General features: G+C 40.4%; 1 protein-coding gene across 2 annotated transcripts; it reads left to right on the top strand.

The window, feature by feature from the left end:
- The first annotated feature begins 39,210 nt into the window (after window positions 1-39,210).
- LOC100922944 lies at window positions 39,211-58,365 on the top strand. 2 transcript variants are annotated; one of them, XM_031944588.1, is made up of 7 exons: window positions 39,211-39,516; window positions 42,890-42,980; window positions 43,136-43,246; window positions 47,477-47,578; window positions 49,511-49,610; window positions 55,674-55,825; window positions 57,985-58,365. In XM_031944588.1, the coding sequence occupies exons 2-7, from the start codon at window positions 42,890-42,892 to the stop codon at window positions 58,293-58,295; spliced, it is 867 nt and encodes a 288-aa protein (XP_031800448.1). In that variant the 5' UTR covers window positions 39,211-39,516; the 3' UTR covers window positions 58,296-58,365. The 2 variants fall into 2 exon arrangements, with proteins under 2 accessions (XP_031800448.1, XP_012408768.1); XM_012553314.2 differs by having other exon boundaries at window positions 39,214-39,516; window positions 49,538-49,610.
- Window positions 58,366-72,089: the final 13,724 nt, after the last annotated feature.

The raw sequence follows: 72,089 nt of genomic DNA, 5'->3' as shown, positions 1-72,089 counted from the left end.
TCAGTGCATCAACTCAAGCCTCAGCCCATCACACCTAGTGTCACACAACTAGTGTCTGAGATTAGATTTGAAAGCTGGGCCACCTGACTCCAGAGCCAGTGCTCTACTGATGCTTTAAAAGAAACACCAATGATTTCTTAAGTTTCACATTCAGTAGTCTTCTCAATCCTCAGTCTTCTCAATCTTTCTGCATTTGAAATTACCAACCAACCTCTCCTTCTGGATATGCTCTCTTCTCATGATTTTGATGGTATTACTCTCCCCTGCTTTTCCTCCAACTTATCTGATCACTTCTCTGTCTCCTTTGCTGATCAGCATTCATATCATGCCCCTTAACTGCTGCTTTTCCCCAAGTTTCTGGCCTAGGCCATCTTCTCTTCTCCCTCTATACTGTCTACAATTCCCTTCAGCCACTTTATCAAGTCTCATGGGTTTTTCATCATCAACTCTCTGTAGATGACTCTCCAGTCTCTATATTCAGCTTCAATCTCTTCCTTGACCTCCAGTCCTGCATCATCCATTGACTATTAGATATCTGAAACTCTATATTTCAGAGACATTTTCAACTCAATGAACTTAAAATTGAATTTATCATCTTCCCACCTAAATTCTCCCTTCTTCCCAACTTCCTTATTTCTATCAAAAAGCACTGCAATTCTTCCAGTCTCCTAAATTCATAACCTCACCATTGCCCTCAACTCCTCACTGTCTTATTTACCTCATACACCCAAACAGCAGTCAAAATTTACCACTCCCATCTTCCCTACAGCTTGCCCCTTCTCTCCACTCACAGAGTTAGTTCAGATCCTCATCATCTCTCTGCCATGTAACTGCCACGGCCTCCTAACTGGCCCCCTGCCTTAAGTCTCTCACCATCCCCATCTATCCTATATACTGCTACCAATGATATTTTCTTAAAGTACAGATCTACCTGTATCACCTCCCTATGTAGTCAACCAGATCACCTTTTTTTTGTCTTGAGGATGAACTACAAATTCCTTTGCTTAACTTTTCAAACTGTACACAACGTGGCTCTAGCCTCATTAGGTATTACTCCCCCTCCTAACACTTCCTAATATCTGTCCTTCACACATGACCCTCCAATCTCCAGGCCTTTGTATTGGCTGCCCCGCTTAGAACGCATTCCTTTCTTCCTTCTGCTTCATAAGAGTCAATCCTTCCCTTCCCAGAAGATGAAACTTGGGCACCATCTTCTACATACAGCCTTTTCTTGATTCCAACAACCCATAATGCCTTGTCTTTAACAACTTTGTATATGTTTATGTGTAAATATATGACCATGTCACAAAATACTGGGCAACTCACTGACCAGTTTAGCTTCTCTAATCATAGTTTTATTATACAAAAGACAACATATTGTCACAATATATTATACAAAAGAAAATATATTTTTCAAAGGAAACAAATAAAAGAATAATCAAAAAAGCCATACCGATTACTTTAGGTGATAGACTACACAACAGTTAGGATTTCTGTGTCCTAGGAGCAAGATGGAATATCAGCTCAACTAGTAAGAGAACTATTTTAACCAGTGGGTCTGCTCTGAGCAATATCTGGTTGGTAAAGGCACTGGGAATCAAGGGACATTTTAAATTTTTCCTATATGTCTGCAGCTGTGGAGATGGATGAGGGAGGGAGAGAGGGAGTTTCATATTTGCCATTTAAAGTCCATACCTCTATTCCTTTTCTTCCCTCTGTGCATGTGTGTGTGTGTCTTTGTGTCTCTGTTGGTCTCTCTATCTCTGTGTCTGTATCTATGTCTGTCTCTCTCTTTCTATCTGTCTCTATCTCTATCTCTCTGTCCCTCTCTCTCTGCATCATTGTCTCTCCTTCTCTCTTTCTCTTTCTGTATCTCTGTCTCTCCATAACTGTCTCTCTGTCTCTCTCTTGCTCCACCCTTGCCACTTAAGAGTCATGTTCTATTATCCATATATAGTGTTTAGAGGAGCCATGAGCCCACCTGGGGGTAGGGTTCTAAATGTACATGCATGTATTTCCTATTTATCCTCCTTCTATTTATATACGTACTTGTTGTTTTCCCACACATTAGAATGGAGGCTCCTTTGGAGCAGAGACTGCTCCATTTTTGTACTTGTACACCCAGTGCCTAGTCGGTAAGTTCTGGTACCTTGTTCATTGATTGACTGATGAATGACCCCAATGGCCCTCTTCACCTTTGAGATTCTAAAATTTTATCTCTAATTATAAAAAGAGGCCTAGATCTGGCATCAGAATACTTGAATTTAAAACTTAATTGTTCTTTCCAGACTGAATGAAAGATTTTCTACAGGAAGATTCTGAAAATATTTTATGTAGCTGGATTGGCACACTAAAACTGGGATTAAAGGCATAACGAATATAAGCATGAGATGACAGATTACGAGAGATACTTGAGACTACATCTAAAAAGGGTCCTCAAAATAGGTTGAGAGTGCTAAAAAAGCTATGAGTCTTTAAAAAGTACTTGATAGAACAGCTTACACACACATACATACACATATAGCATACAGTATATACTCAACAAATACCTGTTGATTGTAACCATTGGGTTAAAATTGACAAAGCAATCATTCAACAAGTATTTATTAAACACCTACTATGTGTCAAGTCCCACTGTGCAAGTCACTGAGGATAAAAGAACAAATAATGAAGCAACCCCCTACTTTAAAGAGCTCACATGCCAATGAAGTTGACAACAAGTATATATAAAGATATATACAGCATAAATATATAGTCAATTGATTTAAAAATATATTCAGTGTAGTTCAAGACAAGGCATTATCAGAGGAAGGATACTAGCAGTTGTTGGGATCGAGAAAAGGCTGCGTGTAGATAGTGCCTGACTTGCATGTCAAGGAGGCAGGAGATGAAGGGTCATGTGAGAAGAACAAAGAGAAGATCAGACAGTGTTGGGAGGGAGTAATGTCTAAGGAGGCTAGAAAAAATAGATTGGGACCAGAATATGTAGGGTTAAAAAAGATAAACAGAGGAGTTTATGTTTTATCCTCCAGGCAATAGAATATCACTGGATTTGGTGGAGAAGGGAAAAGGAGGCAAGGGAAATAATGTCAAATGGTTCTGAGATGAAGAGAATTGGGGAAGAGGAAACCTTAATTTTTTTTTCAATAAAGTAAGAGGAGAGGTCATCAGCTAAAAAAGAAGAAGGAAGTACATGGTTAGAGAGACTTAAGGAAAGAAAAAGTTTGGCCCAAATCCCTGCCTCTTGTTTGCTGAATTAATTCCCAGCAAGTCATGTCAGCTTTGACATGAGCCCCTCCAGGGATGAGAAATTCCTTAATCACAAAACAATCCAATCTATTCTCTTAGTGGTCATTTTTGACTGCCAGGAAGGTTTTTCTTATATTTAGCTGAAATCTGTCCCACTTTGATCCATTAATCCACTGTGGTTCTCTAGGGTCAAATAGAACAAGTGTGATCCCTCTTCCACATGACAACCCCCCCCAAAAAATATTTGAAAGCCATGATCATGCTTCTGCATTTCATTTACCATCCCTACCCTGACAAGTCTTATCTTCTCCAAGGTAAAAATCTCCACCTCTCCTATGATATACACAGTCTATTCCATTTACCCTGAAAAGTTTACAGATTGCCCTCTACAGTTGATTTTAGATTCTGAGCTTAACTACAGTCCACTATATATTACTCTATTCTAGCACAAACCCAAAGTTTCATGTTCTTGAAATGAATGGCCCAGCTTTCCCTTTCCTATAATTTATGATTAAAACCATGTGAATAAAAGACCATTGATTTTATAGTCATCAAAGCAATACATATAAATACACATTTATTTCTGATGATGTAAAATCAATCAAGACTTGGTGGTGAAATCCAAATGCCTAATAAAATATATTTGTTCCATGATTCCCAGCCCGGATGATTCCCTGGTATCTCTTGGGTATCAGGAGGAAGTGAGGAAAGCCCCAGTACATTGAGTGGGTCACATCATGGACAAGATGAACACAAATGAACCGTCCTGGATGAGCTGAGTTCTGCATCACTGGAGAGAATATCCACCTGGATGAAGAGTATGTGTTCGTCTAAAAAACTCTGAAACTGGGATGATGGGAAAAGCAGTAGCTCTTCTAATTAACTCCCAGCCTGGAAGTTAGGAGAGAAGAGATCTAGATCAGAAACTACCAAAAACAGCTATGACACTTCAGGGTCAAAGAGTTAGAGACAGTCTTAGGGCTATAAACTAAAGAGGTGATTGAACCCTCTCCATAAGGGGGAGGAAGCCACATAGTTCTTGCAATCCAGCAGATGGCAGCAGAATCCAGCTAACCACCACCAGGTGGTAGCAAAGAGCTACAGACAGCAGGTCAGTGGAGAGGCCCACCACAACACTATAGAAGAAAAGGACAGCAGCAGAAGACCCCGACTCAGCTAAAAAGCCAGGAGTCTCAATCACATCACTACAGGACATGTGCAGTTCTGCAGCATCAGACCTTTGCGTGTACTCCAGAATGTACCCAATTCCTCTGCATTTCTCTTCAGCAATCTGGCCAAGATGGAGTAGACGATGTCTAATGTGGCAGATGGCCAGCTCACCCAGGGACATTTAAGTAGCTCACATCTGGGAAATGGACATGAGGACACTGGTCATCTACACCGGAGAAAGAACAAGAAAAGGACCAGGATATCATGCTCCAAAGTCCACACACAATAGTCTTTCCTACTGATTTGATGAATCTCTTTAAAACTTTTTGTGAGGTCCCTTCTAAGCAATTCATTGGGGGAAACACTGATTAAGAATAGCTGTAAAAAGGCTGATTTCAGAAAAGCCTGGAAAGACTTACATGAACTGGTGCTGAGTGAAGCGAGCAGAACCAGGAGATCATCATACACAGTGACAGCGAGAAGATGTCATGCTCAACTCTGACGGACTCGGCTCTTTTCAGCAATATAATGATCCAAGACAACTGCAATAGACTTGGGATCTAGCATCCGCATCCAGAGAGAGAACTGTGGAGACTGAACAAGGATCAAAGCATAGGATTTTCACCTTTTACCTTTTTGCTTTTCCTGTTTCATAGTTTTGTTTTTTTTTTCCCCTCTTTTAGTCTGATTTTTCTTTCCTAACATGACTCATACGGAAATATGTTTTTAAAATGATTGTACATGTACAGCCTATATCAGATTGTTTGCTTTCTTGGAGGGGGGGAGGGAAGGAAGAAAGGGAGAAAAGAAAACTTGGAATTCAAAAATCTTACAAAAATGAATGTTGAAAGCTAGTTTTACATATAATTGGAAAAATAAAATACTATTGAGGGGGGAAAAAGAACAATGGCAAAGCACAGTTCTAGAGGAGGTGAAACATTTATAGTCCTTGCCCTCCTAGGACTGATAGTCTCATAGGAACATCTAACATATATACAAATTATTCCAATATAAAATAATGCATGATAATGATGTGAAAGGAAACATGGAATAATAGAGAAAATGATAGATTTGGAGTCAGGAAAACCTCTGATACCTGTCATCTATGTGATTATAAGCAAGGTAATTTCCATCACTGACCCTCCTTTCCCCATTTATAAAACCAAGAATACAAAACCAAGAACAGTTCGCAAGGTTATTATGAGAATCCAAAGAGATAATACATATAAAGGCACTTTGAAAATGTTAGCTACTACCATTACAATCCCACTTTGATAAAAGCCATTTTTAGAGGACTTTAAGGGCAACCAAAAGCTTTCAACAGAATAGCCCTGTGAGGTTTCTACTTAAATATTATTGTGCCCATTTTACAGTCAAGGAAACTGAGGTCAGAAAAATGATATGACTTGTCTATAGGCACATAGCTATTAAGTATCACAGAAATAATTCCTGAGAGAGGAAAGAGAAGCAGATGGCTTAGAAGTCTGAACAGGGGAGGGACAGTGTCTTTTCATAATATCATGGAAGCCTTCATGCTGTGGGTAGAATTTCAGTTAGATTTCTTTAAATGGAGAATCAGCATGACGAGGACATACAGAGCTGCTCTCTGAGTCATAAAGACCTGGGTTCAAATCCTGCCTCTGGCATATAATGGCTGTGTGTCTCTGTGTAAGTTATTTAATTTCATTTCAGTGCTCTGTGCCAGAAGAGTTAACAACACTCTCAGGGATGTGGCCAGAACCACATTAAAGTGTAACTGGGAAAGATTTAGCAAAATTGATAAAAATCAATAAAACATAGATAACACTACATTTGAAAACTAAGTCAATATAAGGCCTGGAAGGACCCTTAAGTACTGATTAGTGGTACTCCATTCCATCCCATCCTATCCCATCTCATCTCATCCATTCCATTCCAGCAATTTCAGTAAGCACAGGAGTACAAGTTCTCCTATCATTTGCCATATGTGTTCCTAGAAAGCACTGCACAATTAAAAATCATGCAACAAAAACCGAGCCTAGTGGGGAAAATGGGGTCACGGGCATAATGTTCCAAAACAAGCCATCAATGATGCATTAAAAAGACACAAACTAATTTTTACAAATTGGCCCAGTTTTACATGTGTTAAATTGTTAAGAAATATATAACTACAACAATAAATAGTAGCCAAGTCATTGGCCTTGATCTGCTAGTTGGCCTGGCTTCCAAGGCTGCACAAGCAAGTTGGGTATCTTCCCATATCTCAACTCCAAGTCTCAAACAGAAGTTCCTGGATAGGGATGGTGAGGACTAGGCTTTGTCTGTTCACAGCTCCTATTGTACAGAAAACAAATAATAAGCATACCACTTTATCTTGAAAATGAAAACAAAACTCTGAGTCTAGACTACAGAATTTTCAGTTCTCTCATCTACCCACACTCGATATACCCCAATTTTTCAGAGTCCTCCGGTACTGAAAGAAATTGTCCCTCACTCCCAAACATTAACAACACCCCCACTTTGGATGGGTACCTACTCAGATAATCTCTGCCTAGGAGAAAAGAAGTTCCTTGATAACAAGGTCTCTTTTGTTTTGTTTTTTTTTTTTTTTTTTGTATCCCCAGCACCTGGAATTATAGTATATGCTTAATAAATTGTTGCTCGAGCGGAACAGAAGGGACTGGATGAGCCTGTCTGAAACTATTATGTACAGGAAGATAATTACTAACCTGATCCATTTTATGCCACTATATCCCCCCCAAAACTTGGTTAAGGTCACTATACCTGAATCCTACTCACCATAATCATGGACACAGTCAGCCCACATCAAGAAAACTTAATCTTCTATTAATCTATCAGTCTATCTATACAGGAGCCTGTGAATATTGGCCATCTGTCCCAGCAAGGATAAGCTTTTGAGAAATTTAGCTAGAGACCTTTAATTCTCTATTCTCTTAAAGAGAATAGAGCTTGATTGCAAAGCAATCATCAAAACTGATTGCAGAGAAAAGTGAGCAGAACCTGGAGAACATGTCATACAATGACCACAATAATGTAAGAGAAAACATCATGGAAACACTTGAAAATGCTGATCAATGCACTAATTATGACTTTAAAAGACAGATGAAACTTAGTGGTTTTTTGTGCCACAGAAAGAGACAAACATTTTCAGAATGCAGATTCTTAGAAGTGCAAGAACAGAACACATCAGATTCTTGCTCTGGCCATTGGTCATGAGGGGCAACATGAGGTCAACCATTTCCAATCTTAGAAATGTTGCTTTCAAAAAAACCACGTGGCCCTTGGTGCTCAATGTGCGGATTTCTTGTGCTTGACTCTATTGTTCCAAAGGCTAGCTTTTATGATGGGTGGGAGTGGATAGTAATAATGATGTTAAAAAGAAAAAAGAAACCATTTTAAAATATACAGAAGTAGAATATGTAATAATAATAATAATAAGTTCAGAAGGAACACGTAGAAATAGGGTAGGAACCTTTCAATACAGGATTAAATTTAATATATGTTTTTAAAAAACAAACTGCATAACAAAAATTTACAGCTTTAAATACAATCCTTTGTTCTAGTCTGCTGTGTAAGTTGAAATCTGTTTGTTGATGCTTGCAAAGTTCATAATAACAAATACAGTTTAAACCATCATGATCCCTGATCTTATGACTGCCATGCAAATTTTAATTTATGGGTCTCCAGCACAGTTATTGCTATGATGAACAAACACTTACCAGGGGCCACCTCTGCTAAACTGCTTTCCAAAACAGAATTAAAATGAAATAAGATTAATGTTTAACTATTCAAAACCGAACCAATCAAAATGAATTTGCTTCAATATTCGAAATCCAATTTTAATGAAGGGAGTCTTGGACTTCTTAATGACAAAAGCTTACTTTTCATTCCTTTTAAATACTTTTTCAAATATATTAATGAACATTCACCAAAAGCTTGGCTGCTGATGCTTCAAAAGGGAGGCAAGTGATAAATTTACATTTCCAGGACAGGTTCCATTATAGTAGTAGTAGGTAGAGTCAGGCAGCCCAGGATGGCTAGGCTCTCCTACTGTTTGTAGCAACCACATGTGTCAACTTCCTATATCATCTCCACCACGACACCCTAATTAGTTAGGATCAGAAGATTTAGGGCCATTAGAAATTGCATAATGTAAACCTTCGTTTTACAGGGATGGAAATTGAAGCTGGGAGAGGTGAAGGGACCAGCCCCAAATCACACAGAGTAAATCAATAGAGCCACCAACCTAGCCCTTCTGTCTCCACAACCATGCTTTTTCTATCCTATATGAGCTGAGATTCCCAATAAACTAAATTCAAAAGCAATCTGATCTATGTGGATTCAATGAGAAATAGGAAGGAGAAAAAGAGGGAAAGAGGGAAGAAAGAGAAAAAGAGATGGGGAAGAGGAGAGAGAGGAGAGACAGAGAGATGGGGGAAGGGAGGGAGGAGAGAGAGAGAGAGAGAGAGAGAGAGAGAGAGAGAGAGAGATTCACATATATACACAGTCAGTACACATAAGCTTCTTGCTTTGGGTCTTTGATCACACTGAGAAACAAAAAGTTTACCATTTATAATCTTAGAAATGCTGCTTCCAGAAAAAAAAATGAGTTCTAAGTGCCTCCAGGAATACTATGCAGATATTTCAGGGAAGCCAGTCTCAATAAGTCAGCATTTATTTTTTTCTGAGAACTCACTGGGTTTTTTTGCTCCTCACCCCCACCCCTCTTTCATATTGAATGCTGTTCTCCAAGGACTGCTGGCACAAATCCCCTAACTCTTGGTATTTCACCATATTATTCACAACTCCACAGAGAATTCTTATCCCCATAGCTACATACACAATTGGACTATATCATTTCATAGCCTATATAACAGAGACCAAGCTGATCTGCTGAAAAAGTACAGCTGCATTGTCTCACACACACACACACACACACACACACACACACACACACACACTCCCCCGATTAAAAAACCTTCAATGGCTCTTCATTGCTTGCCAGATAAAGTTAGGCTTTTTAGCCTGGCATACCACTGTTGGGCTCCACCCTCTTCAGGACTACTTCCCATTCTCCAAACGCCATATTATGCTGGTCCCTCTTCCTAGAATACTCTAGCTATCTGCTCCTCTTTACCCCTCCACCCACCACCATCTCTACCCGGTGGAATCTTCCTTCAGAGCTCAGCTCAAATGCTACCCCCTCCAGGAGATCTTCCCTGGCTCCCCAGAAGTAATTTCTTCCTCTGCTAAACTTTCACTGTATTTCATATCTCTATCAGGACACTTTCACATTCTGGTCTGCGTTATATTGATTTTGCATACATTTGAACTTTTCTATAGCGGCAATGCCAGGGTCAAGAGTCCAAAAGGTCTTGAAAAGCTAGAATGTTGGGCTGAATCTAAAAGATGAAATGAGGAGGAGGGGTGAGATGTGGAAAGCACAGCTAGGAAGAAGTTTGTCTGAAAAGGGATCTGAGGATTTCAGCAGACAGCAAGTTCCCTATAAATTAATAGTGTGATTAGGTTTCTTGTCAGGAAAAATGGCCTAATTCCAATTAAAGATATCCCAAAGATTGCCTTGGGAGACAGTGGAGAGCCTCTCACTGGAGGGCCTTCAAATAGAGGCTAGATGATCATCTGCTGGGAATGGAGGAGATGTTTCTGTCAGAGGACAGCTTGTGGGCTACATGTAGGGCCTGGATTCAGGAAGATCATCTCCCCGAGTATAAATTTGGCCTCAGACACTTACCAGCCATGTGACCTTGGACAAGTCACTTCCCCCCCGACTGTCTCAATTCCCTCCTTTGTAAAATGAGTTGGAGAAGGAAATAGCAAACCACTCTTGTTTCTTTGCCAAGAAAACCCAGCAGGGGGTCACAGAGAGTCAGACATGATTGAAAAACAACTGAACAACATCCACAACTAACGTGAAACAAGCAGACCTTAAGGTGCCTTCTAAGGAAGAAGAAAAGATGAGGGGAAAGATAATGATTTATTCATCTTTGAATTCCCCATAACCCTTAGCACTCTTCCTTGCCCATAATAGCTATTCAATAAATGCCTATTAAATGCATTAATTCCCCACCAAAAATATATATTATTACATAATGTTTAGCCAGTAAGTCAGAATGGGAAAACTGGACTGGGATCTGAAGTCAATTTTTCTATGAAAAATTAATCAATGACTGTAGACCCTACAAAAGAGCTGCCTGACATACAAAAGGAAGGGATAATGGCGTACTTTTGATGTCCTGGTAAGGAGGGAAAGGAGTTAAGAGGCAACATGGCTAGCGGGAGATCAAGGGCTTGCTTTGCAGTCAGGAAGACTTGGATTCAAATTCCACCTGGGACACATCCAGGTTATATAACCCTAAGTGAGTCATTTAACCTTTCAGTGTCCCAAGGAAACACACAAAGACATTTAAATTACACACTCCTTATAAGCCTTTCCTAATAACGGAAATTTTAACTCCAGGAGTTCCTGCCACTGATGAAATCATAGGTTTGGACCAAAAAGCAGGATCAAGCCAAAAAGAGGTCTTTAATCAACTGTACACCTCCCAAAATTTCTTTTCTTCTGTTTCTTCTGTTTTCTTCTGTTTCTGTTTCTTCTGTCAATCTGTTTCTGGTTGCTGAATGAATACCTTAGAGACAGACAGACAGACACACACACACACACACACACACACATACACACACACACACACACACCAACCCAGTAACTCCTGGGAGATGCAAAGCAGCTGACAGGTATTCTGAGTTTACCCATAGAACTTGTGCCTCCCATTCCCCAAAGACAAGGAGTCAGCAAAGTCACACAAAAAGGGTTCCCTGGCTAAAATAAATGTGGCATGTCAACCTACATTTTCAGCTGGCTCTATCAATCCTTCTCCCCTCCATTTGATTTCAGATGCTAAAAATAGAGATGCTCTAGGAATGATACACTCAGCATATCATGACATCCACAAGTTCACATCCTCTACGTGGTGGCAAATCAGATTCTGCCCCTGTGCAAAGTCGAGGTTGGAGGAGGGGAGGGTTGGGAATGATCATCTAAGCCCTGGTTCCCCAGCTCCTCTCCCTCTGTGGACGTCCCTGGCTTTGCTTCTCACCTGAAGTCTACCAAGAAGGAGTTCAGTGGAGGAATGGCATCGACAGGGACACAGCATTTCAATCTTTGAGGCTTCTGGCCACACTCTAAATCCCTGCTGGAAGGGGATCCAGTGAGGAAATATAATCATCAGAGATTCAGAACTGGAAAGGGATCATGAAGTCATAACCTCATCCTTTATTTTACAATTGAGAACTGCATCTTGAAATGACTTAAAGTTAAACAGTAAGCTGCTGATCCAGGATTTGAACATTGCTCCTCTGTCTAATCCAGCACTCTTTCTAATATACAATTCTGCCTCTCATGCCAGCAGTCTCTGCCCAATGGGCAGAATTACCTAAAAGAAAGCTCATGGTAATTTGAAATATTAGCTTCCTCCTCCCTCCAGCCCAGTAGCCTTGTCACACAGTCCATTAGTCAGTGGAGATCTACCCGATTTGGACCCCTGACCAAAACCTTTGTGCCTGCAAATGGCAGGAGGGAGAGTGAGTGAACGGCTATGTTAAAGCAGTGAGCATTAAAATATACACGTCTGGACAGCAGGCAAAGGTCCATCCATGCCCACATCCATGTTCTGCATGCTTGATGACTTAGTCTGACACATCCATTCTTCTGCTCCTAAGCAGACCTAACATGGCCCGGTCCATTCCCTCTCCCCAACCCTGCTGAGCCTGTTGCCTTCAACATGACACTTCCTCACGGTCTGGCTCCATTTTGGTTTAAAGATCTTCCTCAGACAGAAAGTCCCAGAACAACGATCAGGGCAACGATTATAGGCCTATGAAGTCAATCGGAATACAGGCCATCTTCAAAGCGAAAAGCAGTATCACGGAAGAAAGGCAGCACAGTATACTAGAAAGCACACCAGATTTGGATCTGGAAGACACAGATTTGAATCCCAGTTTTGCTACTTGGTCATACCATTTCCCTCCCTAGGCCTCAGTCACAGCCTCTGGGCGAAAAAAACAAACAAACAAACAGGTTCAATCTTGACCCCAGGCTCCCATTTTATAGGAGAGGTGGGAGAATAGCGAAAGAAGCACCCCCATACTCTTCCCTACCCTAAACCCTTACCCCACTTGCTTTTACTGGAAAGATGAGGGTCAACAGAGAGAGAATATAGCATAGGTTGTAAGATGAGATGAACTACTACCACCAAGAGCTCCCCGGTAGTTTGGGGAAAGGAGGAAAACATCCCCAAATGACTAATGATGCAAAAATACAAGGTATCTGCAAACCTTCAAAAATGTGAACAAATCCAGTTGCCCTAGATGATGGGTCAATAAAATGAGCAGCAGTCGATGTGGATAATCTTGAATCTATCCCTTCAGCTCTCTAGCCTCTTCTCTCCTTTGTCAAATAAGGGGCTTGCAAAATGAGGGGAGCTCTCCCCCCTTCCGGTTGGGACATTGTCTGCCCTATGATCCGTAAAGTCCCTTCCGTGTTCTCTCAACTCAGCTAAGTGGACATAGCTCCAAGCCACATGTTGGCACTAGCACCCACGGCCTGTCCACCAAAGCCCTATTCTATTCTCTTAGAATACCCCAGTAGGTGAATGTTGACAGAGTCAATCTTGTCTTTGTAAATTCTTTGGGAGAGGGCATAGGAAGTGGCTCTCAATGATTTCAGAAGATAAAGTGGCAATTAGAGACTGAATGGGACTCTTAATCTGGCTAAATTAGTGGAAGGTGGGGGGGAATGGCTGCAGTGACTTAATTATTGGAAGGAGCAGCAAGCTCCTTTCTTTCTTTTCTTTCTTTTTGGAACTTCACTCCCACCTGCTCCTGGAGCAGCTTGGCTGACCAGCCTGCTCCTCCCCCCAACCGTTAATCCCCCAGCCCTTGCACATGGGCCCTTTCCAAATCAGTGGCTTAACTCTTACTTAACATTTGCCCTCCTGGCTTTCTTTCTGGCTGTCTGCAGGATGATGGATAGAGGCTCGGTTTTAGGTAATGAGGTGCTCCTTTTTAGACAGAGCTGGAGGTGACAATGTCTCAGTGGGAGCCTCCTTTATGCAAAAGTATTTCCTCTGGAATCCTTTCCAAATGAAATATTCTCTTAACATTTTCCATAAATTCCCTTGTCCTAAGTATATTCCGGTTCGTTTTCAATGATAAAACTACCAAACAAATGCTTGCTTTCTTCCTCCCATTCAGTCAGCAAGCATTTATTAACATCGTTTTCTTTTAGGCGATTTTTTGACCTATAACACCACCAGCATAAGGAACTTCTAGTATGAAAACTCCCTTCACAGATGGAGACAAGACAACTCATTAGCAAGGTGGATCTGCAAGGCTTAGAGACTTAACTGCCAGAGGGCACTAAGAGGTTAGCTGGTATGCCCAGGATGGCACAACTTTTATGTTAGAAGAAGGAATTGCACTCAAATCTTCCTGAATGGGTCCAAAGAAGGTCCTTTATTTACCCCATTACCTTCTCTTATGGATGGATCTTACATTATAAAGGAAAACAAAGTAGTACGGTAAAAATAGCATTAATTCAGAGTCAGAAGACTTGAATTCAAATTCTGCTTCTTAGATTACCTGTCAGACTTCTGGGAAATCACTTCATCTCTCTGGGTCTCAGTTTCTTCCTCTGTAAGGTAAGAGTATGATGTTAGGAAAGACGATCTGTGGTTTCTTCTAGCACCAACTCTATGATCTTATTATATTTATTATTTCTAGGTCATTTCACAAGAGGAAATGACCTTTTTTGTATAAAGTCATGAATTTAGAGTTGGAAGGGAGCTTACAGTTAATCTGTTCTAATATTTTGACTTTACAGATAGGAACATTGAGGCCCAGAGAAATGAAATTCCTTGTCCAAGCAGGCAGGTAGTGAGTGACAGAACTGATACTTGGACCTTAAATTGTTGCTGATCAGAACTCAGGAATCCTACATGAACTGATGCTGAGTGAAGTGAGCAGAGCCAAGACAACGTTGTACATGGCAACAACAAGATTACATGATAATCAACTGTGATGGAGGTGGCTCTTTTCAACACCGAGGTGATTCAGGCCAATTACAATAGACTTGAGATGGAGAGAGCCATCTGCACCCAGAGAGAGACTATGGCGACAATGTGGATCACAACATAGAATTTTCACTTTTGTTGTGGTGGTGGTTTTCTTGCTTGTTTTTTTCTTTTTCATTTTTTTCCTTTTTTGATCTGGGTTTTCTTATGCAGCATGATAAATGTGAAAATATGTTTAGAAGAATTACATATGTTTAAGCTATATCAGATTACTTGCTGTCTAGGGAAGATGGGGTGAGGAGGGATGGAGAAAAAGTTAGAATGCATGGTTTTGCCAAAGTGGGTGTTGAAAATTATCTTTGCATGTATTTTGAAAACATTAAAAGCTTTAAAAAAAAAAGAACTCTGGAGTCCTGGGCTCTGACTTGGGTACTACCACTATCTAATGAAACAACTACCAAGCACTATATCAGGAAACAATTACTGGTTTGTTTTCATCTTCACATCCCCAATGTTGAGCATAGCATTTGGTATATCCAATGCATGCTGAATTGGATAGAACTGAGGGAATAAATTGCATGCTAGAATCTATAAGTGCTATTGAATTTTAAAAAGGATTTATTTAATTGCAAGGAGGGAGGAGGACAAATAGAGAGGAAGTTGAAGATAGAAGAATTATCACAGTTCACACTCCTATGGCAGTTTTAGATTTGCAAAGAGCTTTACAAACCTCCTCCCTTAAATCTTGGGAAAGTAAAGAAGAAAGGCTCAGCAAAGGAGAGAGAAGAACCAAAAGCTAAGAGGAGAATCAGGGAATCATGGTGACTCAGAAGCCAAGGGAAAGAGACCAACAATATTCATCAAGGAAGGGGAACCAACAGTTTCAAATAGCTACAGAGGTCAAAGACAATAAGAACATAGAAGAGGTAATTGTATGTGACCACTGGTCACCTTGGAGAGAGCAGCTGTAGTAGACTGGAAGGAAAATAAGTCGGGCTGCAAAGAGCTAAGAAGAAAATGACTGCTCAGAAAAAAATGGAGGCACTGGACATAGATCAAGTTTCTTTTTAAATGTTAGCAATAAAGGGGAGCTGAGATGAGATAGAAACTGAACAAAGTAGAAGAATCAGGGGAAGGATCGCTATAAGAAATAAAAAAATATGAGAAATGGAAAAGATCTATGTGAAGCAGGGTGAGGTGGAGAAAGTTGTGCACTTATCATGCCATGGGAAATGTCCTGGCCTGGGAATCTGAGCTCTCTGTAGTTCTGGCTCAGCAACTAATTATTAGCTGTGTTTCTCTGGACAAATCACTTCCTATTTCTGAACCTCAGTTCAGAAGCATAGGATTTCTAATATCCATTCCAGAATCCAATTTTCAACGTAGGAAGGGACCTTAGCAGCCATCCAGATAGTTGGCTAGAATACAGTACACATATGGTAGAACCTAAAAGTGCTATAGGAGAACCCCTCCTTCTCCCTTCCAGGAATATACCAAACAAACAGTAATGCAGTTAGACACAGTAATGGAGCATCCTCTGCAAAGAAGAAAAAGTAAGCTATCAGAGTTGGATCATTAAGGGCATAGAGCGTAGTAAAGAGTAAGAAGGGTAGAAAAGTGAAAAAGTTAAGAGCTTTAAATTAAAAAACAAATGACTATATTTGAGCAGTCAGGTATCAGGGAACCACAGGAGACTCTTGAGTAGGGTGATGACATGGGCAGGTCTGCACTTTAGGAAAAGTACTTTGGCCAACGAATGGAAGATGATTTGGAATGGGGAGAGAGGAGGCAGGGAGTTCATCAGGAAGGATGGTGATTGTCCAAGTGTGTGATGGTGAGGATCTAAACTAGAACTGTGACTTTGAATGGAGAGATGTGTGAAGGTAGAACTCTCAACATTTGGTAGCAAATTAGATCTGTGGGAGGAGTGAGAAGGAGTCAAGAATGAAACTGAGGTGGTGACTCTGGCAGAGTGGAAGGATGGTGGTGTCCTGGGCAATCATGAGGAAATTTGCAAGAGGGGATGCTTTGGGAGGAAAGATAATGACTTTTACTCAAGAGATGCAGAAAAGGTAAAAATAACTCTTGAGAATTGTATTTCTGTTGTGGATATACAAAAAGAATACATGTATAATTTGATTGTACTGATATAACATGGAAAAGGGAAGTAGATATGGAAAAGGGATGATGGCAGAATAAGGTGGGAAGGAGGGATAAAAAGAGGGAAACCACATCCCACAAAGAGGCTAAGGAAACTTATCATATCTGAGAATTTAGAGAGGGGGAGGAACATTGTGTGAATCTTACTCTCATCAGAGTTGGCTCAAAGAAAAAATAATTGACATTTGTTTTAGAGAAAATTCTCTCTCGCCTCATTAAAAACGGGGGAGAGGAAAAGGGAAAAGAAAAAGAGTAATAAGGGAAGGAAGGGGGAAAGACTCAAAGGGGGGGAGGGAGGGATTATAAAGAGGATAAGTATCGTGATACAAGAGGGGTACATAAGTTTAAAAGGGGGAAAGAGGGTTGGGGGAGGCAAGAATAAGTAAAGCACAATCTGGGGTTATTAGGATGGCAGGAAATACAGATTTAGTAATTCTAACCGTAAATGTGAATGGGATGAACTCCCCCATAAAGAGGAGGCAGATAGCAGACTGGATCAAAAGTCAGAACCCTACAATATGTTGTTTACAAGAAACACATTTAAAGCAGGGGGATACATATAGAGTAAAGGTAAAAGGCTGGAGCAAAATCTATTATGCTTCAGGTGAAGTCAAAAAAGCAGGGGTAGCCATCCTTATCTCAGATCAAGCAAAAGTAAAAATTGATCTAATTAAAAGAGATAAGGAAGGAAACTACATCCTGCTAAAGGGTAGCATAAACAACGAAGCAATATCAATATTAAACATATATGCACCAAGTGGTATGGCACTCAACTTCCTAAAGGAGAAGTTAAGAGAGTTGCAAGAAGAAATAGACAACAAAACTGTAATAGTAGGAGATCTCAACCTTGCACTCTCAGAATTAGACAAATCAAACCACAAAACAAATAAGAAAGAAATTAAAGAAGTAAATAGAATATTAGAAAAATTAGGTATGTTGGATCTTTGGAGAAAATTGAATGGAGATAGAAGGGAATATACTTTCTTCTCAGCAGTTCATGGAACCTATTCAAAAATTGACCATATATTAGGACATAAAGACCTCAAAATTAAATGCAAGAAAGCAGAAATAGTAAATGCTTTCTTTTCAGATCATGATGCAATAAAAACTACATTCAACAAAAAGTTAGGGGGAAATAGACCAAAAAGTAATTGGAAACTAAACAATCTCATCTTAAAGAATGATTGGGTGAAGCAGCAAATTATAGATACAATTAATAATTTCACTCAAGATAATGACAATGATGAGACATCATACCAAAATTTGTGGGATGCAGCCAAAGCGGTAATAAGAGGGAATTTTATATCCTTAGAGGCTTACTTGAATAAAACAGAGAAAGAAAAGATTAATGAATTGGGCTTGCAACTAAAAAAACTAAAAAAAGACCAAATTAAAAACCCCCAATCAAATACTAAATTGGAAATTCTAAAATTAAAAGGAGAAATTAAAAATATTGAAAGTAAAAAAACTATTGAACTAATTAATAAAACTAAGAGTTGGTTCTATGAAAAAGCCAATAAAATAGATAAGCCTTTGGTAAATCTGATTAGAAAAAGGAGGGAGGAAAATGAAATTAGTAGTCTTAAAAATGAAAAGGGAGAACTTTCCACCAATGAAGAGGAAATTAGAGAAATAATAAGGAGTTATTTTGCTCAACTTTATGCCAATAAATTTGATAACCTAAGTGAAATGGATGACTACCTCCAAAAATATAGACTTCCCAGACTAACAGAGGAGGAAGTAAATTGCTTGAATAGTCCCATTTCAGAAAAAGAAATAGAACAGGCAATTAAACAACTCCCTAAGAAAAAATCCCCAGGACCAGATGGATTTACATGTGAATTTTACCAAACATTTAAAGAACAATTGGCCCCAATGCTATATAAATTATTTGATAAAATAGGGAATGAAGGAGTCCTACCAAATTCCTTCTATGACACAGACATGGTACTGATACCTAAACCAGGTAGGCTGAAAACAGAGAAAGAAAATTATAGACCAATCTCCCTAATGAATATTGATGCTAAAATCTTAAATAAGATATTAGCAAAAAGACTACAGAAAATCATCTCCAAGATAATACACTATGATCAAGTAGGATTTATACCAGGAATGCAGGGCTGGTTCAATATTAGGAAAACTATCAATATAATTGGCCATGTTAATAACCAAATTAACAAAAACCATATGATCATCTCAATAGATGCAGAAAAAGCATTTGATAAAATCCAACATCCATTCCTATTAAAAACACTTGAGAGTATAGGAATAAATGGACTTTTCCTTAAAATAATCAGCAGCATCTATTTAAAACCATCAGTAAGCATCATATGTAATGGAGACAAACTGCAACCATTCCCAATAAGATCTGGAGTGAAACAAGGTTGCCCACTATCACCGTTACTATTTAATATTGTATTAGAAACGCTAGCTATAGCAATAAGAGCTGAGAAAGAGATTAAAGGAATAAGAATAGGCAATGAGGAAGCCAAATTATCACTCTTTGCCGATGACATGATGGTATACTTAGAGAACCCCAGAGATTCTGCTAAAAAGTTATTAGAAATAATCCACAACTTTAGCAAAGTTGCTGGTTATAAAATAAACCCACATAAGTCATCAGCATTCTTATATATCACTAACAAAATCCAACAGTCAGAGTTACAAAGAGAAATTCCATTTAAAGTAACTACTGATAATATAAAATATTTAGGAATCTATCTGCCAAGGGAAAATCAGAAACTTTATGAGCAAAATTACAGACCACTTTTCACACAAATTAAGTCTGATCTAACCAATTGGAAAAATATTAAATGCTCTTGGATAGGGCGAGCAAATATAATAAAGATGACAATATTACCTAAACTAATCTATTTATTTAGCGCTATACCAATCAGACTCCCAAAAAACTATTTTAATGACCTAGAAAAAATAACAACAAAGTTCATATGGAAAAACAAAAGGTCAAGAATTTCAAGGGAATTAATGAAAAAAAAATCAAATGATGGTGGCTTAGCTGTACCAGATCTAAAATTATATTATAGAGCAGCAGTTACCAAAACTATTTGGTATTGGCTAAGGAATAGATTAGTTGATCAGTGGAATAGATTAGGTTCAAGGGATAAAACAGTCAACAAATATAGCAACCTAGTCTTTGACAAACCCAAAGATCCCAGCTTTTGGGATAAGAACTTACTGTTTGATAAAAATTGCTGGGAAAATTGGAAACTAATATGGCAGAAACTAGGCATTGATCCATACTTAACGCCGTACACCAAGATAAGGTCAAAATGGGTTCATGACCTAGGCATAAAGAATGAAATTATTAATAAATTAGAGGAACATAGGATAGTTTACCTCTCAGACCTGTGGAAGGGGAAGGTCTTTATGACCAAAGCAGAACTAGAGATCATTACTGATCACAAAATAGAAAATTTCGATTATACCAAACTGAAAAGTTTTTGTACAAACAAAACTAATGCAGACAAGATTAGAAGGGAAGCAATAAACTGGGAAAATATTTTTACAGTCAAAGGTTCTGATAAAGGCCTCATTATTATAGAGAATTAACTCTAATTTATAAAAAATCAAGCCATTCTCCAATTGAAAAATGGTGAAAGGATATGAACAGACAATTCTCAGATGAAGAAATTGAAACTATTTCTAGTCATATGAAAAGATGCTCCAAGTCATTATTAATCAGAGAAATGCAAATTAAGACAACTCTAAGATACCACTACACACCTGTCAGATTGGCTAAGATGACAGGAAAAAATGATGATGATTGTTGGAGGGGATGTGGGAAAACTGGGACATTGATTCATTGTTGGTGGAGTTGTGAACGAATCCAACCATTTTGGAGAGTGGTTTGGAACTATGCTCAAGAGGTTGTCAAACTGTGCATGCCCTTTGATCCAGCAGTGTTACTACTGGGATTATATCCCAGAGAGATTATGGGGAAGGGAGGGGGACCTGTGTGTGCACGGGTGTTTGTGGCAGCCCTTTTTGTGGTGGCTGGAAACTGGAGGCTGAGTGGATGTCCATCGGTTGGAGAATGGCTGAGTGGATTGTGGTGTATGAAAATTATGGAATATTGCTGTTCTGTGGGAGGTGACCAACGGGATGATTTCGGAGAGGCCTGGGGAGACTTACACGAGCTGATGCTGGGTGAGGTGAGCAGGACCAGGAGATCATTGTATACTTCAACAACAGTACTGGATGGTGACCAGTCCTGATGGATCGGGCCATCCTCAGCAGCGAGATCAACCAGGTCATTTCTAATGGAGCAGTGGTGAACTGAACTAGCTGTGCCCAGAGAAAGAATTCTGGGAGATGACTAAAGGCCATTGCATTGAATTCCCAGTCCCTGTATTTGTGCACACCTGCATCTTTGATTTCCTTCACAAGCTAATTGTACAGTGATTCAGAGTCTGATTCTTTTTGTACAGCGAAATAATGTTGTGGTCATGTATACTTATTGTGTATCTAGGTTATATTTTAATGTATTTAACATCTGCTGGTCATCCTGCCATTTGGGGGGGGGTGGGGGGGGGTGGGAGGTGGAGGATTGGAGCGAGAGGTTTGGCAATTGTTGATGCTGTGGAGTTGCCCATGTATATATCCTGTAGATTAGGGGCTATTAAATAAAAAAAAAAAAAAGCAAGATAATGACTTCTATTTTAAACATGTTGAGTTTGAGATGTTTACAGAACATCCAATTGAGGAGAGTGTAGATTTGGAGAGACTATAGCTAGATATATAAATCAGGAGATCATTTACATAGAGAAAAGTGAAGTTTAGTGAAGATGAAATCATCAAATGTGGTGTTCTCTTCTTTAAAATATAATATATGATGTTTCTCTGGAAGCAGGTTTCTTGGGGAGGTTTTCTGGAGGCAGTCTTAGTTTCAGTTCCAAGTAATAATCACTCCAAATGCAGCCAGATGATAAAATCCAAACATTTATTTTCTCCTTCCTTGGGCCCGGGTAGCTTTCTTAGAGGCCTCAGTTTACCTTAGTTCCTAGAGCTCTCTTGCTAGTCTTTTACCTCTACCTCAACTCCTAATGTCTCCATCCAGCACCAAAGTGAAAGTTGGAATGAATCTGTCTTGCCTCCGAGAGAGGGCTTCTGGCTCTCAATCTCCCAGAGTGCTCTGTGTCTGTCCCAGAATGTCTCTGTGTCTATCCCAGAGTGCTCTCTGGCTCTAAGAGCTTCTTGCTTATATGAGCTCTCTAAAGGTGTGAACACAAGCATTGTTTCTATCAGTTCCACTTAGTACCTTGTTTCAAGTTCGGGCCCATAACATCTCCTTGTAAGATCAGATCAATCATACTGAACCAGGCTAAATTAGATAATTATTGTCTCTATCAACTCTAAGGAGTTAACACTTTGTAAGGATTTCAACAAGCAAATGAAAGGAAGAAAAGAAAAGGGGACCCAGGACAGACCCTTGGGGGAAATCCAAAATCAGTGGGCATGAAATGGGTGAAGAACTAGTAAAGGAGTCAGAGGAGGAACGGGCAGACAGGTAGGAGAGTCATGAGGTCGTGTTCTGAAGAACTTAAAATTCCAGAGAGAAGACTGGAAGTGATAGGAAGCCACTGGAGTTTATGGGGATGGTGGGGAATGACATGATCCGATCTATGATTTTTGAAAATCTTTTGGCTACTGAATCCAAAGTGGATTGGAGTGGGAGAAACCTAAGGCAGGGACATACCAAGAACTACCAGCCATGACTAAGGGGGATGGAGAGTTGAATGGCTTTTAAATGTATCCACTCCGAGATTGGACTGGGGTCCTTTCTTGTTTTTGTTTTAAATGCCCAACATGTAGAAGAGTCAGTCAAGGAGCTATGAAGACCTTATCTACTATCTATTGCCGCCTCCTCCTCCTCCCTTTTCTACTACTAAAAGATGCCCAGTGCTCACTCTTTTCTGGGTCAATTCCTTTCACCTCTTCCCCAATCAAAGGGCAGGCTATGTGCCTCTCCCAGCCCACAACTCCTGTTCAACCTATCTTTAGCTGGACATAATGCAAGCATCCTTTTAATGGCCAATGGCCAGGCTACGATGCTTCAAAGCCCCTGGAAGTAACCCTGAAAGAGGGAGAGCCGAACCAATCCTTTTGCCAAGCTTTTAAAGCACAGTAGGGTGGAGGAAGGATCAGTCTTACAATGCTTTACCCCAGAGGGCAGAATCAGGGAGGGGGAAGAGGCGGTGCAGTAGAGCAGCCTGAAGGTTGGTGTCAAAGAAAAAGTTCCTGAGGTCAGAGCCAGCCAATAGTGGCCTGAGTTGCCCAGGGGGTAATGGGGTCCTTCTTCACTGAAGGTCATGGGGCTCTAGATCTAGAAATAGGAGGAGCCTCAAAGACCATCTGAGTCAATCTCATTTTACAGAGAAGGAAAGTGAGATTCTAAAAGAGGAAATGACTTGGTTAAGGTCATACATAGGACCCGAGAGGCTATCTAGTCTAACCCTTTCAAGCTGCAGAGAGGGTCCTGGAACATCAGAAGTAAGATCTGAACAAAGTCCTCTGTCTCCAGAGTCAGGGTGCTTTCCACTAAACTGCACAAGAAGAGGCTGGGAAGTTTATAGACAGGATTTTTATTTGGGGGGAAAGGCTGCACTTCCTTCCAGCTTTGAAGCTTATGTGCAAACTATACCTAGAATAATCTGTCAGTGAGGAATTCCTAAAATCTCGTAACACTTGAAGCAATCCCCTCTGAGATCTCTGAGAAGCCATTGCTCCCCACTGGGTTCTCCTGGGCACACATGGGCCTCAGCTGTACTTAACTATTCCTGGGCTCCAATGCACCCCCAACTACTCAGACAAATGATGAGGGAACCACTGCATAGCGGGCTGGGGATTTCCTGGAGCCACTGCATAGCGGGCTGGGGATTTCCTGGAGCCACTGCATAGGGGGCTGGAGATTTTGGGGAGCCACTGCGTAGTGGGCTGAGGATTTAGAGGAGCCACAGGGGACCGTGTGCAAATTTGGACCACTGCCGCCTCCCTTTTCCTCAGCTTCCTTTCCTGCTGATTGGAGGGGAAGAGAGAAGGAAGAGGGACACATCTAGCAATCATCAATGTTTTTGAAATCCCCTTACCAGTTGCTTGGATTGTCAACAAGCAATTACAATACCACAAATGATAACAATTATTGACCTTGTGTGTGTGTACACGCACATGCACACTCGTGTGTATGTGTGTGAGAGAGCCAGGACAGAGGCAGAGCAGGAAAGCAGTGTTTTCCCCCATCTATAGCTATTTCTGAGGAGTTCCTGTAGAAAATTCTGCCAATTTGCTCACTATTCCCCCTTCTCCATAACATCTTAAAAGCCATTTTGAGAGGTACTAATCAGAGATCATATGATTGCATCATTGCAGTGGATTCCTGGTGTGGAAAGTATCTTCATCTATGTAGACTAGCCACAACTGTCAATAATTTAGTCTAAGAGAGTTAACTGCCTGACTCACTGAGAGGTAAAGAAGAAGAAGAAAAATAACTTCCTACATTTCTGTAACACTTTGGGTTTGCAAAGTACTTTACACGTTATCTCATTAAATAACCTTGATAAAGACAACCTTGTGAAACAGGTGCTATCATTATCCCCATTTTAAAAGTGAAGAAACTGAGGCAGGTGGAGATAATGTTATTTGCCCAAGGTCATGTGCATGGGGCAAACTGATGCAATGGATAAAGTGGAGGGTTGAGGGGACTTTGGGTCAGAAATCAATCAAATCCTCCTGCCCTTTGTAATTCACCTCATGTATCTTGTCTGCAAAATGTGGATAAGAATAACACCTTATTCTCAAAGCTTATATGAGAATCAAATATAAAAACTTATTACTTTCACTGATAAGGGAGGGATCTGTGGCTGGGAGTCCAGTTAAGTAATAGCAAGGTAAGTTGAGAAGCAGAATTAAATCAGAAGAGTTAGCAGGAATAGGAAAAAAGAGATAAACACAAATAGTACAAGGATGAGGAGTAGAATTTATTAGAAAAAAAAGTAAAGCAGGTAATCATTGATCTTAAACAAAGCCAAACTTTAAAATTCAGTCAAGAGAGAACTTGACATTATATGTCAGCCATATTAACATTGTTTTAGATGCATGTTTACATATGGATAAATGTGTATGTGTGTGTGCATATATATATATATACACACATGTATATAGTATGTATCTGAGTATATGTGAGTATGTATACATATAGGTATATGTCTATATTTGTGTAGGTGGGTGTGAATATATACATATGTCTATATATGTGTATGTATATATAAATATAGCTGTGCTTAACTATAGCCTCGAGGCTATATAAACAACTATAGGAGGTGGGGGAGATGAAAGGGAGAAAACTTTCAACTGTTATCCAAATGCTAGCTATTATGTGTCAGGAGTGAGATCTGAACCCGGGGTCATTCTAAATATAGTGGCAACTATGGTGAACTGTCTTTGGAGCTGAGCCATCTCTACCCAAACTTCTCTTAGAAGAGTTTAGCCTTGTCAACCTCAGATATGTAGAGGAAAGGGTTTTAGATTCACTGTCATAAGAGCTGGGTTCAAATCTTGACTCTATAATTTGCTACTTATATAACGTTAACCAAAGCCCTTTGTTTTCCCAGGGCCTCATTTTCCTTGTCTGTAAAATGTGAGAATTGGAGTGGATGGTCTTTGAGGTCCTCTCTAGCTTTAGCTCCATGTAACTATGATCTATGGAGCTTCAGGCCCTTTCTAGCTCCAAAATCCTGACCTTCTGGCTTTCTTTCAGTTCCAACTACAATGTCACTTTCTACAGTAAGCCTTACCCAACCCTTCTTAATGCCAGTGTCTTCCCTATTAATTTTTTCCTCTTTATTCTGTCGAGAGCTTGCCCTGTATATATTTCTTTGCATGTCATGTCCTCCATTAGGTTGTGAATTCTTTTTTTGCCTCTTTTTATAGCCTCAGCATTTAGCACAGTGTGCCAGGCACCTAGTAGGAGCTTACTGTTTACTGAATGAATGAAAACAGTCCTTTCATGTTTATTCTGTATTGCCTAGGAGACAACAGGCCTAGCAGTCGAGGGCTTCCCCTCCCAGGGGTCCATCCTCCCCAGAACCATGTCCAGATTGGCCTTTAAAATCACAAGCCCCAAATGTCCATTTTGAGATTCAGACCTCTTGCTTCAAAGGCTTCTCGGGATAGTGCAAGCACTCTGAATTCAGAGGAGAACAGGAAAGCAGATGGACAGGGAGTTATTATTCTAGAGACAAGGAAAGGCAAAAGAAAAGCTGCCTGCTCTCTCCTCCCACCGGTATTTCAAGAGTTTGCAGCAAGAAAACATTTAGAATCCTTCAAAACTGTGGTTTGACCTTGAAACCAGAATCTCCAGATTGGGGGCCCAAGGAGGCCCCAGTGGCATTGAATGTGTCATTTGTTAATAAATTAAGGTCTGTGGTTTCTTTTATAATATTAAGTGACTACTGTTTCCATATGAAACAACAGCTACCTATGATGTAGCAATGGCTTATTAGCAGAGACATAGTTAAAAAAAAAAAAGAAAAAGGTCTACTGATTCATCATTCTCATTTCAAGAAGGCTCTTTCTGGGTTGTCTCTGTGCTTCTCCTAAATCCTTAAACTAATAAAACTGGAATCAGAGCTGGCTAACATTTCCTGAATGACGAATCTGAGGTTTATTGCTCTGATTCCTGAGATAAAAAGGCAAATATGCTTCTTGCGGAGTTCTTACTCCCTTGCTGCCTCTGTCAACGATCACAAAAGATGATGACTAAGAAAACATCCCTTCCCTCCCCTCCCCTTCTCTGCTGACTGCATTTATTAAGGTCCAATTCCTCTGATCAGGGACAAGGAGACGGGCCTTATTGTTAAAAATCATTAGATATGGACTCCAGGGTCCTGGGTTTGAAAGTGGACTCTTTTATTTATCTGAGCCATATCACTTCCTTAAGTCTTTGGTCTTTTCCAGTTCCTGGGTCTCAATTTCCTCTTCTGTAGAATGAAAGGGTTGGATTACATGTCTGCTACAGTCCTCTCCAGATCATATTAACTATGTTAAGGAGTGATAAAGGAGGCAAGTGATGGGTTGAGAGTGGGATAGAGAGACAGCCTTAGAGTCAGCGAGTCCTACCTTGGACACATAAAAAGGTTTAGGATCCTGGTAAGTCACCTAGCCTCTTAGTGCTTCAGGCAATTGTCTAAGATTTCTAAAAGTTGCAATTGGCTAATTAGGATTGGTGGAAAGAGTTTCTAAGTTAGTAAACTGATGAAATTACAGGTCCAGACCACACTCCAACAACAAAACAATCAGCAGCACCCAAATAGGACTTAAAAAAAAAACTAAATACAAAATAAGAAAAAACAGAATAGAAAAAGACAGAAAAGGAAAATCAAAACAAAATAAACATTGGCATGTGCCCAGCTAGAACATCAGGTGGAATTCAAAATAGATAACAATTAATTTCCATTCCAAAAAGGCATATGTAATAATAGAAGAAATTATATTCATGACTGTCCATCTTTTCTTTGCTTCCTTGAAGATGATTCTTTTGTTCTCTGCTATGTACTTTTTATTTTATTCTCTTTTCTCCCTTTCATCTCCCCCACCTCCTATAGTTGTTTATATAGCCTCGAGGCTATAGTTAAGCATAGCTATATTTATATATACATACACATATATAGACATATGTATATATTCACACCCACCTACACAAATATAGACATATACCTATATGCATACATACTCACATATACTCAGATACATACTATATATATATATATGTGTATATATACATATATATACACACACATATACATTTATCCATATGTAAACGTGCATCTAAAACAATGTTAATATGGCTGACATATAATGTCGAGTTCTCTCTTGACTGAATTTTAAAGTTTGGCTTTGTTTAAGATCAATGATTACCTGCTTTACTTTTTTTTCTAATAAATTCTACTCCTCATCCTTGTACTATTTGTGTTTATCTCTTTTTTCCTATTCCTGCTAACTCTTCTGTTTTAATTCTGCTTCTCAACTTACCTTGCTATTACTTAACTGGACCCCCAGACACAGATCCCTCCCTTATCTTCTCCCCCTTTCCTTCCCTCTTTACCATTCTCATTAATCTATGCATCTTATCCCACTCCCTTAATCTTAAGGGTGTTAATCTTAACACCCTTCTGTATCCCACCCTATCCTTTGCCACCCTTTCCCCTCTTCTTTATCACTTTCCCATTAAATCTATACATCTTGTCCCACTGCCATAAATCTACATATCCTTCTATACCCCCACCTTATCCTATTCTCTCCCCACTTATTTCTTTATAGATTTTGAAGGGTGCTATACATTTCAAGGTGTGTGTGTGTGTGTGTGTGTGTGTGTGTATACACATGTGTATATGTATAGATATGTTTCCTATTTAACCCATTCCTGATGTGAGTAGTTTTTCAGAACTACAAGACTTCTTCCTTTCTTCTTCCTCTGTACTTCATTTGTATAAAACATAATTACTGTTTTATCTATCCCTAGACAATTTTGCTTTTTAGAATCAAATCATGCTCAACTCTGACCAATCTTTCTTTTGAGCTACCCTATTACTGATCTCAATCTTAAACATATGATATAGATTTCCATGTAAAAATATAAACAATCTGTCCATGTTGAATTCCTTGAAACTAATCTTGGATACTGGCTCATATGTTAAATTTTTATTAAGTCTGGGTTTGGCTGAGACAAAGTCCTGAAAATTTGCAAGTTTATTGAATGTCCATTTTTTTTCATTCAATATTATGGAAAATTTTATTGGATATGCTACTTTTGGCCCCGGGCCTACTTCTTTTGATTGCTGGTATATATGATTCCAAAATCTGTTGTGGTTTTTATTGTGGCTGTTGATAAATCTTGTACAAGTCTGATTGTAACTCCAGTATATTTGAATTGTATTTGTTTCTTGAAAAATTTTCTCTTTGATCTGAGGGTTTTGAAATTTGACTGTAATATTCCTATATGTTGTCCAGCAAGGATTTCTTTGAGTGGTGATCAGTGGATTTTTTCTATTTCTACTTTCCCCTCATGTTCTATCACTCCAGGACAATTAATTATGTCTTGCATTATTGTGTCAAGGTTCTTTTTTTGGTCACAGATTTCAGGTAGTCCAATTATTCTTATATTTTCTCTTCTTGATCTGCTATCCAGATCTGTTGCTTTTCTTATGTTTCACATTTTGTTCTATTTTTTCATTCTTTATAATTTTTTTGTTATTTCTTCGTCTCTTATAGCTTCACTGGCTTCTCCTTGCCAAATTCTAATTTTCAAAGAATTATTTTCTTCTTTAAAACTATCTCCTTTTCTAGCTAATTTTTCATAATCTTTTTTTCCCTTGGATTTTTATTTTAGTGTTTCCTCAGTCTCTCTCACTTGATTTTTAAGGGTTTTTTTTAGTTATTCTATAAATTTTTTTCTGGGCAGGTAGACATTTAACATTACTCTTTGGGGGTTGAAGGGGCTTTTTTTTATATCACTGTCCTCTGAGAATAAATCCCCATCTTCCGGATTTTCATAGTAATTGTCTATGTTGTGGTTCTTTCCTTTTTGCCAGCATTGATATTATTATTATTTTTAAGGAGCACTATTAGTGTAAATACCTCTAATCCTTAGGTAGAGGATTGTGCCTCCGTAGTTTCACTTCAGCTCTCCCCTTTGACCTGGAACCCCAAGGCTGTGAATAGGCCTATAAGGCTTCCGTTCTCCAGAAGTCTTCCAGTAGAGGCTGAATGACTACCTATCAGGGATAGAATGGGGGGATTCTTGTTTAGGAAGAGGCTGGACCAGAAAGGTCCCTTCTAACTCCAAAATTTGTGTGATTCTAGGGGAAACCACTGAAATTTCCTGTCGATAGCCCAAAAAGCAGAATCCCAAGGGAAAGGTTTCTTTTGTGACAAGCAGGCACAGAAATGATGCTTCGGCTACATCGCAAACAAAACAGAGCCTCTCACAGGGCCCTGCTCTTCTTCCAGCTAGCAAAAACAATTCCCACATTCCAGGGTGGTACCATTAGTTAAGGGGAAAGACACAAAAATACAGAATTGTACATTAGCACCAAAGGACAAACAAAACACTAAAACTCTAAAAAGTAAAAGATCTTAGAAAAAAGTGAAGTTATAATAATAGTAGCTAACTAGAGACCAGACTATGCTAAGCACTTTATAACTATTATCTCATTTGGTCCTCATGACAACCCTGGGAGGTAGGCGCAATTATTATCCCTATTTAATAGATAAAGAAACTGAGGCAGACGGATATTAAGTGACCACCTAAGGTCACACAGTAAGTGTTTGAGGATACATTTAAACTGAGTCTTCCTGACTCTGATGCTAGTGTTCTATCCTCCTGGGCCTCTCAGCTGCCCCATGCTATGGGTATATAACATTTAGACTACAAGGATTTCCAGAGCTGCTGTTGGGTTTTTAACTCCCTAATAAGTGCTGTAGGAAAAACAAAATCTACCCTCAAGGAGTTTCCTCTCTTGTTGGGAAATAAAGTATAACATATATGAACAATAATGCTACCAACACCATGAAACACCTAGAAAGTTTCATAACATATAAACAGGTACTTCTTGGGGGGGTGTGGAAAAGGGAAGTTACTATAAACAGGAACCACAGGACTTCAAGGCTTTAGAGATCTAGCCCAATCCCTTTATTTACAGAGGGGGAAACTGAGGCCAACGTGATTTGCCGAAGTACAGAAAGGTAAATCACTTGTAAGTCAGCTTGGCTGGCCAGGAGCTGCTTTATGTCTTGTTCTTTAAAAGAGAGCTGATTTATCAAAGTTAGGATTTTTTCAAATGGATCCTTAATCTATTCAGTGGATAGACATCACAAAGACATCGGGGTGAATCGTCCACTTCACAAATGAAGGAACTCTAGATGAGAGAGTCAATAAATATATATTAAACACCCATGATGTGCCAGGAATTGTGCCAAGTGCTAGGGAAACAACAAAAAAAGGCAAAAACCAACTAAAAACACAGTTTCTGATCTCAAATGCTCTCAAAGAGCTCATAGTCTACTGAAGAAAAAGCTTTTAATGTCTAGTCCAAGATCACAGGGCAAATTAGTGTCAGGGGTATAATCTGAACCCAAGCCTTCCTGACTCCCAGTCTAGAGTGCTCTAGCCACTATTTCATGTTGTGATTTTTGGAATGGGGCTCAGAGCAATTTGTCCCTCTCCTCTAACTACTTAATGAGACACAACTATCTCTAAATCTATGATTCCCCATTTCCTTTCTGCTTGGTCTCCAAGCCAACAGACCAAAAGCCATTAAAACCGCTTTTCCCTTGTTTTCCTCCTTGTCACTGTGACTCGTCACTGGCCTCATACCCTGGAAAGAATCCCCTTTCTTCCCCCTCTAACCATTAGGGGCCATATTAATCTAATCTCCCTGCAATAACTTCATTCTGGAGAACTTCTGAGGAAAGTAGGCATCAAGTATTCCAAGTTGTAAATAACCTTCAGCTGTCCTGTGCAGATGAGAAACATCAACAGAATTCCTGTGCTCAATTCAATTCACCAACCATGTACATGTTTGACCCTTAGGGTAGGAAAAAGCCACAGTGGATTCTCCATGTGAGCTCTGCTCCTCAGCCTTCAGGGGTGGACCATATGGGTCTCAAGAATGCCACGGGGCACATGGTCTTTTGTTTCACCGTTCTCCGGTAACTCTGTTAGCAACAGAAGCGGCAGAAGGAAGAGTGTCTTTTATAAATGGCACATCTTAAAGAACGGCACAGTGATAACCAGAGTCGACTTTTCTTTCAACATTTTACCTTCTTATGTTTCTTCCCAAGTTGCTGCTCTTTCATCTAATTCAAAAATCTATAAAAGTCATCCTCCTTTGTTTTTTTTTCCCTTTCCTGCCAGGTGAGATGTCAAAACGATCTGAATTTCTAAGAAATAAAACCCACTTTGAATGCTGTTTTACTCTGGTTTTCCTCAGTAACTGATCTACAAAAGAAATCTCCAGGTAAATAGACTAAAAAGCTTCTACTCTTCCAGGCCTTGTCTGAAAGAAGCTTAAAAGTTTTAGTTTACAAAACTCCCTAGGAGGCAGTCTAGTAGAATGGGAAGAGAACTGGGCTTCAAGGCTGAGGACCTGGCTTTAGGTCCTGTTCATCCACTTACTAGGGCAACCAGATGGTGCCACAGGAAGGAGAGTGCCAGGCCTGGAGTCACAAAGACATCTTCCTAAGTCCAATTTAGCCTCAGTCACTTCCTAGACATGTGACCCTGGGCAAGACACTTAACCTTGTCTATCTCAGTTTCCCCATCTGTAAAATAAGCTGGAGAAAGACACTCTAGTATCTTTGCTAAGAAAACCACAATGGGGTCAACAAAGAATCAAATGAGACTGAAATTACTGAACATCCACCTACTAGGCATGGGAGCTTGGGCAACTCGGGGCCCTTCCTGAGCTTTAGTTTGCCTGTCATTACTGGCACTAGTGTGTAAATCGGTGCAAGAGTGCTGGCTCTACCATCTGCACCTAGAAAGAGGACTGTGGGACTGAATGTGGATCACAATATGGCATTTGCACCTTTTGTTGTTGCTGTTTGCTTGCTTTTCTTTCTTTCTCATTTTTTTTTTCCTTTGTGATCTGATTTTTCTTGTGCAGCAGGATAATTATGGAAATATGGATAGAAGAATGGAATATGTTTAACATATATTGAATTACTTGCTGTTTAGGAAAGGGGAGGAGGGGAGGGACAGAAAAAATTGGCACACAAGATTTTAGAAGGATGAATGCTGAAAAGTATCTTTGCAAGTGTCTGAAAAAATTAAAAGCTATTAATAAAGCAAAAAAGAAAAAGAACGAGTGTGGTGTTTTTCTTCTTAAAAATAAAATAGTTCTCTCTGGGAGCAGGTTTCTTGGGGAGGTTTTCTGGAGGCAGCCTTAGTTACAGTTAAAAGTAATAATCACCCAAATGCAGCCAGGTGCTAAAAGTTCAAACGTTTATTTATTATCTCTTTCCAAGCCCAGTTAGCTTTCTTAGCGGCCTCTCTCTCTCCTTGGTTCTAAGAGCTCTTGCAGATTGTCCCTTGCTTCTGCCTCTGCTTTCTTCAGCCTCCAGCCAGCACCTCCTTGCCTGGGGCTGGGCAGCTTTCTGGAGGGCCTTTCAGACCAGCGTAGGTCTCAGTGGGGGAAGTGCAGGAGCCCAGCCACCACAGCTGTGTGAGATGAAGTGAATCTGGTTGCGCCTTCGAGAGTGGGCTTCTCCTGAACTGACTTGATGCTCCCCTCTCAAGGTTTTCAGCTCAACTCCCCGAGAGAGCCTCTGTCTGTTTCTTATATATGATCTCTTCTGAGAGAGTGGGATTATGAGTTCCTCCCAAAGTGCTCTCTGGCCCTGATAGCTTCAAGGGAGGTGTGAATTCGGATATCTCATACTAAACCCTGAAATCTCCCAAACGTGCGAACTCCAATGAGTACTTAAAGTACCTCTTGCTTATATGAGCTCTCTAAAGGTGTGAACACAAGCATTGTTTCTATCAGTTGTACTTAATACCTTATTTCAAGTTCTGGCCCATAACATCTCCTCCTAGGACCAGATCAATCATACTGAACCATGCTAAATTAGATAATTATTGTCTCTATCAACTCTAATGACTTAACACTTTGTAAAGATTCCAACAAAGGAGTGTTGACTCTAAAGCCACAGGCCTTAAGTTCTTATCCTTTGCTACTTTTTACCAAAACCAGCTAGGGAATGCAATGGAGACAGTGCTGGGTTGAAAACCAGGAAGATTCAGGTTCAAATGCAGACTAATTCACTTACTAGCTGTGTAAATAACCCTGGTCGAGTCAGCTAACTTCTAAATATCCAGTCTGTCAAAAAAAAATGAGGCTAATAACAACCCCTAACACCTAAGGTCATTGTGAGGATCCAACAAAATAAAGTGCTTTGCAAACCTCAAAGTATTATAAAAAAGCTAGCTACTCTTGCTACTTTTATTATCTATGGGGCCTTAGGAAAGGGGGCTAATTCCCATAATATAAAAGAGGTCTTTCTAATTCTGATGATGATGATGATGATAAAGCTAAAGTAAGCTTTAACTTGGTACTCACTCTTAGCATGAACCTATTCAAAGGTTGTTATCCACCCAAAATTGATTATTAACTGTTTGAAATGAAGGAAAGAACATCAGGTTCCCAAACTTCATTTTAAGGTTTTCCTCCAAGGCACAGCTTGGCCATTTTAATTTCTGATTCTACCTGTTTATTTTCCATAATCTAGCCATCAATCTGGGTACAGATTTCTCTCTGTCTCTCTGTCTCTCTCTCTCTCTCCTTCCGTTTTTCTTTCCCTTCCCAACACTCACACACCCATCGAGTAACCACAGCTGAAACAAAGGTTACATTCTCCTCCTCCGTACTGCCATGGCGCATTTCCCCCAGTCCCAGGAGAGAGTTTCAGAAGCCTTCGGGATCTCAGCTAAGTCTAAGGCCTGTATCTCACCAGGGTAAGACATCAGGATAGTGGGGATCTGGGTCATTACCCCTTTTTGATAAAAAGTTTCCTACACAGGACCCAAGATGGCATTTTCCACATTCCTTTCTGCCCAGCGAGCAGCTGACCTTTGTCAGGCAAGCTGAGCCTCACTATTTACCCTGCATATTGATACTCCATAGACTTCATGTTCCCAGTGTTGCCGATCAAACCAGCTCTCCTTTAATCATCTAGGGGGTCAAAACATCAAAACGATGCCACATGTGGCTTTTTCTCCAGAAAAGCTTCTTGGGGCTTTTTGATTTCATTTGGGGGGGGGGAGGAGAAACATTCAATACCTGCAGGAGCCAAGTAACAACATGAACTGCATCATAGGGTCTGTATACTTTGGAGAAAAATGAAGAGTTGGTCCTGATCCTACAAGCAGCCTTCCATACTTCCACTGAGCTCCACAGGCTAACAGTGCATATTCATAAAGGGGCATTATTCAGCCTGGGAGCCTGCTGAACTAGAGCTCCTGAAACTGAGTGATTTACAGTACAGTTCTTGCAACTGCACACATAGGCCTTTGAATGTCTCGTCTCCTAGCAACAGATCCTTGCAAATATTCTTTTTTTTTTTTTTTTTTTTTTTTTTGATGAAGTGGCCCTACTAGGCACACAGAGACCCGGCCAAACCTATTATCATGTTGGCCATTAGTATACCTTTTTCTCGGGTAAGCAGTAATTTCAAGGCACTGCCTGCCAAAGAGAAATTGGGGATTTGGGAACGAGGTTTCCCTCCACCTCCAGGGGGCCGGTACAAATCACCCTCATATTGCTCTCATCACATCCTATATTCAGAGCTGAGAACTGAGAGTTCATGTGCTCCAACTCCCTTCACAGGGTCTGAGAGAAGAAATGGCCCAAGGTCACTCAGAAGATCACTGCTCTAGAACTAGAAGGTGTTTCAGAGCCCATCCGATCCAATCCCTTTCATCTTACAGATAAGGAAACTGAGGTCCAATGAGGGGAACAGATTTGCCCAAGGTCTCTCAAAGAATCATAAATTTAGAATTAAAGGGCCCTAGAGAACAGTTAGTCCAGTGTTCTTCACTTTAAACAGGATGAAATTCTAAGGTTGAGGGAGGGGAGGGAAATTGGCCAAAATCACACTGCCAAAAAGTGGCCAGGTCAGGATTTGTACCCATGTCCTCTGACTTTAAATCCAGCATAATTTGCCCACTGTTCCAAGAAGACTTTTTCTCTATTCATCAACCTCCAACCGTACCACCTCAGGGGTGCCGAGGTCCTGGCCCAGAGAACCCTGCCCAACCAGAGCTTCTCCCTGGCTAACTGATGCTATATGTCATCAATATAGCTGCCTCTGAGATTGTAAGCAGTTTACATGCATCAGATCACTTATGTCGCTTTTTTTCCCCTCTCAATAGTATTTTAGTTTTTCCAGATACATGTAAAGATAGGTTTCGCCTTTCATTTTTGCAAGATTTTGCATTCCAATTTTTTTTTTCTAAAGTGACCTCTTTGACTTCATTTTGGCTTTGCTTCTGAATCTGGTTCTGATAACTAGACTTTGGAGAGGATGCCAGAAAGGGCTTTGGCATACAACAGCCAAAATACAGAAGGAAGAAAGGAAAGGGATAACTCAAACTTCACCAAGATGATGGAGGAGACTCAAAGTAGAAAAATTAAAGGGAATTTGGAAATCAATGATGAATTAAAGCCACTCCGAGGTTCCACCTCATACCCATCAAATTGACAAAGATGACAAAAGAGAAAAATGATAAATGCCCCAGGAGCTGTAGGAAAACAAATGTATTGCTGACGGAGCTGTGAAATGGTCTAGCTGTTCTGGAAAAACACTTTGGAATTATGCCCCCAAACTGTGCATACCCTTTGACCCAAGTATACTATCACTAGGTCTATATACCAAAGAGATCAAAAGGGGAGGAAAAGGGCCCATATATTATATATCTATATCTATATCTATATGTGTATATGTATATGCATATATTTATATACATATACTCAGACATATACACATGTGTATGTATACACGCCTACATACATATTCCTGTATACACGTGTGTATACTTATAGAGATCTGCATGCATGTGCATATATACATGTATACACATACATACATACATGTGTGTGTCCGCCATTCTCATAGTAACCAAAACTAGAAACTAAGGGGATATGAACTTATTTGGGACTGGCTGAATGCAATGGATATGAATATAATGGATTATTGTACCATAAGAAATGCTGAACTGGAAAGTTCTAGATAAAACTCAGCAACTCTCTAAAAGAGAATGTGAACACTGTATACGACAGCAACATTATATAGAAGAACAACTCAGAAAGCCACTCAGACCAGTGCGATGATAGACCGAGTCCAGAGGCCTAAAGATGAATAATGGCAGCTATTCCCTGCCAGAGAGGTGATGGCCTTAAAATCCTGAGCAAGACATGCATCTTTAGACATGACCAATGTGGAAATATGCTCCTTTGGACCACTCGTGTTTGTTACGAGGGTTCCGTTTTCATTGATTGTTCAGTTTGGGTAGGGGAGAAATGGGAAAAAGAAACTGTTTAAAAAAAACAAGGTTCAAGTTTGTCAGGTACTGAGGAGGGAAGAAAGGTTTTCCAAAAAAGAAGAGAAAAGATTTTGAAACATGATCTTTTCCTGCCATCTAGTGATGGGTGCTACATCCCATACAACTATGTGCCTCCCCACTTTTGACTAGCAAATGCTGCTTCCTTTGAATTTTTGTAAAAGAGTTACTCAGAAATTATGTCAGCTTCCCTTAGAAACATTACAGTTCAAGAATGTCCTTTCACTTTTAGGAACAAAGCCTGCTAATAAAAGTTGGGCTTCAAATTAACATTGGATCCCAACTAGTTTTTTAGAGAGGAGAATGGGGTGAGGAAGCAGGAGTAAAATCAGAAAATGCCCGTGACCTAAAACCAAAAGACATTAATAACATTTTTGAAAAACAAAAATAAACAAAGACCAAAAATCAAGTACAGAGATGGCATTCTTACTGTAGTCTACAAGCTAAATAGAGTATGGAAAAATCTATTTGCCTAAGTGGAATGTAATCACAGTTTCTGTCTCCCAGATGTTTAAAATGGAGCTCACTTTAAATAGTCAGGTCCCAAATGCCAATCGCATCCCAATAGAGAAAACTATGGATACTTAATGTAGATCAAAGAATAGTATTTTTACCTTTTGTTTGTTTGTTTGTTTGTTTTTCTTTCTCGTGTATTTTTCCATCTTGCTCTGATTTTTCTTGCATAACATGACAACTATGGAAATATGTTTAAAAGAATAGCATATATATTTAACTTACATCAGATTGCTTGCTGCCTTGAGGAAAGAGTACGAAGTAAGGGAGGGAAGGGGAAAATTAACAACACAAAGTCTTAGAGAAATGATGGTGAAAATTATCTTTACAGGTATTTGGAAAAATAAAATAATATTGATAATAGAATGGCACTAGAAGATTGCAACAACGCATAACTTTTATATATTGTAAAAAACGTGAGTACCATTTTATATAATTAAAGGTAAGATAAAAAGAAACATATGGAATTGAATCTGGAAAATAAAATATACATTGATTACAAATAAATAAATAGATAGATAGATAAATAGTCTGGTCCCCTGAGTGCTGGTTGTTCAGCATCCCCAAGTTTCAAGTGTAAGCATGTTTTAGGGACTCTTTGGGGAATGCATTAAGCTCATCAGATCCAGGAAATGTCACAGACTTTTCCTGGAAGACAGAAACACCAGGCTGATACACAGTGGGGCAAATGTGGCGAATTAATCTGGTTTTCATGCAGAAGGATCAAAAAGAGGCCGGCTTTTTCATAGGCTCACAGATTTAGAACCGGAGGAGACCTTATAAGTCATTTAGTCAATCTTTTCATCTCATAGGTAGGGAAACTGAGATCGAGAAAAATCAACATAAATCTCAGCATTCTCAGCACTGTTATTATGCTTACACACATGTGTACATGTTTGGATATCTATGCGTATTTGTACACGTACATGCCGCGGGAGAGCAGGGTCGATAGGTAAGGTACCTGGACATTGGACTGGTTTCTCAAAGGAAAAGGTTATACTGTCAAATAAAGCAGCTGATGGATCTAAGGCTGATTGATTCTAAGTGGATTCTCCAGGATGGAAATTTGATAAGGAAAGAGAGAAGATATCTGTTCTTTGCTCATTGGTTAGACCTTCTTCAGGGAGATTTTATTTCTTAACCACTGGCCAAATTTTGAAAAAATAAGGAATAAAAACATGTAGCAGGACCCAAGCTTCCTGGTATGCTGTCTCCTGGGACCCAAGCTCCTTGCACCTAGTTGGGTGGTTAACCATGACCTGTTTACCACAACCCAAGCCCCCTGCTTCCACCCTGGTGTGCAACAACTTGTTTTTCTTCCCCTGCCTCTAAATACGAACAGATGGCAGGGCCACTTAAAACCTGTATGACCTTGAGTAAAATCCCTGAATTTTTGTGCACCTCAGTTTCCTTGTTTGTAACATGAAGGAAGCAAACTAGATTCCCTTTAAGATGTTGTCCAAGTCTAGTTTTAAGATTCCAGGGCCCTCTTCTTATTCAATCAGAGCCAACTCCGTTTCATGTTATCTCAAGGGCAAAAGAGAGCCCCCTTCCTCCCAAGTGCCCCAAACAGTGACTGCTGCGTCAACCTTCCGTTTTGAGACATTGTATTTATTTGGGAAGAAAATTTTGTTCTGGTTTATAAATAATAATTTGTAAAATGAACATCTTCCAAACAGAATCTGGGACACTAGATAAAACAGACTGAAATAAAAGCAGAATAGGCTGGCTTCCCAGAGTAGCAAACAGCAGTATCTAACTTATCAAGGGTAGAGATGAGGAGGGTGCACAAGGGGAGTACCCAGCTCTAGCAGGAAAAGGCCTAATTGAAGAAGCAAGATTTGGGATGCCAAAGAGATACAAAATGAAACCTTGTTGCAAAATAGATTTCTGTAGGCAGTGAACATAGCTATAGAAATTGAAAGAAGCCAGACATTATCAATCAATAATCTCTTATTAAAATACCACCGAGTGCTCCTAAAACAGTAGAGAGCCACTTGTCAGGCCTAAAGGTGTTGGGGAAATTGTCAAGGCAACCCACCACCCAATAGGAGCAGACTGAAGCTGCCTATCTTGGGCTTCTGAGGATTCAAAAAACTCTGGCTTTAATTCACTGCAGAGGAAGAAGCCAGAGCAAGGTGTGCACACTTGTGGCCCATTTGCACGTCCAGGCGGTCCAGGACTGAGATACTGCAACCTCCCAAGGTGAGAATATCATTTTGTACATTTGGGCCTTGAGTTCGGGGTGGGGGGGTGCGGTGGGGGTAAGGGAGAAGCAATCCTTTCTTTGGAGTACCTTCCGTCCCCAGCAAGTTCTACTTACAACTTTCATTTCTTGGGTGTCAAGCTGAAAGTAGGTGGTCTGCTCCATTACAAAATGAAGGGCTTTGGCCAGTTGGCCTTGGAGGCCCCCTGATTCCAGGGGTCGAGAATCCAATCTTAAGCCCTTCTCATTTTCCAGAGAAGGAAAAGAAGGCTCCAGGTCAGGAGGTGACCAGTTCATCTGGGGAAAGACATGACACAATCCCTAATGCTATAGAGCAGCATGGGTTAAAATGCTTGGTGAATGAATGGGACAGAAGAGAACAGAGAGGGCAACATGGCTTCCTAAGGAATGCTCACACATAGGTCCTGAGGCAAAAAAAAAATCCCTGTGAGGTTTTAGGGACATGTGCTTTTGACGCCAGTGTTACTCTCTCTCCCACCAGAAGCTGCTGGGGGGAGGAGGGGGCGCCATCGCAGAGTGCTGGAGCTGGGGTCCGGAAACCTGGGGGTCTGAACTAGTTGTCAATAATAGTTTCTGTTTTCCTCACCTATAAAATGGGCTTAATTTAATAATAGCAATTATTGCCTGAGTATTCAGGCTCAATCAGGTGAAATAATACCTGTTAATTGCGGAGGCTTGGCTAGCTGCCTGGCACACAGTAGGATTTTAAAACACCTCCTTTTTTTCCATACCTCCTTCCCTCTGAAAATCGGACCCCACTCTTGGGCTTTGATCCAGGCTTCCGAAGCACTTTACCCTTCCCTCCCCCTGCCACGAACAATCTAGTATCCTTTAGGAGAATGTCAGTTTTGTGAGGGCAGGGACAATCTTACTTGCTTGTATTTGTACCCCTAGCATTGGTATAGTGTCCGGCACAGAATTGGTTGCTTAACAAATGTTCCTTCTCTCGATCTCAACAAGACCGGGACCCGGGTCTCCTGGTCCCATCTGACCTACTCCACAGCTACTTCTGTTCTACTGACACCCTCTGTAAAAACTGTCACTTAAAATACAAGCATGTTTCCTTTAAGTGAGAAAAGGTAAGGAGAGGCATCATTCTGAACACAAGGCCCAGGAGAGATCAGAAGAATGGAACTTAATGTGTCACAATTTTATTCTAAATTGAATTGTCTGAACTGCTACGTTCTGGGGGACATGGGGCTTGTGACCCAAAACTGTCTCTCCCATCTAAGTACCATTTAAATAATATTGAGAAAAAAATCAGTAAAAGAGCTCAGGCTTTGTTTGGGCTTAGGAACTTTTACGATTGTGCCCTGCCCACTTCCCCAGGCAAACATTTAATTTTTATTAATATTAATAAGGAATACTTAGTATTAATACTGGAAATTAATTAATAGGGGCTATTTAGTATTAATATTATAAATACTTATATATTTAATATTCATATGGTGAATATTCATATTAATAAGACACATTAGTATGAATAGGAGTTCTGTAGCAAGACTGTCTCAACCTGGCTCATAACTCAGTTATGTATATAACTATACACTCTGAAACTTTTAAAAGACAATGGACAAAAAGGAAATTTCTAGGGACAGGGGAAGGAGGAAAGAGGAAATGAGGGAAAAAGGGAAGGAGGAGTCACGTCCTAGACTGCAAGGCTTCTTAAGCTTTTTCCATTCATGACCCCTTCCTTTTCACCTGAGAAATTTTTACATGACCCTGATTATCTAGATATATAAAATAGGGAAACACATCAAATATTTGCTGAAAATAAATCATAATTTACAACTCCAATGTTCGATTACAAGACCTCCCATAAGGGATCACATAAGGGAAGAATCTGGGTTCTCGTGTGCTGATTGGCTCTCTTTTAGATTCAAATTCTAAAAAAATTTACTACTTGCTGATTTGGGATGAAATACTCCTAGAGAAACCATATTTCTGCACATACCAAAGATGCCCCTTTCTGGTAGTTTTTCAGACTCTTTGAGGGGTTAGGAAAATTTGGATTTAAAATCTCTCTCCATTAGAAAACCCTGAGTCTACAAAGGTCATTTAATCCAACCCCCTCATTTCCCAGGTAGAGAAACTGTGAAGGCCCTGGAAGTGAGATGGCCTTCTACAAAACCATCCTGCTGCTCCTTCTAGTCCACTATTGGCCCCATGCTGGAACCCCCTCTATAGACAGCCTATCCCAGCTTACGTGTTTACAAAAGAAACAAAACTGCACCTAATTTACACTATAGTCACTTATCCTAGAAAGTAGTGTGATGTTATTTAGCTGAGTGACTTTGGGCAAATCAGTTTCCCTCTCCTGGCCTTGGTTCCTCCCCTCCCCCATAAAAGGAGGGGTTGAACCAGAGCAGTCCTGAATCCTTTTGACAGATAGGTGAAACCTATGGGACCCCTTCTCAAAATAATTAATATTTTAAAATAACTGAAGGAAATGCTTACATTCCATTTAGAGGTTACCAAAAATAAAGATGTCCTTTTTCCCATCCAAATTCCAAAAAAAAAAAAAACAAAAAACCAGAAATCTAGTCTAAAACCACAGACCCTCAGGATAATCACCTATGGAATACAGCATCTTCAAGATCCCGTTCCCAAATTCAGTAGGCTATGGTGATCTCCACTAAATCACCAACATGAAATTCATCCCAATGCAAAGTATTTCTTTAGTCACAGTAAGGATTGAGCATTCAATTGAATTGGGCACCATCAAAAGCCAAGGGATGTAATAAAAACAGCCCCCTGGATCCTCTATAACCACCTCCTCCATCGACTTTCAGTTTTGGAGGTAGCGGGCTGCACTAGAGTGCCGTCCTTGTACCACCTACCCAAGGGGAGTTGTCTATATGCGCAAGTAATAATAAAATTGTAATAATAATAAAATGTAATAATAAAAATCGAGTGATTTTATTACTCTATTGATGCTTCTCTTATGACTGGTTTTATTCCATGCTTCTACTTCCCAGGGTACCCACTGACTCTGAGTAGAATGCGGGGCCATGGGTAGGCAGCTCGCCACTGAATTTGGTGCCAAGAGAGAAGTGCCGGCCCCTCCCCCCAAAAAGCTCAGAGCTTGGTGTCATCCAGGCCTATTCTGATGAACTGACCCACCCTTTAGTTTGGTTCTATTCACCATGACAACCAACAGCCCTGCCTCAGAGTGGTCAGATGGGCATGATATCACAATGGAGGGTCCGTTAAGGATCCAGACACTGAGGGAAAAGGCAGGGTTTCTTTTTCCTCCCTAGGACCTAAGAACACCTTAGATCTGTTTGAATCTTCAGTAGAAAGGGACTAATAAAAGGGGATGTTTATTTTAATTTCTGTTTTTCCCTACAGATGAAGACAATGATCCGCTTTCCAATGAAAATTGGGATAATTTTTTTGTTTTTTTTCATGGAATCTCTGCTCTACATGTCCATTTATTCGGGTGAGTCAAAATTGATCAGAGTATTAAGTGGACTTAAATAGACATGTTTCTATCAAGACAATGGCTTTATTCTGGAGGGTTGTAGGGAATGATGTTGTTATGTTGTTTGCCTATTTGCTTTATTTTCAAGACAAGTAACCACAAATTCTTTGTAGCTCCTGTAAATTCCTGTGACCCAGCTAAGAGGATCATTATAAGGAGCCTTGATATGGATGACAAAGGACACAAAGTGCAACACAAGAGTGTTCCTAACAGTATCAACGCAGGTAAATCATCATTTTATTTAGATATGACAAAGTTATTGTAATCTCCAAGGGGAAAAGAGAGGAATAACTTGTACTAGGAAAAGAGTAAGTAGCTGAGACAACTGGGTCTCAGAAGAGCTCAGGGAACATAGGTAGTACATGTATGTGGCCCTCATTCTGACGTGTTCATTTTACTTTTTTTGTCATGAGTAAAGACTATATACGGGTAAGTTACCCAAAAGAGACAGAGGGAGAAAAGAGGAGAGAGGCAGTTTGATTTGTTGTCTAAATTATTCAGCCTTCCACAGAGTACATGTATTGAAATCATGATCAAATATACCTCTGACATTTACTAGCTGTGTGCTCAGAGGTGAGTCATTCATCTTGTCTCAGGCTCAGTTTTCTCCATCTGTAATGTTTCATTGAACATTGTAGGCCCCCAGAAAGACACGGGCAATGGTACCAAGCAGGTCTGGTTAGGTAGGGCCAATAAGTCATCTCCTCTGGCTAGAATGTAGAGGGGGGCAGTAGTAGAATGTGGGGGGGGGGGGAACAGCAGAATGTCATCGAGTGTCAGCTTCAGCATGAGAGAGCTGGATTCAAGGGCAGCCTTTGACTCATACTGTCTGTGTGACTCTGGGAGTATTACTAGCCTTCCCAATGCCCCTTGGTAACCTTCTGAGACTAAAGGTTAAGAGGAGGTACTGTTCTGAATTAGTAGAGGAAGTTAACAGCTTTGGGAGTTTATCCCACAATATTACGATCAAAGATCTAGATAGGAAAAAAAAAAAAAACAGAGCCCTCGGGCTCTTGGCAGCAGCTATTCAGGGAGCACCTATACTTTGCTCCCGAATCCCAGTTTCCCTTGACCCCTGCCTAGGAACTGTCCGATGCTATAAGGACTTGGATGTCCAGTCATTGTTGATGTTCAGTGACAGTGGTCATAATCCTCTCTCTCTTTTCTAGGCCATGAACCGGAGGAGATTGATAAGGAAATGGAATATATGCCTAAGTCACTTCAAAATTCTTTATTACAGAAACAATTCATTGGGAATAGAGGTTGAGCAAATGTTTTTATCCTAAATTAGCTTTTCATTTTACATTGTCATTTCAGAACATTCAAATCACGGTAGAAAAGCCAAGCAAATTTTTGAGAAACAAGGCCCCATTCCCATCAACCAAGCGTGTCCCATGCTCTCAGGCCAGGCCCAGAGGAGACTCTCTCAGGCCTTTTCTGGGGTCTAGAATTAGACAGATGAAAAAAGGGAGCCAAATGCTGAATATCTGGTACATCTGTACAGCTCAGACACAGGGGTGGTAGCATGAAGTTAGGCCATTTGTAACTTCAAATGTTATTTTCCTTTTTCCTTTCTTAGTGTAAACTCCCACACTCCCATTATCCATAGCTGGTTATTTCAAGTGTGTATTCATGCTATGAATACCCACTCCCCTCTGAACAGGCTGTCACTACATGCATATTCTCAGTGTCTCTCTGCCTCTCTCCCCTAGTCTCTATGTGTGTGTGTATTTCTCTCTGCATCTCTCAGTGTCCCTCTCCTTTGTTTCTCTCTGTCTTTCTCTCTCTCTCCCTCTCTTTTCTCTCTATTACCTTCTCTGTCTTTTTTGTTTTTGTCTCTGTGCCTCTCTCTCTCCTCCAGTCTCTAACTCTGTATTTCTGACTCAGTCTCTCACTTTTTCTCTTTTTCTTCTTCTTTTCTCTCTTTCTTTCTCTGAGATTCCTCTCTCTCCCTGCTTTCTCTCCTTCTCTGCCTCTTTCTCTCCTCTCTCTCACCTCTCCTCTCTCCTTTCTCCTTTCTCTCTTTCTCCTTTCTCTCCTCTCTTTCTCTCTCCTGTCTCTTTCTCCTTTCTCTCCCCTCTCTCTTTCTCCTTTCTTTCCTCTCTTTCTCTCTTCTCTCTCTTTCTCCTTTCTCTCCTCTCTCTTTTTCTCCTTTTTCTTCTCTTTTCTTTTCTCTCCTCTCTCTCGTTTTCTTTTTTCTTTCTTTTTCTCCTCTATTCCCCCTCTCTCTCCCTCTCCTTCTCCCTCTCTCCCTCTCCCTCTCTTCCTCTCTCTCTCCCTGCCTGTCCCCCTCCCCCTCCCCCTCTCTCCCTTCCTCCTTCCATCCTCCCCTTTCTCTCACGCACACACATAATTCACACATAGGGAAAGGAAAGGTCTAAGGGAGAAAGTTGTCACAGGAGGAAGGAAGGAGCCAAGAAGGGATTCTTAGGGTCATTAACCTTTCAGGCCCACCAGTATGGAGCCCTGCAGGCACAGAGCACAGTCTAATCAAGGACAGGGAGCAGAGAGACTGCAGGGTACATTTCAAAGATAGACATTTTTTTCCAGTCTAGTGCTCGCTCCCAGCCCCTGAGGCTGTGGCCAAATTGCTTAGCCCCTCTCCTCTGGTCACCTGCTGCTGCCCACTTGTTTCCTTTGTGCCCTCCAGCTTTTTCCACAACCCCCTCTCTGTAGCTTTGTTCCAAACTGCAAAACCATGTGGCGCATTGCCACGCTCCAAACATACTCCAAAGGACTGTAAGGGATGTGGTTTTCGAGAAATACATGGTATCATCTGGGCCCAGGAATGGACTTGGTGATTTATTTTCTAAGCCTCCATGCCCATTCCCAGTCACTGGTATACACTCCAGGAAGGCCCCTGTGGTGAAGGGCATCTCCAAGGACAATACACACACAGCTAGTTGTGATGTGATTCAGTTACAACAATAATCTCCAAATTTGGTTTCATTTTTTATTTCAGTTCCTATTTTCAAAAAGATTTTCTTGGTAAAGAATTATAGGAACAATTCTCAAGGCCACACTTTACTCAAGAAAGGAGCTGATTGGAAAGGTTGACAAAGTTTAATTGTCATAAATTGTTCTTTCATTTAAGATGCATAATGTCTAGGGCAGCAGCTAAGTACCTCTTCAGAAATTGTGAGGCTGTACTCATTCCCACCAACTCCACTTCCGTACTTTACCCACTGAGCAGGGCCTAAGCCTGTACCGCCCATGCCGGCTTGGCTATTTCACCTTCAGGGTGACTGTACTGTGCTCAGCCTTCATAAACACCTCCACCCCTCCCTGTTCCCTAGGCTGATGTCATGGAGCTTATTGCATATATGGCCCACTAGGCAGTATGTTCACTCCTACCCACACGTGCATGCACATATACATACACATACACCCTCCTCCCCATGTTTACAGTGAACTGAATGACTTCTATACACAGACTCACACCTCACTGGACACCCTATTCCATACTTTTACATAAAAGTAAACATACTTCACTGAACACCTTGGGTTGTGTAACTCCTATATAATCACGCTCCTCTCACCTGGGCTCTGTAACTCCTATGTGCCAATATCTACATATATATCTCACTGGACACACTGGCCTGAAAAGCTCCCAGAGGAGACACAAATACATCCCTCTTCTTTCTTTTTTAGAGAGTATTTTAGTTTATTTTTAATTTTTTTATTATAGCTTTTTATTTACAAGATATATGCATGGGTAATTTTTCAGCATTGACAGTTGCAAATCCTTTTGTTCCAACTTTTCCCCTCCTTCCCCCCACCCCCTTCCCCAGATGGCAGGTTGACCAATACATCTTAAATATGTTAAAGTATAATACATCCCTCTTCTTGACCACGGTGGCCTGAGGGACTCCTACTTACACACACACACACACACACACACACACACACACACACAGACATATAACTTTATTTGACATCAATGAGTTGTGACTCCTACACAGAAATACTCCCTTGGATAGATCCATTGAGCAAAGTAAATCCTAAACACAGATACACACACCTGCCCTTGAATAATCCTTATGCAAGAACACATATAAAGGGAATAAAGAACTGACCACTTGAGAACTGTTATCTCCATGATAAAGAATTGTGGACCAGTGGCATGTGTGTTTGTGTGGGCATATGTATGTGTGATAATGTGTACATAAAAAATAAATACAGGCAGACACATACAAATACATACACATACCCACATCTATGCACTTAAGATCGTTGTTGACAATAGTTTGATAAGAGTTCTTTTCCCTCATTCCTCCTTCTCCAAATTCTTGTCCTTCTTGTCCAGTTCTCCTCCAGAATCACAGGAGTTGCGACCTATGCCTTGATGACAGTACTCTAAGAACGTCTCTGAGTAATACAGTTACGCATGTCTCATTGTTACATAGTTCAGTCCTAACAGTGATCTCATAGCTAATGTTCTTTTTTAATCTCAGATTCTACAAATCTTGACATGTACAATGAAGAGGCATACACTGAATCAAATGAATTTTTGATGGATCGTTCTCCAGAGAAGAAAGGAATCAACTGGGACGAAGGTTGACAGCTTAATTATAATAAATTGCCCATTATTAGCTATGTTATTTCAGAAGTACCTATTCAGAGCCAAAAATATGATTATATTGCTATGTCAATGTGTCCTTGATTTCATAAATGTGAACGAGTAAATGAAAGAAAAACAAAGGAAGGAAGAGCATTTAGTGAGCACTTGCTATGTGGTAAACATGATGCTAAGCTCTTGGGATACAAACAGAAAAGACAGTCTCCGCTTTCAGTAAGGTTTCTTTCTTATGGGGAAGACAACACATATTGGGAAATGATGGCTAGGGATTTGTGGCTGATGGGTAGAATCGGAAGATTCTCTGGAGGGCATGATACAAACAGCACAAGCTTTGTGTATTTGTGTCTATTCTCTCTGGTGATATAGATCACAATGTGCCCACTGTGGCTCTGACTGTAGCATTTTTACATGTACCCTCCCTCCCATAAGTCTTGCATGGTAAAGGGAAGCGGTGGGAGGGGCGTTCCTCTAGATCAGGGCTTCTTAACACTTTTTTCTGCTTGCAACTCCTTTTTCACTTGAGGAATTTTTTCCAGCACCCTATCCTAAATTTGAGCCAAGGTGTTTCTGGCAGCGTTTATGCATGCATGGTGCGAGTGTGCCATGTTGTCTGTTCTGAACCAAGGATGCAGGAAAGTTGCCAGCTGCAACACAGGCAGGCACTGCCACACACACCTCGGATCCCTCCCGTGTTTGATTTTGAACTGATTTTTGGTCATCGCATTCAGAAACCTTTTACCATTGCCAAATTGTGTTGCACCCCCCACACACACACATTCAGTTACACAACCCAATATGGGGTCCCATCCCACAGTTTAAGAAGCTAGATCTCCTGATATTGTATCTCTGACAATGCAGCAGGTGGGTTGCCCATCTCTTGTCTCTCACTTGCACCAAATGACTGGCCTGCCTCCGTTTCCAGTCGTGCATCTTTCTAATAAGAGCTTTTATATTGATTTTTTTCATTCTGTTCTCCACTGGCAATTTATTGCAGCCTATTCACATTTTCTCCTTTGCCCCTGGGAAACCCTCAAGTTTAATTCTTGAGAAACACTTTCTCTCCATTCAATTCTAGACACATTTCATTTTCCATCCCAAGGGTTTATCCTCTCTTTACTGGACCAACTCAACGGACCATTCATTGAAGTTTGTGGAATTCTTCAGCCACTTGGTTTTTGCTGTGTGAATAGTGGGGCATAAGGCTTCCAGCGAGTTGAGTGGACCCCCATGGAGTATTTATGGGAGGAAATGGACAAGAGTGGCACAAGATAAGAGAGTGGGGATGGGTTACGATCTATATATGCCATCTGGTAAACTTCCTTACGTTAGACTGTGAGCTCTTCAAAAGCACAATTGTCCTTTGTCTTTCTTTGTATCCCCAGAGCTTAGCACAGTGCCTGGCACATAGCAGATGATAAATAAATGCTGTTTGACTTGACTTATGTTATAAATTAGGAAACGGAGGGGATATTATTCCCAGATTTATAACACAGGCATTGATAGAATTTAATGAAAAAAATTTTAATGCATATGTTATTCTAGTATGGTAGTAAAAGCATTGTACTTAGGATCAGAAGACATGAGTGTGAATTCATCCTCAGCTGTATGACCTCAGATGAAATAGAGATCTATACAGATATACATATACATCTATTGTGTGTGTGTGTCTATGTGTGTGCCCGTGTGTAAAGTGGTTACATGAAACCTGAAGCACTACAAAAATCAAAGCTATTTAAATGACCAGTAATTACTCTTGTATGTTCACAACTCCATACACACAGTAAGTACTTTGTCATTTGACGAGCCAATGCAATGGTAAAGAAATCATTTGTCAAATCAAACAGAATCGTGGCAGATTGATTGATTTGTATGTGTGTGTATGCTTTTTCCCTCTCCCCACTTTGTATAGTGATTCATAAACGGCCTCTTCTTGCAGAAGTCATTTCGCTGGGATGTTTATCTTTCCTGTTTGCTTTGACTGGTGGTGCAGCTCTGTGGTTAACCATATAGTAAGTATATTTCTAAGCCAGTAAAGATAATATTTTTCTCATTCTGGGATAGACTTAGAATTGGCATGGTGCCACGGGAAGAGTACTAGATTTGAAATTAGAGGAACTAAATTCAAATCCCTGCTATGTTATTTATCTGTGTGACTTTGGGAAAATCACAGTCCCTCTGTAAGGCTCAGTTTCCTTCAGCTGTAAAATGACAAAATTAAACTTAGATGATCTTCAAAGTCCCTTCCACCTCTCAATCTCTGACTTTATCTGTGGCCTTTTCTCCATCACTAGATCAATACATGAATTTTACAGGAAAAGAAAGAACTCCTTCAAGGCTTTGCAGGAACTAAAGAGAAATGTTAGAAATGATCAGAAAGTGCAAATGGAAATGAATGAGTAAATAATTCTTTGCTCAAGTCAGTGACAGACAATCTCATACTACAAATAGCCTACTGTAAATAATAACTGCTCATTCTAGATTGTTCTCATTGCCCTCACATGCAAGACCTGTGTTAGAAGCAAACAGTGGTACTTTCGTTCCTTTAAGTCCAGGTGGTAATCCAGAAGTCAACTCTGAAGGCTTAACACTGAGAAAAGGGAACATTGTTCTGTGTTGCACAAGGGACAAGGTGCCTCAAAAGAGAGTGCCAAGCACTTGACTATCTGTGCAGGGACACTGTTTTGTAGGACAGAGGCACAAGAGAAAAACACCCTTTCTGTTTTCTCCTTTCAGAAACTCTAAAGCAGTGGCCAGTGATTTCCTCTTGGTGATATGTAAAAAAATTACACCATCCCCAAAAATCATCTCAATCTTCTAGAGAGAATATTTATGGACAGAACTTAAAGAGAGATTCATAGACTTCATTTTCTTTCAGAGAAAGAAATCAATTCACCTAAAGTCACAAGCCATCTCATGGCCTGACTTTCATTAGTTATATCCTCTCAAAAGCCTCGATCTAGATTTTCTTGTACAGGAAATTGCTTCTGCAGCTCATTTTTTTTGTGTCTGTCTCTTTGTGACCGCATTTGGGGTTTTCTCAAGAGAGATACTACAGTAGTTGGGCATTTCCTTCTCCAGCTCGTTTTGCAGTACAGGAAACTCAGGCAAACAGAGCCAAGTGACTAGTACTGGGTCATATAGTGTCTGAAGATGGATTTGAACTCTTGCCCCCCAAGTCAGATGGCTAGTGAAAAGCAAAGCCAGTTTTAGAACCCAGGAATCCAGAACTCCTGTCACACACTATGAAGTGAACAACTATATTTGCAAATATAATACAGTGGAGTAGGGCAAAATGCCTTTTAAAAATGTATCCAAGACAGGGCAGCTAGATGCCACAGTGGATAGAGCACCAGCCCTGATATCAGGAGGACCTGAGTTCATATCTGGCCTCAGACACTTAACACCTCCTAGCTGTCTGACCCTGGGCTAGTCACTAAACCTCAATTGCCTCAGCTAAAAAAAAGTATCCAAGAATAAAACTAGCATGCTGCTATACTTAAGGACAATTACTTTGGCAGCAGTGAGTAGGACAGACAGGAACTGGTACAGATTTGAAACGAAGAGACTAATTAAGAGGTTGTTGCCATAATCTAAAGCAGAGGCGATAAAAGTTTGAAAAAAAGGGGGGTAGCTTTGTGAATGGAAAAAAATGGGTCATCTGTAAAAGATGCTGTGGACATAGACACAGCAAGATTTGGCAAAGGATTGGAAAAGTGGGTCTGGGTTTGAGTGAGGAGTCTGAGATCACATTGACCTTGCAAACTTGGGAAATGGGAAGAAATAAAGGTTGAGGGAGGAAGATAGTGAGTTCTTTTTTGGACATGATGAGGTTGAAATTTCTCCGGGACATGGTTTGAAATGTTTATTGAGTGGCAAGTGGTGTGGGACTGAAACTTGGGGGAGTGACTGCTGCTAGGTCCCCGAGTCATCTGCATGGAGATGTTAATGAAACTGTTAACAAGATGAGCATGAGGGGCAGCAGTGGATAGAGTGCTGGGCCTGACTTCAGGAAAGCTCTTCCTGAGTTCAAATGCAGCTTCAGAATTTTACTAGCTGTGTGACACCAAAGAAGTCCCTTCACCCTGTTTGCCTCAGTTTCCTCATCTATAAAATGAGTTGGAAAAGGAAATGGCCAACCATTCCAGGATCCCAGAAATCTCCAAATGGGGTCATGAAGAGGCAGAGATGACTGAATGACATGGTCTGATTGTTTTTTTTAGGGATGGCAGTGACTTGATTCTATTTGAAGGCAAGAGGAAAGGCAACTAGTTGAAAAGGAGAGACTGAAGATTGTAGAGAGTTAGGGGATGAAGATGCAGTCTGCTAGAGGAAACAGGAGGGGATGGGATGAAGCATGCACGTAGAGGTGTTGATCTTAGCAAGGAGAAAGGCTACTTTGTTGGAGACTTGGGGAAAGGAGAAGAGAGTAGATAATGTCAGGGGCTTTTGAAATAGAATGTGAGAAGACAGAGCTCACTTAGAATTGCTTCAGCTTTCTCAATAAAATAAGAGACAAAGACCTTAGCTGAAAAGAGATGAAGGAAAAGGAAGTATGGGAAGCTTAAGGAAAGGAGAAAAAGTTTGGCTGAGATTCTGTGGCAATAACATTGGGAATCAGCTGGGAGGAATGAAAAGATTGCCTTTCTGTACCCAAGAAGGTCCCGTTGAAGTCAGGCAACGTGAATTGTTAGCATGAATGTGTGACTTCCTTCAGTTCTAATCAGCAGTGTGTGACTAAAAGAAGAGGAAGTAGGGGGTGGGAATAATCCAGGCCTGGGGTTTGTCAAGGCATGAATAATGGCAGAGCAAGGTGGGGTGGGGTGAGAGATTTGAGTGAATAATGCAGAAGTGAACTGGTTAACATAAGAGTCAAACACTGAGTCAGAATTGAGAAGATAAGAAAGTCATGTCAGAGAAATATTAAAATGACCTAAGAGAGTACTGAGGAACAGAGGATTAGAAGTCTCATAGAGGACAACAGATAGGTTTGGAAGAAAGGAGACATGGGAAGAGATGAAATGATAGGAGGTTATAATCATATAGGACAAAAGTTCTTAACCTTTTTTGCTCCTTGCACCCAACTGGCAGTCTGGTGATTGTTCCTTCTTTGAATGTTTTTAAGTACTACAATAAAATATATAAGATCACAAAAAAATATTGAAATACAGTTTTTGAAATATGAAAAAACCAGGTTCACAGCTGTTAAGAACCCCTGATGTAGAATAACATCAGAGTTTTTTGCTCAAGGAATTAGAACACTTCTAAGTAATTGTGAGACTCGGCGTGTGATCACCCTTGTGTGTGACTGAGTTGGGATGAAGGAGTAGGTTGTAATATTTAACAGGACTGAGATACTGAGAAAGAGTTTGAAGGAGCATCATCATGGATAAAAATTTCACCAAACACCAGGACAAGAATTGAGGAGGAAGACAACAAAACAGGGGCTAAACTCCTTAAGAGAGAAGGGAGAACAATAGAGATTAATATACAACAACCAACATAATTTGAGTAGAGTAGAAAATTTTTGACTGAAACTTCAAAGGAGGAAAGGTTGCTGGGTGATGGCAATGAGAAAACGGAAGAGGCAATGGAGGGCAAGGAAGATTCTGACTCCCCTTTCCCAAACCAGTGTGTTAGGGATAAAAATGAAGTTGCAGCCAGTGCTTGAGAAGATAGCCGAGGATATAGTGTCATTTGAGGCAAGCCCGGTCTCAGGGACAGCAAAAAAGATGGAAAGCGTACGAGAGGAAAAAAGGTTCATTTTGAATGCATATGACCATTATGACCCAATGATACTACTTCTAGGCTCATACCCAGGAGAAATTGGAAAGAGTCGTATATGCTCTAAATTATTTATAATAGTTCTTTTGTGGAAACCAAAAACCCCAGAAAGTAAGGCGATGCCCATAGATTGAGGAACGGCTAAATAAAGTGCAATATATGAACATGAGGGAGTCCTATCATAGATGTACAGATTTCTGTCAATTATAAAAATAGGGAAGTTGGGCTATTATAGATGTGAAATGTGTGTTTGTTTTTAAGCTGTGGTCAGTGTATCATTGGTTGTTGAATAAAACCAATGTAACTATGTAACTGTGTACCCAATTGTAACTATTATTACAAGAGAACTTCCACAAAATTGATGTCATTTGTAAATTATATACTGAAAAAAATCAATAAACCATTTTTAATCAAAGAAATATTTTGAAGGACAATGTCTTGGAGAGGGAAAAAAAGAGAGATCCAGGACAAAGAACAGTTTGTTCACTATGGATAGGCAGCTTGGAATGGAATATGGGTGAGACAGGGATAAGGTAAGTAGAGGTTTAGACGATTTGAGTTTAGACGATTTAGATGATGATGAGTGGCAGACAAATAAGTCTGGCAGTCTGGAAGTGACTGATTTCACTAGACAAGTGAGTACCTTTCTATTTGACGATCTGTCCAGAGACAAGCGAGCTAACAATCGTCTCTGTGAAGACAGATGTTTGTGACAAAAATGGAAATATGTTTAAAAGGATTGCACATACTGTTTGCTGTCTTGGAGAGGTAGGGTAAAAGAGAGAAGGAGAAAAAAGTAGAACAAAGACTCTTAAAAAAACTCTTACATCTTTACATGTAATGAAAAATATTGAGGAAAAAAAGAGGAGATATTCAGTGTACTGCCTCTAACAACATCTATTGCAACTGGTTCATCCCTGTCATCTTGTAGAACTGTCCGCGTATAATTTTGACACAGATATTGTACCCAATTTTCCAAGGCCTTCACTGATTATCCCTTACTTTTGCCATAGCCATGGTACATTGAAATAGATGATCAGAACTCTGAGCTGGCAGCAAGAAATAGTAGAAAGAGTCCTGGGTTCAAACTCCAGCTCTAATGCTTAGTAGCTGGAGGGAGGGTACTTCACCCCTTTGAGCCTCATTTGCTACATCTGTAAAATGGGGATCCCCAATTGACAGTTGTTCTGATGAAAGAGTTATAGGAATGTTGCCATTAAGAATAAGTGAACATTAACTATCATCCATAAGTAGACTATTACATATTTATAATTTATTCTCTCTGCTCAAATACTGTTAATTTTGTTTTTCAATTATCAAGTATTTTTCCCTCTTACCTACCCATTTCAAAAGAAAAAAAAAGAAAGGGAGGGGAAGGAAAAACAAGCACAATAAAACAAAATTCCCATGTCTGCCATATCCCAAAAGGTGTCTGATTGTACAACCTACGCCATCACCTGTCAGGAGCTTGGTAGCTTCATCACTGGTCATCTGTAATCATAATTGATCACTGTGTTGATCTCTGAGCAATTGTTAATACAGAGCTGACCATCTCTTGGGAATCAATATTCATCAAAGATTCTCTTCCCCAACTCTCTATTTGCAGCATATTATAGACCTAATACTATCTTGAGTTTTAACTTAAGTCTTCACCTAAGCAGGAAGAGAAATCTGCTGAGGGAAGAAAATACTGAAACATACCATATTGGGCTACAAAGCCAAAACTGTTATGTTATCTGCTCTTCAGTATTATCTGTGCCCCTGTTTGTTTCTTTTCTCTCGGATCCCTGAGGGCTAATTAAGAGTTGGTTCTTCCAGTGTGGATTCTTTGTTCATAAAATATTCTCCCCCATTTCAAAGTCAATTTTATATTTAATTATTGTTTTATATTTTATTTATATTTATTTTATATGTATATATATATAATTATATATCATGTATATTATATAATATGTATGTAATGTATGATATATTTTATATAGTTCTTTTACATTTTATTTATATTTATTTTATATGTACATATAATTATATATTATGTATATTATATAATATGTATGTAATGTATAATATATTTTATATAGTTCCTTTACATTTTATTTATATTTATTTTATATGTACATATAATTATATATTATATAATATGTACATAAAACAGAATATATTATATATATATATCTTTTATATTTTATTTAAATTTTTCATAGATAATTATTATTATTAAAGGACATCAATTGGCAGTCAAATGCTAGTTTCCTTGTTGAAATGCCTTCCTGTATGCTCTTTTCTTCTAGTACACACCTGAAACGTGAGGAAACCAGAGAGCTTGATAATCTTGCTGAAAAGCTTATGCCATTAAAAACATCAAAAAAAACTGAGAAGCCAAAGGAACCAGTTGCCAAGCCCAGAGAAAAGGAAAGGGAGTTCAAATCATTACTCCATGCAGGTACAGTTTAAAGAAAAGGTCCATTTGTATAACAAAGCAAAAATATTCTAAGGAAAGTCAGATCCTAGAAAAAAGTGGAATCAGAGAATGGGAAAATGTGCGAGTCTCGCTTCATATCTCTAAGTGGAGTCTCTGGGGTCCCTCTCAAGGGACCTCAGCTGGCCTCCAGCTCTGCTTCTCAGCTGGCCTCCAGCTCCTCAGTGTTGTTGGAATACTTGTCCGTTTCAATCCATGGCCAGTGAGCTCTGAGTAGGGACATGAAGCAACTTAGTGGCCAAGATAATCCAGAAAGCAGTTCCTTGAACTTGAAGTCCCATTGTTTTCGACATGGCCTGCTCAAGTATGGCAAGGGAGTGGACGCCTTACTTTTTCATTAGACAATCTGGCTCTCTCGCTCCCTCCTAAGTTCCCACTGGGTTCTCTTGTTCTCTGACTCCATGTAAGCACAAGATCACAAAAGCTCAAAATTTCAAAGTTGGAATGGTCCTCCTAGGTTAGCTCTTCCTCCTAGTTCTAGAGGATTAAAGGAAAGAGCCAACTCACCCTAAATTGTGCCATCTTCTCATGATGCAACCAACATCCTTTGATTCATACCACATCCAGCGCCATTTCTTAAAATATCTAGAAAAGGTGGCACTGCAGTGGATAGAGCTCTGGGCCTGGAGTCAGTAAGATTCGTTTAGTTAATGTTAAAAATGTTTTTACGTGTAATTGGGGAAAATAGTATTTTTAAAGGATTTTGCAAACCTTAAAATACTACATAAATTTCAGCTTTTAGTATGACCCCGAGCAAGTCACTTAACTTTAACTAAATGGTCAAGGAAGTCCACACTACCAAAAAAGGTTAAGAAACTGACTTTAGCCTATTTCCAAGAACTTCCTCATGTAAATAAATGCTTGTTAGATCTGTTGGTGTGAGAACCTTACATTTATTCCTCCCCTCTTTTTTGGCTCCCACCAAAAAGGGCACATGATAGACTGTGTCGCTGGCTAGATGGGGGGAGGGCAGGAACTAGATCCCAAATTGGCTTGTCCCTTAAAAAAGTGGCACCTGCCAACAAAGCCAGCATTACAGTTATAAAGGGCATTGATAAACTGATATGCAGCCAGAGGAGGGTGCTCATAGCTTCAACATACTGCAATTTGAGCACCCATTGAAGCAGTGGGGGTTCTTTAAAGGTAGGGAAGAGAAGACTCAGAGGAAACATAAGATTGTCTTCAAGTATTTGAGGGGATGTCAGATGGGAGAGGAATTCAGTGTGCATAATATTGATTCTCTGAAGACACACAGAATTGGGATTTGGGTAAGGGAGGGGTAAAACAGGCAGATAGCAAGGTAGACAATTGCTGAGGGCCGGGTTCTTTTCTGACCCTGGTAACACTGGCTTTAAAGGAAGGCGGAACTTATTCTTGTTCTTCCTGACTCCTATTTCTCAGTCTTTCTAAAGTGCTAGTTAATCTTCTATTGTTAATGTGTTAGTAGTGTATGTGTTCATGAATCTTGATGGCTAGTAGAAAATTTCTCTTATCAACGTAATGTGATAGGGATACAGATTTTGCCAGCAATATGTGACTGAGCAAAATACTCAACTTTCCAGTGTTATGAGAAACTCTGAGATTACAATTTGCAGAGAAAGTACCAACCTACATTGGAGGAGATAGTTTCCTTACCTGGAAGCATCCTACACCAATGAAATCTCAGCTCCATTCCTTCTTTATGTCCCTCCATTTTTGTAAGGAGAGGGAAATCTCCCTGAACATCTATGTGCTTGTGTACTGGTCCCACAAAACATCATATATGTCGGTTTTTGACGAGCTGTGTCTACTTGCAACCGATTTATAACACTGTGTTAGCCAAATGTGAAAGATCCTAAAATCATTAGAGAAAGTGATTGGAAAGGGGAATTCACCTGAACCCTCGAACCCTCTGATGATATTGGAAACAATTCCCTAACCTAATGTCATTAACTGAGTCCGCAGAAACATAATATTAATGGAAAGGACATTAGTGAAGAAACATTTCCAAAGGGACAATGCTAATCGATGTATTGGTACTTGGTAGAATTTCTACTATATCCACGGGATTGATGGGAGATCATTTTGTTTCGTAGGATGTTTATATTCACATATTAGTGACTCACAAATATGTTTTATTTTAGTTTTGAAGAATGATAGGAAGCAAAGGAGACGTAGAAAATGCATGAGACCAAATTCCAGGTTGAATTTAACAAGAAGAAAACTGTTTGCTCGCAAGAAAAGAAGTCAGAATTTAGAAGTTCACAAGCAAGACAGTAAAATTCCGAAAATGAATCAGCCAATTGGAGGCTTTCAGGGCACGTTTGAGAAGGAGAATCCAAACAGAAAGAAAATGCAAGCTGGTGAGATGAAGGAACGGGTCATGGAGTCACCACACCTTGCTGATCAGACCCCAACCAAAATGCCCAGCTTTCCAAAGTCCAACATGAAGTGAAAAAAAAAAAGCCAGTTGGAAATGAAAATGGAAGCAGGGAGGAGGGGAATAAAAATGGTGTTAAGTCTTAGTTCTCTTGGTTTTATTGTTCACTTCTCCATTTATGACATGACAAGAACCTATGTAGCTAAGAAGAGGCTGTGTCCATGGGATGTTGGTCAGAATGATATGATGGGAAATTCTCAGCCTTGCTGCCTGGTGATCTATCACACTCAGGCCTCAGAGTGGGACTTGGTAGAGGGGGTCCTGGGTTCTTAGAAGACTCTGCTGGAAAAGCTTTATATAATTGCCCTGCTGTTAGATTTGCTAAACAAGGAGCAACAGAGCAACATCACTAGTATAATGGCTATTGGGAGACTAGTTCTTTGGTCATGGCAATCCATGAATCAAAGACAGATTCTTAAATGACCCTTAGTCTGATGTAGCCCCCTTCTCCTTCCATAGTGACAGTGAGGGGGCAGTTTTTAAATCATCTGTGAAGTCAATGAACAGCTGCTAGGGTGGTGCTGCAGTGCACAGAGTGCTGGGCCTGGAGTCAGGAAGACAACTTCCTGAGTTCAAATCTATGCTCAGACAAGTTACTAGCTGTGCGACTCCAGTCAAGTCACTTCACCCTGTCTGCCTCTGTTTCCTCCTCCACAAAATGAGCTGGAAAAGGAAATGACAAACTACTCCAGTGTCTCTGCCAAGAAAACCCCAAATGGGGTCAGAAAGAGTTAGACAGGACTGAAAACAAATAAACAACAGCTTCAATGAACATAAGTTCAATTTATGAACTCTACTTGAGTTCCTTCTCCATTGACCATTGAGTATGTGCACATGCACACACATACACACATACACATACACACACATATTCATACATTTATCATAACTACAAATAAGCTCTGAAAGGGGTCTCTAAGACCATACCTAGAATATCCTTTCTATAGGAACTGTTCTGCGAGGGACATGACATCCTTTAAGGTTTGTAAAGAAAGTGCTTCACATATATCATTGCACCACCAGCCTGAGTAAAGGGATTCCCATTTCTACTTAGCTCTTACTTCTGCCGGCTACCTTGATTTTGCTGTTTTCCAAAATCGACCTTTGTACAATCATCTCTTTATGAGTAGTGTACAGGAGGCCACTAGTTCAAGCTTCCCAATGGGGTTTCCCATTGTAATGAAGGGGGAGAAAAAATGGTACAAGAGTCGAAGTGGGCAGAGGAGGAAATCTGCTATTTAAATCCTGGCTAGAGAGAAACAGTAGCTTGGCAGAAGAGTATCAAGGTAACGTCATTTAGCTGTAGCAATAGCCTTCCCAAATATACAATGCCCCTCTATAAAGAAAAGTACACTTCCAAAGCCAACTGACACAATGCCAGATTTTTTGTGGAGATGGGGTCATTAAGAACTCTGGCCATAGCCCACACAGGTTAACAATTTTTCAAAGCATCAGCGTTTTCCAGCAAAGTTTCTTCTTGATTTTACATCCACATTGTTATTCTGCAACCTACCCTTAGTTGGGCAAGGCTAAGACAGCCTGCCTTTAGGCAATGGGCACTTCTGAACAAGGCCTACTCTGACTGTTCCTGAAGACATAATAAATACATTGGCTGCTGTCTGACAGGAAGGACTTTATGTAAGTTGTGCCAGGTACTGTGCTAATCACTTTATAAACTTAATTTTATCTTCATAATAACCTTGGCAAACAGGACTATTATGGTCCTCATTTTACAGGTCAGGAACCTAAGGCAGAGAGAGGGTTAGTGGCTAGCTAGGACATGTCTTAATTTGAATTTTAATGCTGGTGTTCCTAACCCCCCAGCTGCCTAAAGAAAAATTCAGAGGGCTTCATCTCCTTAGCTTAAGATGCTGATCCCTGTTAAAGTACAATTCCTCTCTGAGATAAGCAATGAGACTGTCAGTCATCCCCACCTTATCACAATCACAGGCTCTAAGTGGCACCTTCACAGATATATCTGGGATTCTGGGTACCACATTTTGAGGGCGATTAAAACCTGAAAGTCTTCCAAAGTAGGCCACTCAAATGAAGGCCCATAAGACCATGCCATATAAATATCTGTCGAAGGAAATAGCTATATAACATTGTAAGGAGTTCTGGATTTGGAGTAGGAGGACCTAGGTTCAAACTGCACATTGGCTACTTGTTGGCCATGTGACTTTGAGCAAGATCCTTACCCTTTTTAAGCCTGTTTCCTCATCTGTAAAACGAGGTGGTTGAGTTCTATTACCTTTAAGACCCCTTCCAAGTATGAATCTATACACTGCACCTATTTTGGTCTATTCATCCAATTTGTACTCACATTCACTCCCTTGAAGATGCAAATGTGACTCCAGGTTCAAGAGTACCTTTTGGGCTTGCACTCCTGAAACTATACAGCCCAGATGCCCCAACTAATGAGCTCATCTTGGATAGTCAGCCAGGATTCAAATTTAACTCAAACAAAAGGCATTTACTAACAGTATAAAAAGAACAGTAGCTTTATTCCCATTTCCACCTCACCTCATATCACAGATGTGTTCTCCCATAATACACAACAATAGAGGGAGAATGACCACAAAATTGAAGTACATTAGCAATGAGGCACACGGTCAAGGAGCCCATATGGCTAAGGCAATTCACACCTCTGGTATGGCAGAGTCCCAATGTCCTTACTCTTCTTCCTAGAACTCACTTAATTTCGCTAAGAATTTGGATACTGTACCACTTGGTGCCATGTGTTTAGCACTGATCTTACTTCACTGTCTACTGTACTTTTTAGCAACATACAATTTCCCTCCTTATCTGTTATAATTACATCTATTTTGCTTTTGCTTTGTCTCTGACCAGAATTGGTACCCCTGCCTTTTTTTTTTTTTACTTAAGCTGAAGCATAGTATATTCTGCTTCAATCTTTCACTTTTCTTCTATCTGCCTGTTTCAAATGTGTTCCTAGGATTCCAGTTTGTAATCCACTCTGCTATCTGCTTCCGTTTAATGGGAGAGTTCATCCCATTCATGTTCACGGTTACAATTATAAACTCTATTTCTCTCCATCCTGATTTTACCATTTACAATCTTCTCTTTTCTTTCATCCTGTCCCTTCTCACCAGTGTTTTGCTTCTGACCCCTACCTCCCTCATTTTGTCTTACCTTATATCACCCCCTTTTTCCCCCTTTATCCTCCTGCTTATGCCCTCCCTTCCATCTACCTCTCCTTCCCTTTTCTTTCCCCTCTCCCTTCCTACTTTTCTATATGATAAGATCAATTTCCATATTCAACTATATATGTCATTTCCTCTTTGAGCAAAATCTGATGAGAATAAGGTTTTTTCCTACGTTTTTTTCCCTATGTCTTTTGCACCCATTCATGTGATGTAATTTACCCTATTCCACCTCTTCCTTTTCTCTTTTCCCAACACAATTCTTTCTCCCCCTTAATTTACTTTACATCATAATTTCAAAGTCAACTTATACCTTATACTCTCTTTGTATACTCCCTCTAACTGCCCTAATATAGAAATCCAGTGACAAGAATCATCTTCCCATATAGGAATGTAAACAGTTTAAATCTTACTGAATAATATGTTTCTTTTTTTCTTTTCCTCTTTATTTTTTTTAATGCTTCTTTTGAGTCCTGTTTTTGAAGATGGTATTTTCTGTTCAGCTCTGGTCTTTTCGTCAGGAAAGTTTGAAAATCCCCTATTTCATTGAATATCCATCTTTTCCCCTGAAGACTATGCTCAATTTTACTGGGTAGTTGATAATTGTAATCCAAGCTCCTTTGCCTTTTAGAATATCATATCGCAAGCTCTCTGATCCTTTAATGTAAAAGCTGCTAAGTTCTTTATAATCCTGGCAGTGGCTTCTTGATATCTGAATTGCTTCTTTCTTACTGTTTGCAGTAGTCTTACCTTGACCTAATAATTTTGGAATTTGGCTATAACATTCCTCAGAGTGTTCATTTTGGGATATCTTTTAGGAGGTCATAAATGAATTATTTCAATGACTATTTTACTCTCTGGTTCTAGGATATCAGGGCAGTTTTCCTTGATAATTTCTTGAAAGATGCCGTCTAGATATTTTTTATCATGGTTTTCAGGGAATCCAATAACTTTTAAATTATCTCTCCTGGATCTATTTTCCAGAGTTTTTTTTTTCTAATGAGGTATTTTACATTTTCATTCTTTTGATTTTGTTTGATTTTTGATGTCTCATAGAGTAATTAGCTGCCACTTGCCCAATTCAAATTTTTAAGGAATTATTTTCTTCTTTTAGCTTTTGTACCTCCCTTTCTACTTGGCAAATGCTACTTTAAAAGGAGCTGCTTTCTTCAGAGGGATTTCCCCCCCCCATTTGGCCAATTCTCTTTTTTAAGGAGTTTTCTTCAGCCAATTTTTGTGTTTCTTCTTCTAAGGTGACCCTTTTTTCATAATTTCTCTGTAATAGGCTGAGACTTGAGTTGATGCACTGAGGTCCCAAGCACATGAGGCTAAATAGTAATTGGACTATACTCTATTAATATACATGCTTGGATAAAGAATGCCCCCCACCTACTCTCTGTGCAAGTCCTGATGTGTTGTCTAGGAAATGACGATTTCGGTGGGTGGAGGCAGAGAGACAGGAAGAGAGGCTGGGAGAGATTGGGCCTGGGTTCTATGCTGGTAGCTGCTGGTCGTGTGGCTGCTGGTCTGGCTAGCTTCTTGACTCAGCTGCACACATTGCTATTGCCCATTCTCTTCCACCTCCGATCTTTTTTCACTGAGAATAAAGATTGACGATTTCCCCCTAATCTGAATTCCTGACTCCGGCTGATTTTAAAATACGTGGTCTTCACATTTCTCTGTATAACTCTTTTCCCAATTTTTCTTCTACCTCTCTTACTTGACTTTTAAAATAGTTTTTGAACTCATGCAAGAGGATTTGAGGGGGCTTCAGACCAATTTACATTCTCCTTTGAGACTTCACATATAGGCCTTTTGCCATTGTTGTCCTCTTTTGAGTTTGTGTTTTGATCTTCCCTGTCGCCATGGTAGCTTTCTATGGTCAGGGCTCTTTTTGTTTTTTTGCTCATTTGAAAAAATTGAGCTGTGCTCCTGTGGCACGGGAGGTACTATCCCAAGTTTCTTATGGTAGGGGCCAAGGGCCTGGTTACCAGTTTTCCATGCTAGGGCCTCAGGTGAGTGGGGCTTGCCCATTGAGCTAGGGTAACTTGGCCTAATTGAGCCTGGGTTCTGAAGCTGGAGAACTGACAACTGGAATGCTATATTACCAGCCTGATGGCCAAGACCAAAGGGCTGATCTGTGCTGTAGCCAAGAGCCTTCTGCTGGCTTGCCCAGACACTGTCTGCCCTGGGCTGTGCTCCCCTTTCATCCAAGTGAGGCAGAACCTCCCAGAAGTCCTTCCAAGTTATTTTAAGCTGAAAAATTGTTTTTCTCTGCCTTTTTGTGGGTCCAACTGCTCTGGACTCCATTTAGAGGCTTGATTTGATGTTGTTTCCAAGGGAAACTGAGGAGAACTCAAGCAATTTCCTGGTTTCTTTCCACCATCTTGGCTCTGTCTCTTGTCCTTTCTCTTCTTTTTTTTTTTATTATAGCTTTTTGTTTTCAAGTTATATGCATGGGTAATTTTACAGCATTGACAATTGCCAAACCTTTTGTTCCAATTTTTCCCCTCTTTCCCTCCATCTCCTCCCCCTGATGGCAGGTTGACCAATACATGTTAAATATGTTAAAGTATAAATTAAATACAATATAAGCATACATGTTCTAACAGTTATTTTGCTGTACAAAAAGAAACGTTGTCCTTTCTCTTCGTGTGGTGTCCTTATACTTTTCTTGGGCACAGCATCCCTGCTAGGGATGTTGCTCATGTGGGTTTCCTGAATCTTCTCAATCTTTAGTTAACGGGGCTAGTTTTCTCTTGCATCCATAGTCAAGTTTCTTCCCTGTTACCAGAGGTCTCACTCCTTGAAATTATTTTCTTGCTTGAATATTGCCTCACATAAATCTCTGCTCTGGGCTGACTGGTTTATATTTTAAGGTCCACCTAGGGTGTAGCCAATTTTTTTCCCTCGTTACTAGGGCACTTCCAATTCGTTCTGAGTCTTTTCACTCTTCCTAAAGGGCTGACAGGTTATAGATACATCTTGGGATTCCATTAGCATATTTAATACCTTCTTACTTCTTTTACCTCTCCCTTACTTTCTGTGAGTAGATCAACTGAGGGGAGGAAGAGAAACAAATTCACTACCCACACACACACTCTCTCTACACGAGACATTTATAAACACTTTTGCCTGGGGCCCACCTACCCTTGCCTGAACATTTAAATTTCTTGGATGTGGGATGTAGGAAGCAGCCCTGCAGTTCTACTCAGCATATAATAGAATTTTTAGGCTCTGTTACCAACACAATCTGAACTAGCTTACAATTTATATGCTCACAATTTAGACGATGATAAAAGAACTTGGCATTTTTGACTGGCAGATCCAGAGAAAGGAAATGAGGTATTTTGTGTCTTCTTTAATTCTCTTATAAGTCATAGAGAGCCCAAGTGGAGAATCTGAGAGCTCTAATCACTTTCTAACTCATTAAGTATCTCTAAAACAACATTATTGTATTCTTGGTGGTGAGATTCCCTTGACAACTATTCCAGAAAAAAATCTGATAAATTAAGAGAGTAAACCAATTACTCCAAGAGAATGGAGAACGAGAGGAAGGAAGTGCTGAGCAAATAGTGGAAACAGTAGAAAAATGAAGAGATGACATTACCTACCTGTCCTGGATGGATTCAAATCACTAAGCCAAGATGAATTACAATTTCTAAAAGGACTTGGAGTTGTAACTCTGGAGAACAAGAGGGGAGCTACAGGCCTGGAAAGAGCAGAAATATTGTACCAATTTTAAAGGGAAAAAAAAGGAAAGGAGACAGATTCTATAAATTGTAAGGCAGTGTGTAATACATTATTAAAGGGATGGTCCATGAGCAGTTAGAAAAGGAAACCATGATCACTACAAGCCAGCATAGCTTTGTCAAGAACAGAATATTCCATACCAACCTCATTTCCTCTTTTGACTGGTTGAGCCCCAGATGTTGCAGATGAAGTCTACTTAGATTTCAGAGCACTTAAGAGTTTCTCATGCTATGATTATAGATAAAATAGAAAATATGAGAGAGAGATCAGTACAGATACAGAGGGTTTTAAGTTGGTTGAATGCTAAGAACAAAAGAATAATCATTAATGGGTCAATGCCAATGCCTCCAGTATGCTTCAGGGATGAGACCTTGGTCCTCTAGAGCAGAATGATTTTATCAGTGACTTGTTTGAAGGCAGAGTAAAATCTGCAGAAGACACAAAGCTTATCAAACCCAAGATTTAGAGCTTCAAAAGACCTTTGAAGTCAACTCATCTGACTCCTTTTTCACCGTTGGATAAACCAAAATCCAGAGAGGCAAAATACCTGTCCCATAGTCCCACGGGCAGGAAGAAGCAGAGAACTGGGAGGTGAACACTGGTCCTCTGGTTCCAAAGCAAAGGTTCTTTACCTTATACCATGGTTGCCTTAGAGGGAAAGTTAACAATATGGATGAGTGAGTCTGAATAAATAAGACATCACTTGGCTAGAACAATGAGCCACATCACCTAAAGCAAAATGTGATAGAGATAAAGGAAAAATTCTCTACTTGAGCTTCACAAATGCAGGGGAGGGAAGACATAAATAAACAGCAGTTGTGGTGAAAAAAGATCTGCAGACATTACAATAGGACAGTTTACTGTGGAATAACAAAAGATGGCTATAAAAGGGATAGGGGAAAAGATGAGGGGGGTATGAATGAACTAAAGGCTCAATGTGAGTCAATAATGTGATATGGAAGTCAAAATTTCTAATGCTATCCTAGGCTGTAGAGAGAGTTGTAGGGAGGCGATTGGTCTGTCATGCTCTGCCCTGGTAAGACACAATGTGGAGTATTTTAGAAAAGATGTAGTGACAGAGCTGAGATTTGAACTCGAGGCTTTCAATTCCAAATCCAAGACTTCTCCCACAGTACAACAAGGGCATGTCCAGGTCACGATCAAGATAATAAAAGATCAAGAAAACTAATCTTAAGAGAATCAGTTGGAGGTAATAAGGAAGGTAATAAGTTGGGCTGGAAGAAAAGAGGCCTTGAAATAAATAAGATAGTTGTCTTTCAAAAGATCACTGACAACTACCCAGCAAATAAATCTACCAGTTCTTTCAGTACCTTATTTTAATACAGAAAACATTCTGATAATTCATGCTATACAAAAATGGAGTTGGCGGTCTTATGAGGTACTAAACATCCTGTCACTGAAGGTATTCAACCTGGAGTCGAATGGCCACTTGTCAGGGACATTGTCAGAAGGGACACCAGAGAAGGCCAATAGAAACAGAAGCATGTATAGCCCAGTTCTCTCCCACAATTACTCCAACAAAGACCTAGAAAGAGCATCAGAACAAGTTGTGATCAAGAAATCCAAGGAAAAAGTTCTTATGAGTCATTTTTCTAGTCTAGCACAGGGTTAGAGAGACATCCAGGGTACTGGAAACAGGAGTTTAGCAGGAAGGGCACTTCCTGGAGCCCTCTATGGTGGGAACTGAACTGGAGCCTATGGCTGTACACTAGAGAAAGAGGGGGTCCCACATTTGACACTGTGCAGGGAACTCAAGAAAATCCAACTGGTAGACCTCTGTAGCTCTTACCCCAGAGCTAGGTCCCAGAGAAGGAGATTTAAATCTAGATGTTGTAATGGGCTGAGGTTTGAGTTGATGCACTGAGGTCCCAAGTACATGAGGCTAAATAGCAATTGGGCTATACTCTATTAATATACATGATTGGATAAAGAATGGTCCCCGCCCACTCTCTGTGCAAGTCCTAATGTGTTGTACAGGAAATGACGATTTGGGTGGGTGGAGGCAGAGAGAGGAACAGGAAGAGAAGCTGGGAGAGATTGGGCCTGGGGCCATTCTCCTAGATGCTGGTTGTGTGGCTGTGGGTCTAGCTAGCTTCTTGACTCAGCTGCACACATTGCTATTGCCGATTCTCTTCCGCCTCCGATCCTTCTTCACTGAGAATAAAGACTGACGATTTTCCCCTAACCTGAACTCCGGACTCCTGCTGATTTTAAAAATACACGGTCTTCACAAGATGTGGCTGGCAAGAGGCAGTCACAGATCCAAAGCTGTGCGCTTAGCAAAGAGCAGGAACAGAGGGTAGCTGTGTGATCTGATTCTGCATTGGGTCTCAGATTCATCCCCGAGTCAGATCTGAGGCCTGTAGCTCAGTGACCAGGGCAAGGAGCTCAGATTAAGGGGGAGCCGGCAGCTTTGTTGTTCTCAACATGCAGAGCCTCCCAGCTAGCTTCCAGGGTTCTGGGGTCAGCAGCAAGCTACCAGAACTCCAAACAGGGATGAGCTTACAGTTGTGTCACCTACACCTAAACCAGGGTCAGATCAGACCAGAAAGGCGGTGATGAGATGTTTCCACAAATCAGCTCACTTTGAAGGTCTTGAAAGTTTGAAGGTCCCTTCAAGGGGTTGAGCCTACCCCAGAGATCCTTGAAGAAGGGATACCCTTAGTGGATACAAGGGAACAAATAACATCTGAGGAATCTTCTTTGAGTCTACTATGATCCTATGAAATCTTGACTTGGTTGAGTGAAAAGGATGGTCAATTTAAAGTCTGAACATTTGGGTTGGGTTCAGATCTTATTTTTCTACTTGTTACCTGTGTGACTTTGGCCAACTCACTTCACATTTCTAAGTCTCAGTTTCCCCCTCTGCAAAATAAGAAAGTCGGACTAGATGATGTCTAAGGCCTCTTTAGCTCTAAGATCATGTGAATGTAGAATAACGCTCAAGGTTTCACCCTAGTCTGCCAAGCAAATGTTTCTAGAAAGCAGTCAATTAACAGAGGTCTTCAGAGAAAGGAGACTCCCTCTCACCATAAACATACTTGCTTTAGCTATAGTAATAGCTCTAATTCAGAAGAATGAAGGGCATAATAAGAATTATTACTCATCTGCATGCTGTTTTTACTACCAGTTTTATTACGCATTCAGGAAGTGGTATACAACAAGAAAAACTGAAGCCTATTAGAATAATTGGCTAGGTCCGAGAGGAAGTCGCTCCTAACCGTAACTCTGCTATTAACTAGCTGTTTGATGCTGGTGAAGTCACCTCACTAATTTTTCCTTCAGTTTCCCCTTCTGTTAAATGGGGCTAACAGGAACCGCTTTAGATGATGGAGAGATAGGTCCCTGGATGCTAAGTTTAATTCCACAAAGGTAATCGAATACCTAGGTTGAGAGTACATTGTTCCTGCCTTCACGAAGCCTCTAAATCTAGTAGGGGACATGGCACCTGTGCAGAGCCTTATAATATTGAGCACACAAGTGCATTTGAAAAGGGTGAGTTAAAGGCTATATGAAGTGAGGGAGGGGACTAGGAAAGACAAGAAGACCATTACCAACTGGGCAACAGAGAAAACTTCACGGAGAAGGTAGCTTTAAAGTACAGGTAGTAATTATCAGCTGAATTTCTGCAACTCTCAATAAATCTGCATTTAGGTGACAAAATCACCCAGCATGGAGTCAAGAAGACCTGAGTTCAAATGTGACTTCAGACAGTCATTAGCTGCTTGATCCTGGACAAGTCACTTCACCCAGTTTGCCTCAGTTCCCTCATCTGTAATATGAGCTGGAAAAGGAGATGACAAATCACCGTGATACCTTTGCCAAGAAAACTCCAAATGAGGTCACAAAGAGACAGCCGCGACTGAAACAACAGAACAAATAATTGTTCTCTCTATAGGACAGCTGGCCAAGGAAGTGAATGGGGAGTCCTATGGATGGTAAGCTGATATAGTTAACACGCCCTTTATAAGTGCGATGGTGTTACTGGAGTGTTGATTTGATTACTGGGCCCATAATAAAAATTGGAAGGCTGGGGACTAGGAGCTTGACAGGAGGAGGGCAGCAGGACAGACAGAAGGATGGCTAGGGATGAATGGCTAGATAGATCTAAAGCATGGTTGGGACTAGTGGTCTTGGATCAGCTAGCTACAGTGGGCTAGTTGAGTTTATGCTCACTCACCAATCAAGTCAGCTCAGCCCCAAAGGAGCTTAAATCCTGCTCTAGCCCCACCACCAGCACCTGCCCCCAACAATCCAATAAAGCAAGTAGGAAGGGAAGAGGGTAGTAAAGAACTCTTTCCAAGAAATCGAACCATGAACGTAAGGAGAGAGACAAGCAGCTCTTGGGATGGGTGAGCCAAAGGCAGGCTTGTTTCAGGTCAATTGAAACCTGAAGAAGTCTTAGGAGGATAGAAAGGAGTCAGTGGTAGAGATTACAGATGCACAAGCCAAAGGGAATCTTGGAGGCCATGGGAGAATACAGGGTGGAGAGAGCAAATACAACCTCTGTTTACACACAACATTGAAATGCCCAGAGCTTTCCCTCACTAGATCCGCACTTGCTCAGGATGGGCCGGGTTCCCCGCTCCTCCATTCTCATGGCAAATAGTAGAACACCTGTTCTTCCCAGACTGACTTCGGCTGCTCATCTAAGGTCCACACCTCAGGTCCTGCTGTTGTATCTGTATCAAACACCCCAGAAAGCAGCAAGAACATTTGTATGTCCTTCCTCTGTCCGCAAGAATTCTCCATCTCGCAATGTCTCAATTTGGCCACCAGAGGGCGGCATTCACTTGGCTACAGTCCGCAGGGCGTTCATTCAGTCCTTGGACTTGCTTTGTAGAAATAGCCTTGGAACAGGTGAAATAGCTTTTCTGCCCCCTAGGACTAAGGGGGCAGGAATCTTACTATCCTCTGCCCTTGACAGAGCACCTCTCCAGGACTGGGGGCATTTCTAAGTCATTTAATTTAGGAAAGATCTTGCTAAATGGGACAGAGAATTCCGAGCTGGCTGAGGGGGAAAGTAAGGGGCCATGAGGTCATGCTTCATGAGATCAGTAGAAGGAACTGGGGATGTTAAACCTGGAGAAGAGAAAACTTAGTGGGCCATGACAGCTGTCTTCAAGTATCTGAAGGACTGGCCTGTGGGGAAAAAATGAGATTTGGGCCTGTTGACTCCTGAGGTCAATACTAAGATCAGGAGACAGAAGCCACAGGGAGGCTCGTATAGGCTCAGGAAAAGGAAAAACTTCCTCAAAATCAAAATAAGGGAATGGGCTGAATTGTGAGGTAGTGAGTTCCCAATTACTGGAGGTCTTCAAGTAAAGATTACTTACTTTATGGTTGGGGTTCAGTCGTGTCTGACTCTCTTTGATCCCATTTGGGATTTTCTTAGCAAAGCTACTGCAGTGATTTGCCATTTCCTTCTCCTGTTTGTCTTACAGGTGAAGAAGCTAAGATAAAGGGTCACTTAATCAGAGTCACACAGCTAATAAGCATCAAGAGGATGCATCAAATCAAAATAAACATCAAATAAGCATATTTGAACTCAAGAACATGAGTCTTCTTGAGTCCAAGCCAGAGACACTCTATCTACTGCAGTACCACCTGACTGCTATGAGGGATGCCATAAAAGGGTAGGATTTGATGATCTTTGAAGAACTTTCTGGCCCTGAGACACTTTCCCCAACTTTCTAATTAAGCACAACAAAGATTATAGTGTGGTAAAAGTGGAAGAGTCTTCAGAGTCTCCTATTTCACATGTGAAGACACTAATACCCAGAGAAGGACCTTGATTTGCCACAAGTTTGGTTCAGTCCCTACGGAGCTGGTTCTGAGATCTCATTCCCACTACACCAGAGCGCCTCCAGACCTGTTCCTCTGGGGCTGCTCAGCATAAGACTCATAGGGATGTAAAAGGACCTGATCCAACCTATGTCCCCGACTAGAAATATTTGGGATGAGGTGCCTGACAAGTGGTAAATGGTCTGTCTAAACAACATCTGTCTGAAGACTTCTAGGGAAGAGGAATCGCCAGTTCACCCTGAGAAGATCCATCCCGCTTTGGGACAGCTCTCATCATTAGCAAGTTCTTTCTTTCACTGGACCCACATCTATCTTCCTCTCTACCACTTCTGCTTCTGTTCTCTGGAGTCACACGGAATACATAAAAATCGCTATCATCTTCCTCACCTTAAGTCTTCCTTTCTCCAGATCAAAAATCCCCACGTCATTTCTCATAGGACAAGGTTTCCAGAAACTCCTAAGTCAGCCAGCTACTTTGCTGGGACACTGGAGGGAGCCCCAGGAAAATAATTCTTCCTGGAATCACAAAGGAAAAGAGATTCCTTCTCATGGAACAAAGTCTGAATTTACTCTTTTCACCTAGAAAGCAGGATAAGGGCCAGCTCTCTGCTTTATGCCCATTTCCAACAAAGGTGTCTCACATTGAAGCCATCACTATTCAAAATAGGATAGTCAAAGAAGACGGATTAAAAAACCCTACCTCCCTCTTCTAGGCAGGAGAATGAGGTACTATGGGGCAAAAATGGTGTGCCACTGTTATGTGAGATTACTAGTATAGGTTATCACTCAATCTCTTTTGTCTTTGTTACAATGGAGGATTCGCTTCAAGGGGATGCATCAAGGGATAGTATCTTTAGAAACAGCTAATGTAAAAACAAAAGTCATTAACAAAACTTCTTTTTAAAAGAAAACTGGGGAAATCATGACACATTTTCCTATCTGTGTCTTCATTTGGCAAATGATGGACTCTGATTTCCCTTTTAGATTTAGATCTATGAGTCCAATGTGGCAAGATTCTGGACTTTCTCGCCAAACCACCTGTGTACTAACAGGCAGGATCCCCAGA

This window comes from Sarcophilus harrisii, chromosome X (assembly GCF_902635505.1).
Source record: "Sarcophilus harrisii chromosome X, mSarHar1.11, whole genome shotgun sequence".
Taxonomy (NCBI): domain Eukaryota; kingdom Metazoa; phylum Chordata; class Mammalia; order Dasyuromorphia; family Dasyuridae; genus Sarcophilus; species Sarcophilus harrisii.
This window is presented reverse-complemented; position numbering and strand designations above follow the sequence as displayed.

Coding starts and splice junctions, on each gene's coding strand:
- LOC100922944 (XM_031944588.1), top strand. CDS start 42,890: ATGAAGACAATGATCCGCTTTCCAATGAAAATTGGGATAATTTTTTTG. Junction 49,611..55,673: donor GCTCTGTGGTTAACCATATA/GTAAGTATATTT, acceptor CTTTTCTTCTAG/TACACACCTGAAACGTGAGG. Junction 55,826..57,984: donor CAAATCATTACTCCATGCAG/GTACAGTTTAAA, acceptor GTTTTATTTTAG/TTTTGAAGAATGATAGGAAG.